General features: G+C 49.7%; 4 protein-coding genes across 4 annotated transcripts; 2 read left to right on the top strand and 2 right to left on the bottom strand.

Moving 5' to 3' along the window:
- Window positions 1-36: 36 nt before the first annotated feature.
- XAF1 (XIAP associated factor 1) lies at window positions 37-10,082 on the top strand. The gene is made up of 8 exons (XM_056864876.1): window positions 37-141; window positions 1,523-1,658; window positions 2,645-2,701; window positions 3,018-3,213; window positions 3,822-3,889; window positions 5,620-5,931; window positions 8,188-8,254; window positions 10,040-10,082. The coding sequence occupies exons 1-8, from the start codon at window positions 80-82 to the stop codon at window positions 10,051-10,053; spliced, it is 912 nt and encodes a 303-aa protein (XP_056720854.1). The 5' UTR covers window positions 37-79; the 3' UTR covers window positions 10,054-10,082.
- A 2,238-nt stretch (window positions 10,083-12,320) lies between these two features.
- On the bottom strand, window positions 12,321-20,565 carry TEKT1 (tektin 1). Its single transcript, XM_056864881.1, has 7 exons — window positions 20,374-20,565; window positions 19,306-19,471; window positions 17,157-17,285; window positions 15,555-15,698; window positions 14,563-14,785; window positions 13,572-13,768; window positions 12,321-12,484 (listed from the first exon to the last, which is right to left on the bottom strand). Exons 1-7 carry the CDS (start codon window positions 20,561-20,563, stop codon window positions 12,325-12,327), a joined length of 1,209 nt encoding a protein of 402 aa, XP_056720859.1. The 5' UTR covers window positions 20,564-20,565; the 3' UTR covers window positions 12,321-12,324.
- A 2,336-nt stretch (window positions 20,566-22,901) lies between these two features.
- On the top strand, window positions 22,902-31,331 carry LOC130491177 (tricarboxylate transport protein, mitochondrial-like). Its single transcript, XM_056864875.1, has 9 exons — window positions 22,902-23,026; window positions 25,164-25,271; window positions 25,887-25,986; window positions 27,096-27,234; window positions 27,742-27,826; window positions 28,859-28,963; window positions 29,357-29,472; window positions 30,641-30,714; window positions 31,177-31,331. Exons 1-9 carry the CDS (start codon window positions 22,927-22,929, stop codon window positions 31,289-31,291), a joined length of 942 nt encoding a protein of 313 aa, XP_056720853.1. The 5' UTR covers window positions 22,902-22,926; the 3' UTR covers window positions 31,292-31,331.
- A 4,081-nt stretch (window positions 31,332-35,412) lies between these two features.
- Window positions 35,413-56,747, bottom strand: SMTNL2 (smoothelin like 2). The gene is made up of 9 exons (XM_056864880.1): window positions 56,359-56,747; window positions 41,598-41,685; window positions 40,643-40,879; window positions 39,519-39,578; window positions 38,615-38,690; window positions 38,243-38,413; window positions 37,145-37,262; window positions 36,829-36,980; window positions 35,413-35,587 (listed from the first exon to the last, which is right to left on the bottom strand). Exons 1-9 carry the CDS (start codon window positions 56,743-56,745, stop codon window positions 35,461-35,463), a joined length of 1,416 nt encoding a protein of 471 aa, XP_056720858.1. The 5' UTR covers window positions 56,746-56,747; the 3' UTR covers window positions 35,413-35,460.
- Window positions 56,748-69,327: the final 12,580 nt, after the last annotated feature.

Here is a 69,327-nt window from a genome sequence, read left to right as displayed (position 1 = left end):
GGCAAGACCTCCCGTGCCTAAATGGCATAGGAGTCAGCGGGATGACTTTCGTTTCCACCGCTTGCAGAATATTGCCGAAATGAAAGTGAAAGAGGAGCCGAGGGAAGAGATGGCAGAGGAGAGAAAGCTCTGCAAAAACTGGTAAGAAATTTGTGGGAGTGTCCTTCGTTTTCTGGATCCTCTCTTTCACAGACAAAATTCAGCAGAAGTCCAGCAGCACCTTAAAGACTTTGCAAGACATGCCTCGAACACAAACGCTGCGTCTCCTCTGGAACGATTCCACTTCGGGCGCTCTCAAGAGCTTCCAGTTTTGAGGGCAAAGGGGGTCTTGGGCAAACGTAACAGGACAAAAAAGCAATTCCCTGTGAACATGCCCCCAAATATGTGGGGAGGAGGGAGGTGTCAAGGCTATATCTGCTTACTGGCTTGATTTATAGTTAGGGTTGTCAACCTCCAGGTGGTGGCTGGAGATCTCATATGAACACATGAAGCTGCCTTATACTGAACCAGACCCTGGGTCCGTCAAAGTCAGTATTGTCTACTCTGACCGGCAGCGGCTCTCCAGGGTCTCAGGCTTTCACATCACCGGCTTGCCTAGTCCCTTTAATTGGAGATGCCGGGGATTTAACCTGGGACCTTCTGCATGCCAAGCAGATGCTCTACCACTGAGCCACAGCCCCTCCCCTAACTATCTCCCGCTAGTACAATTGATCTCCAGGCTGTATTAATCAGTTCCCCTGGAGAAAATGGTTGCTTTGGCCATTGGACTCTATGGCACTGAAGTCCCTCCCCAAACCCCACCCTCCTCAGGCTCCACTTCCCAAAATCTCCAGGTATTTCCCAATCGAGAGCTGGCAACCCTATTGACAGTCCACCTTTCTTACTGAAGCTTGGTTGGTTATATTGCCTATGTTGTGTGTGTGTGTAAAGTACACAAGTTGCAGCCAACTTATGGCAACCCAGTAGGATTTTCAAGGCAAGAGATGTTTAGAGGTGGTTTGCCATTGCCTGCCTCTGCATAGCAACCCTGGCATTCCTTGGTGGTCTCCCATCCAAGGTACTAAACAGGGCCAACCCTATTTAGCTTCTGAGATCTGGAGATCAAATACCACTTCAGGTGAAATTTTGGTAGCAGTTCCAGGCCTCTGAACTAGGGTTGCCAACCTCCAGGTGAGGCCTGTAGATCTGGAATTAGAACTCATCTCCAGACCACATAGATCAGCTCTCTTGGCAAAAATGGCTGCTTTGGGGAGTGGACTCTATGGAATTATGCCCTACTGAGGTCCCGCCCCTCACCAAACCCCTCCCTCCCTAGGCTCCACCCCCAAAATCTCCAGGTATTTCCCAACCCAGAGTTGGCACCCCTACTCTGCAGCCTACCCCGGAGCTTGCATTCCCTGGCTGCTGCTGGCGTGAATTTCAAAAAAATCAATATTTACCTTGACCTTACCAAACTGGATACTGTGTGGATGTAACCTCAGGACAGGAATAGACCTCTGTTCTCTCTTTCCTCCCTGCTCAGCAAGCACGAGGTGGCGGCTGCCAACTTCTCCCTCCATGAGGCTCACTGTGTGCGTTTTCTTGCCATCTGCCCCAAGTGTGATGAACCCATTGCGTTGAAGGACATGAAGGAGCACTTTGCCAATGCCCACAAGGAGGTAGGTGCCGATCCCCCACCTCCAGGGTTAAGGCTCCCCCTCTGAATACCACAATAAATGCTCCTTCTAGAGCAGGGGTGTCAGACATAAGGCCTGATGGCTGGATCCGGCTCCTTGAGAGCCAGCGTGGTGTACTGGTTAAGAGCGGTGGTTTGGAGCGGTGGACTCTAATCTGGAGAACCGGGTTTGATTCCCCGCTCCTCCACATGAGCGGCGGATGCTTATCTGGTGAACCGGGTTGGTTTCCCCACTCCTACACATGAAGCCTGCTGGGTGACCTTGGGCTAGTCACAGCTCTCTTAGAGCTCTCTCAGCCCGTCCTACGTCACAGGGTGTTTGTTGTGGGGAGGGGAAGGGAAAGGTGATTGTAAGCCAGTTTGATTCTCTCTTAAGTGGTAGAGAAAGTCGGCATATAAAAACCAACTCCTCTTCTTCTTCTCCAGCCCACAAGCCAGCCGAGGAAGCCACACACACTCCACTCTTGATCTGGGCTGGCGAGGCATGGCCCGGCCCAACCAAGTGACATGTTACATCTGGCCCTCAGAACAATTGAGTTCAACACCCCTGATCTAGAGACTACTGGGGCAGGGATCATACTTAGTGTTGTGCATTTATGCTCAGGGGCAAATGGCACCTGCCCAGGACAAAAGAAATGCTTTTGGGTTCCCCCTCCCCCCATGGGAAAAATTGGGGGAAATGGGGAAGATTTCCCACATTTTTCCAGGGTTCCCCCCCCCTTACACACACACCAGAGCTTCACGTCTCTAACTGCATCTGAACAGCATTTTTTGCACAGGGTTGTTAGGCGGAAGTTAGTCAAGAGGAAGCCCCCTGCTCTGTGGCCAGAACTGGGGATTGCATCGTGATTCAGAGCAGATTCCTGACAGCAGGAGGGGCAGTGGGGGGGGGGCTTCCCTCTCTACAATCTGGGGGTCTTTCCGTGAAACAGCTCTCTTCCCTCCCCTCCCTGCTTTTCCCACCCACAGGTCAGATGCACGCTCTGCCATCAGCTGACACAGCAGTACCTACTGGAACGCCATGAGGTAAGAGGACCAGCAGGTTAGGCCTTATTTCCACCTGGGGGATACACCCAATTCATTAAGAAACGTATTGTGTAGTTTGGCCCTGAGGCACGAGTGAGCTGAGAGGGATGAAGGGGACACGGCGGACATACCTGGTAACTCCTTGTCTCCGTAGCACGTACCTGGATTTTCTCCCTCCCCCCCCCCGCCTGCTCACAAGAGAGTGTCTGGGAGAGGCGGCCTTTGCTAGACTTCTTCCTGCATCCTGCCTGCCCTGAGGACCTTCTCCCCACCTTCCTTGCCTCACACCGGCCTCCTTCTCTCCCCTTGACCGCAGTCTGAGGAATGCCCCGAGCGGTCAGTCCGGTGTCAGTTCTGCGAACTGGACCTCCCCGACCACAAGCTGCAGGCTCACCTGAATACCTGCGGCAGCCGGACCACGCCGTGCTGGCACTGCGGCAAGTACGTCATGTACAAAGCTTTGAAGGAGCACAAAGTCGTGTGCCAGGCGAGAGAGCAAGAGAGGGGCCGCGGTGAGTTCAAATCTGATCCCTATCCCGGCCCCGGAATCAAATAAGTAAATATATTTTATTTGCAGCTAACATGCCAGATAAAATAGGTAAAACGGAAACGGACCATACAGAGTAGACAACCAAGGCCAACAAAATGAGGTTTACGTTTCCACAGATTAAGGAAGTACATCAAGGCGACGTAGCTTCATTGCTACTGCACAATATTTTGCAACCTGAGTGGTGATGGGAGAGCTGTCTCCCAGCAGAAACCTTTGGGTCCATTCACCCTCATCACCAGAGCCCATTTCCCTAATCAAAGGGTCAATAATATTGAAGCGGGCTTGTAGAGGGGACGTCTAAAAATACATGCTCAATGGTTTCCAGCTCCCCTGTGTGACATGGGCAAAGTCCACCCTGGGGATCTTCTTAAATCTCCCTTCTAATATGGCAGATGGTAGGGCTGCACATCTGGCCAGGGTATAGGCCCTCCTATGTGTGTTCCTTTCCAGAGAGTAAGCCCCGGAATCAAATTTCGGCTATTTCTCCAATTGCTCTTCTGAGCTCAGTGGCGTTGTCCGGACCCATTTCTTGGCTTTGAGTTCTCCGCCCTCTCTTTTCTCCCTCCTTAGACTCCAGGGCCAACTTGTGCCAACACTGCCGTAGCTGGTTCCCCGATGAGAAATTTCTCCAGCACCTGGTAAGCACTTCACGCCTTGCCCCCGCGGTGGCTGTTTTAGGTGTGGTTCATTTATGAATTGCAGCTGACAATCACAACAATGGGGGCTGTCTTGCTTTTCACGGAGGCCTGGCATTTGTGCCCTTTTATCGGTAGTTCAAGATGGTCTGCTCAGGGCACTCCACCTCACCATGCCTAGTGGGGAAGCCGGGCTTTGGTGAAACTGGCCTGTCGAGAACTGTGTCATCGCAGGGGTGGATTCCCCTCTCCCCCAGCAATAGATCTGTTTCCTCACGTGGACAGTCCCGCCCTGCTGTGGTAAAATGAGCGGTGCCAATGGTGTGGCCCCTTCCCACATAAAATCGCAAGGTTTCAGAAAGAGGATACCCCATCTCAGGATACCCCATCACCTCTGTGTGTACATATCAGCCAATTTGGAAAAGCATCCTAGCATCTGGGAGACCTGGGTTTGAATCCCTACTCTGCTATGATGTATGCGGGGAGTGAAATCCTAAGCAAAGTTAAAAGATAAAGGTAGTCCCCTGTGCAAGCACCGGGTCATTACTGACCCATGGGGTGAAGTCATATCACAACATTTACTAGGCAGACTATATTTACAGGGTGGCTTGCCATTGCCTTCCCCAGTTGTCTACACTTTACATCCCCAGCAAGCTGGGTACTCATTTTACCGACCTCGAAAGGATGGAAGGCTGAGTCAACCTTGAGCCGGCTACCTGAAACCGACTTCCGTCGGGATCGAACTCAGGTCGTGAGCAGAGCTTGGACTGCAGTACTGCAGCTTACCACTCTGCTTAGGATGCTGCTGTGGGTGATGCTGGGCCATCCGCTCCCTTTAAGTTTAAGCGAGTGCTCAGGGTTGTTGTGAGGACAAACGTCAAGTGAGAATGAACTGTGTGCGCTGCTCTGAAACCCTTGAAAAAGGGCAGGATAAAAATGTACTTGATGCTGGATAATACAGAATGTCCCATCAGTGTGGTAACTAGCCTTTTTGTACATTTGGGGGTTATTTTTATTATTATTTCTGTTTCATAATATGGGGTACAGAAAAAAGAAAGGGAAAAAAACGGATAAGGGAAATTCAACATTTGTTCATAGTCCGCGCCCAAGCCAACTCGGCCTTCTGACTTAACCCCGTAGAAATTTTTTTAGATCAATTTCAGATTGAACTAATGATCTAGAAACTGTAAATATTTGATATCTAATCTATTTGTATTGATCTTAACTAATAAGCAGTTATAAACGTATGCCTTAACTGATAGCAATGTTTATGTATTCCTTATAAGATTGTTCTTGGTATTGAAGAGCTGTAATTGAAGAGCTATTTAAGATACCTTGTCTAATCTTAATAATGACCAATACTGAAACCCCTTCCCATGAACACATTAAATTATACGTATCTGTCAAAAAAGCCCTGACCTGGATGGCCCAGGCTAGCCTGATCTCATCAGATCTCAGAAGCTAAGCAGGGTCAGCCCTGGTTAGTATTTGGATGGGAGACCACCAAGGAAGACCAGGGTTGCTGTGCAGAGGAAGGCACTGGCAAACCACCTCTGTCAGTCTCTTGCCTTGAAAACCCCAAAAGGAGTCGCCATAAGTCGGCTGCGACTTGATGGCACTTTACGCACACACCTGTCAAAAAATGAAATTTGGGGGTTATTTTGTTGAGTACATCACCACACCCTTAGCAGAGGCTTTGCCCACACCGAGCTATCCTTTTCTTTACCCCACAGAACGAGTGCAACCCTCTTCCTCAGCTTCTGGGAGCCCTCTCCACTCACTCCCCCAAGGACTCTGGCTCTCCTGAGTCTCCCACTTCTACTGCTCTGAGCGAGGCCGTGGAGGGAGGTGCCCGCCCCAAGAAGAAGGAGCTGTCTTCTGTCGGAAGGCCCTTGCTCAAGCCTCCGAAGAGCAAAAAGCTGGCCTTCGTGACCACTCTGGCCTCCGCCCCGCCCCAGGCCCTGGAGGATTCCCTTTACGACACGCTGGCGACTTGTTCTCACTGCAACATCCTCCTGCCCAGCCCAACTCTGCAGAAACACGAGGTGAGGAAGAAGAAAATTTCTGCCAGGGGCAGCATTCACACATTACGTCACGCGCAGGTCGGGCAGATGCGGATCTACTGTGAATGTACTCTCCCATAGTACAAGAACGCCGCGGGGTCATCTGTTGAAGCTGGAGGGTGACCGATTCAAAACAGATAAAAGGAAGTATTTTTTCACACAACGCATAGTTAAATTGTGGAACTCCCTGCCCCAGGATGTGGTGAGGGCTGCCAACCTGGAAGGCTTTAAGAGGGGAGTGGACATATTCATGGAGGAAAGGGGTATTCATGGCTATTAGTTAAAATGGATACTAGTGATGTGGCATACCTATTGTCTCTAGTATCAGAGGAGCATGCCTATTATATTGGGTGCTGTGGAACACAGGCAGGATAATAATGCTGCTGCAGTCGTCTTGTTTGTGGCTTCCTAGAGGCACCTGGTTGACCACTGTGTGAACAGACTGCTGGACTTGATGGGTGTTGGTCTGATCCAGCAGGGCCTTTCTTATGTTCTTATGTAAACTAATGAAGCTTAAGCTTCAGGGCCCCTAATCCCGGAGGGGCCCCCGAAGCAACTTTTTTTTAATGAGTGAACTTCTCAACAAAATCGATGGAGATTTTTAGCGATAGAATCATAAGCCAATGGGTTGAAATACTTAATATTGACCTTAGAATATGCTCTAATACCCATTTCATATGGCCTCAAAATGTCCCTGTAATTGCCAGAAGCTATTCATACCCTACATTTTGGCAGCTGGGTCCTCAAATCCTTCGTTGGTTACGGTTTAATAGTCCGATAGTTTTATTTCATCACTGTATGGCCCGTTTTCAAGGATTCCACCCCACCACCCAGTTCTCTGCCATTTGGGCCTCGAGTTCTTTGCAATGGCAGCAAGGCCCTTTGGCCCTATTGTTGCTAGTTGCAAAGGGGCCCCCATAACAGTTCAAGTTTCAGGGCCCCAGAAATGTAGGTCCGCCACTGAGGTCAGTTCTAGGGTCCCAACAACGGTCAGATTCGAGTTGCGAGTTCTCCTTAAGAGCCAGTGTGGTATAGTGGATAGAGCGGCAGACTAACACTCTGGGTTTGAATCCCCGCTTCTACCACAGAAGCTCACTGGGTGACCTTGGGCCCGGCACAAACTCTCAGCCTGGCCTACCTCGCAGGGTTTTTGGCTTGAGAAAGCAGAGGAGGGGAGAACAATGTTCTAAGCCATTTTGAGTCTCAACTGTGGGGACAAAAGTGGGGTATAAATAAATACAAATGCCTCAATTCCTGCACGGGGTGGGTGGGTGGCTGATTAAGATCAGGACTAGGTGCACGCAGAGAAGGGGCTTCAGCTTTCCACCCAGTATTGTTTTCCAACCTGCAATAGTCCCACCTGCACGGTTTGACCTGCCGGGGAAATGCATTCGTAACAGGGAAAGCAGCGCTGGGTGGCTGGCTTCCGCCATCCTTCTACTGTTTCTCTGATGGAGTAAGGGCCGTATACAATGGGATCGTGGCCCTTCCGTGTTCTTTGTACCACCCTGCTGATTCTGTTTACACAGGTAATCACAGCATATGTGTAATAATTTCCATGATGCAAATATTCCCTGTGGCTAGACTTTAAATAAAAAACCCAGTTGCGCTTTTTTCACCATGTTGGTCCTTGAAATCGCTGCCTCTGCTGCTGATGAAATGTGATGAAGCAGCTGTTGAGGAAAAGCCACTGGTGGTGTTTTCTGGAGATCTTCAGGTGATTTTAAATCATTAAAGAAAAAAGGCATATGCCTTTTCTCATTCCTCACGATTCCAGATGTGATAAGTGTCACTCTGTTGTTTGTTTTTTCATTTTGGATAGATTTGTGGAATCAGTTGGCTACACTTTAGGGCACTTTCACACAGCCCAAATAATGAACTTTCAATCCACTTTCAATGCACTTTGAAGGTGGATTTGACTGTGTGAACTGGCAAAATCCACTAGCAAACGATTGTTAGGTGCAGTGAAAGTGGATTGAAAGTGCATTGTCTGGGCTGTTTGAAAGTGCTCTTAAGTAACTCTGAAAATCCATAAAAACCTTCAAAATGACATTTAGGAATAAATTGGGTCAGGAGGAGAAGGGGGCGTTTGCATGGAGGAAACAGGGATGTAGGAAAATGGAATTCTGCAGGAGAATAATTTCTGTATGGATAACAAAACATTAATTGCTCGTGCCGTTGTTAGGCAGCCATCTTTTCCTCCCCCCTTGCAATCCTGCTTTTTCTTCCTCATTCCAGAAAAAGTGTCAGAGAAAGGCCTCCTTGCAGGCGCTTCGTCGAAGTCCTCGCCTCATGGCCAAAGGAGGTACCTTGTCACTTCTGACAGCGCGGTTGACGGAAGAGCCACGTGGCACTTGGAAGCCCCCCGTGTGGAAAAAGGAACCAGTGACCACCACCCTACCCCCAGGAGCGGCTTATGGCCAAAGGAGCTGCCCTTGGGCCACAAGCATCACCACCATCTAATTTCCCAGCAGCTGGAGGTTCTAAACAGGATGGAAGATTGTTGGTTTTTCCTTCCTGCCCCTGTGGGAATCGGGCTTTATTTGTGACCACTTCCTGTTCAGCACATTTGCTCACTGGCTGAGCCTCCCGGGTGACTGTCAGTAGCAAAAGATGCTGACCCCAGATAGAAATCTTAAAATCACCCCCACCTAGGGTTGCCAGCCTCCTGGTACTAGCTGGAGATCTCCTGCTATTACAACTGATCTCCAGCCGATGGAGATCAGTTCGCCTGGAGAAAACGGCCGCTTTGGCCATTGGACTCTAGGGCATTGAAGTCCCTCCCCTCCCCAAACCCCGCCCTCCTCAGGCTCCGCCCCAAAAATCTTCAGGTATTTCCCAACCCAAAGCTGGCAACCCTACCCCCACCACTCGAATCTCCAGTGGTGAGGCATCACAATACAAGTTCTGGCTCTCCTCGAAATGGCAACTACACAGTAGATTGAGCCACTTTCAATGCAACCCAGGCCTGGGAACACCAGCACACGGCTCTTGGTGCAAAGGCCAAGATGTGCTCCAGTGCCTGGTATACCTCTTTGCCCCCAGATACCTGGGGCTTTCCCACACATTTATTTTTCGTTGCTTGTATGCCCATACTGTGTCCTTTTGGGTGGGGGGTTTCCCTATCGGTTTTGCTCCCTCTCGTGGTTGCTTTGATTCGTCATCGCTTTAGCGCTGGCCGATTCCCAACCTCTGTAAAAGTGCAGGGAAAGAAGCCAGAGATACGGTGATGAAATATCAAAGCGACCACTAGAGAGAGCAAAACACGTGCGGAAAAGGGGGAAAAAAAACCCTGATGTGGTATGAGCACACAAGCGGTGAAAATAAGAGTGCAGAAAAACCCCTGGTGCCCCTTTAGTGACACCAAGCCTGTTCTGGGACTGCAGTAAGCAGCATGAACTGCTTCAATATTCAGCTGGGGGTATGTGTAGCCATGTTACCTGGCACTAGAGACCCCCCTTTGAGAACCGAGTGCTCCCCCTTAACATTCAAGTCTCTATTTAGCTGTCGTTCTGTGGGGTTGAAGTTGTTGGCACCTGCCCAACTGGGTTGCTTGGCTAGCACCCTCATGTCTGATTTGGAAACTGGATTGCCCGCACTTGGCTCGTGGGAAGAAAATGGGCAGTGTAATGAGCCAGTTCATTTTCCCCCATTTATCCCAAGCCCTGGCGGAGTCTCTGCTTGGCATGCAGAAGGTGCCAGGTTCAGTCCCCGGCATCTCCAGTTAAAGAGGCTTAGGTGGTAGGTGATGTGAAAGACCTCTGCCTGAGATCCTGGAGAGCCTCTGCCAATCGGAGTAGGGGCAAGACTGCCCTCGATGGACCGCTGGTCTGATGCAGTATAAGGCAGCTTCAGGTGTTCGTATGCTGGAGGAGGGGGGGAGATGAAGCATTTTGTGCTGCACAGATTGCTGCACGGGAGGGGGCTGTTGCGTGTCCCCTTAGTTCCTAGCTTTTAGTGAAGAGAATCAGGGAAAAGAGCCCCCCCCCTTCCCAGACCTAACAGGCTGTGTGTGGCTAGAGGTCTGGGAGGTAGGGGGTGTGCCCCTGCTTTCCAGTTCTGCAGCTGATGCCCTTTCCTTGTCTTACAGAGGAGTCGATGTAAGCCCTTCTGAAGAAGAGCAGGCAGCGAAACATGGCGGAGGCCAGGAACATCCTCTTCTTCCCAGCAGCCCAGTACCAGTAAAGCCCTTTGCATCGCATCAGCCTGAATCTGCCTTATTGACAATAAAAGAGCTACGATTTGCACCTCAGCCTGAGAACAAAAAGCCGCTCTGAAATTTATGCTGTAGTCTCCTTGGTGTCAAAAAGGACCTGCAGATGCCTCTCCCAACAGACTTTCCTACTCCTGAGTTCTCCCTAGAGGCAGCTTGTTTACCCAAACGTTAGCGGACCCTGCTCCAGCTTCCCCCCCCTCCCCAAGAAAGAAAAGAAAGGGGGGCCTTAATAACCTTTAGGGCAGGGGTGGGGAACCTTTTTCCTGCCAAGGGCCATTTGCACATTTATAACATCATTCGGGGGCCATAACCAGGTGTAGATCCCCCGGCGGGGGGAGACTAGGGTTGCCAGGTCTCCAGCCACCACCTGGAGGTTGGCAACCCCAGGAGAGGCCACACAGAAGGCCTGGAGGGCACCCCCGCTCCCCCCGTCCTCCCCCCCAGGCGGGAAGGGAGTCAGTGGTGGGCCCAAGCAAATGAGGAGCCAGGGGGGCGCAGCCCGCAGCCGATCCACAGGGAAGGAAGGGAGGAAGGAAAGAAAACAGATAAAAAGGGAGGGGAAAAGAGAGAGAAAGGGACAAAGAAATGGAGGGAGGGGGAGAAAGAAAGAAAAGGACGGAGGGAGACAGACAAAGAGACAGAAAAAGAGGGAGAGAAAGGAGAGTGACAGAAGAAGAAAAGAAAAGCCTTCCCCCCACACACACACCCACGCTACCAGGCCCCAGCCTCCACGCCTCCCCACACACACACACACACACACACGGCCCCGGAGCTCCTGAGGGCCACGGAAAATGTCCGTATGCGGCCCCCGGGCCTGAAGTTCCCCATCGCTGCTTTAGGGAATGACTGCCGTGCCCTGGGGAGGAGAACAGAGCCAGCATGGTGTCGAGGTTAGAGCACTGGACTGGGATCTGGGACAGAGTTCATGCAGTTTGCCGAATGGGCCAGAGAGAGAGACACACAAAACCTCACAGGGTTCTTAAGATAAAAGCTAAGGGGTGGAGCTATGTACACTGCCTTGAGCTTCTTGGAGGAATCCTAGAGATGGAAGGGAACTCCAGGGTCATCTAGTCCAACCTCCTGCACAGTGCAGGAAATTCACAACTACCTCCCTCCCCACACCCCCGGGGAACCCTGCTCCATGCCCAGAAGATGGTAAAAAAAAAAACCCTCCAGGAGCCCTGGCCAAACTGGCCTGAAGGAAAATTGCTTCCTGACCCCAAAGTGGCGATTTCCTTGGTCATGTAAGAAAGGGCCACGAGAATCAAGCACTGATGCAACCCTTCCTGCCCTCCTTCTCGTGATCTGCCTAAGCATATGATAAAATTGCATTGGCTAGGGTAGTCTACTGAAAGTGCCTGTGAATATTCAAGCAAGTTGTTCCAGGAAGCATCCAGTTTGAAAGCCAATTCAAGGCAAACAGGGCAAAGTCAGAAGGGGCCAATATGGACCACATGCCTTAGTTGGCTTAACCATTCGAGGTGTCAAGAGCCCAGAATGCCTGCCCCCCTCAAGCACTTTTTCACACCTTAACAGGAAATTCCCTGAACCTGACAAAGCTGATGCAGAAAACCTTGATATTGGCAGATAAGAGTTTCTGGGCAGGGCAGCTGTGGCTCAGTGGTAGAGCATCTGCTTGGCATGCAGAAGGTTCCAGGTGCAATCCCCGGCACCTCCAGTTAAAGGAACTAGGCAAGCAGGTGATGTGAAAGACCTCCGCCTGAGACCCTAAAGAGCTGCTGCTGATCTGAGTAGACATTACTGACTTTGATGGACTGAGGGTCTGATTCAGTATAAGGCAGCTTCATGTGTGTTCATGTGTACGCAAATAGTTAAAGAGTATGCGTTCAGGTGCAACAAGAAATCTTTTCTAAACTTGGTTGCAGGTTCAAGTACCACTGGGTTTCCTACCCTTCAGACCAGCTCTCTGTAATGGGTTCCTGATGGCTACGGCTAAGGTGGGTGCTGACCCCTGTCCTAACATGATCCAGTGGGCTTATGATGGAACTTTGGCCACTGATGTCCCCTAATTTATTTTTTCTATATCAAACATACAGTGGACATTCGGTCAACACAAAGGCTGGGCGAGATATAGGCAGTTTGGCGCGGTCCATCCAAGCGGTTCCGTGCAGGTCTAAGGCCCGGCCTGCATTGTGGCGTTAGAAGTTGTTGATGGAGATAGACTCCCTCATCTGCATGCAAAGCACTTCATCGATGTAGAGGGTGTTCGCTTTGACTTGGATCTCCTCCTCCAGGGACAGCTGCCGGCGGCTCAGCCCCTTCAGCTCTGCTTCAGCCTGAGCCAGCGTGTCCGTCAGCCTAAAGGAGGGAAGAGAGCTTTAAGGGCAGCAGCCAGTGGTCTTTTCCAAGGTCCCTAGATGCTTCTGGCCTGAGCCAAAGCGGAAAAACTGGCCCCCTCAAGATCTTGGTAATGCCTGGACTTTTTCAATCAGTCAATCAAACCTTTATTGGCATACACAATACCTGCAGAGAACATAATCATATAACAGAGCTAGTCTGTTTCCGTTTACAGTGTCTTTCGCGGATCCACATTGCATACTGCAAAAAACTTGGCTACATGGTCAATTGTGGCCACATCCCAAGTAGGCATAAGAAAGGCGCTACCTTGCGCTCAACTGGGTGCCATTCCCTACCACCGAACAATGGGTTGATGAACTTAAGGCGGATTCTCTGGTAAAGGGGGCACCTGGACTTTTTCCGTATGCTCCAGGGCATGCTTACAGGCCTGCCTGATAGTTGCCAAAGTGAGGCATTTCCTCTGCGTTTAAAAAAATCTGGTGCCAAGAAAAGCAAGATTATAACTTGACTAACTTAAGTCAACCAGGTTTGCATATACAAGCATACCTCGGAGATATTGCAGGTTGGGTTCCCGACCACCGCAATGAAAGCGAATGTTGCAATAAAACAAGGTGCGCAATTTGTTGGTTTCCCAGTGCATATAAAAGTTTTGTTTGCACTATACTGTAATCTAAGTGTGCAATAGCATTGTGTCTAAAAAAATGTACTATAATAATAATAATAATAATAATGAAAAAGTTTAGAATATTGTGAGAATTACCAAAACGTGACACAGAGACACGAAGTGAGCACACACTGTTGGAAAAATGGCACCGAACAGACTCACTCGCAGACACAATATCTGCGAAGCGCGATAAAACGAGGTGTGCCTCTGTTTTTACCAGGAGCTCGCCCTGGTACCATAAACTGTGCCAAAGCATTCTTGTTGCTGGGATGGTAAGCGGCAGTGCCACATTACGTGTTGTGAAACTTCCAGGCCAGACAATTCAGTCTGCATGGGATGCCCTCCTCAGGTTCACCCAGGCCCGAGCAAGAAAGGTCTTCAAATCAGCCCTAGTTGCCATGCGCTTTTCTGCATTTTGCTTACCTTTGAATGTTGTGGTTGATTTCGTGGACCTCCTTGATGAGCCGATACTGCACCATGTCCCGGCAGAGCTCCACGTTGGGTCGGTGAGTCCGGGTCTCCAGGCGCGTTGCTGCCACCTTGGCTGGCCCTTCTTTGTCGAGGATAGCCTTCTTCAGGGCAGAGATATTCTTCTCTTGGGAATTAATCTGCTCCATCACCTGTGACCAAAGCCAAATCAAGGTGAAGCACATAATGTGGTGCTTGAAGAAGTCAGGAGAATAAGATGCGTGAAAATAGGGCCATCTCGTCCAGCTAAAACAAAACACTCCCATTTTAAGACTTCCTCGCCAACCTGAGCAACTTCCTCTGTTGTTTGAGCAATTTTTTCCTCTAAGAAACATCTCCAAGGAAAGAGATTGCATCATCAGCAAAGGATGCTTTCTTCGGGCGGCTCCGTAATTGAGGAACAGCCTCCTGCGGCTTGCCAAAAACAAAACCTGATCATTAATGTTCAGAAGTTCTTTCTGTTCAGAATGCTGTTTAGGGCATTGAGAACTGAGATTTTTTTAATAGATTCTGCTAAAAAGAGACACATGAAGCTGCCTTCTAGTGAGTTAGACTCTTGATCTATCAAGGGCAACGCTGTCTATTCTGATTGTCAGCAGCTCTCCAGGGTTTCAGGTAGAGAGCTCTCATATCACCTACCGCCTGATCCTTTTTTTAGAAACTGAAGAATGCCAGGGATTAAACCTGGGACCTTCTGCATGCAAAACATGCTCTTATCACCGAGTTGCAGCCCCTCCCTCTCTCCTGCATTATAGACACAATATGAGCTGCAGACCATATATTAGAGGGGGAAAAGAACCAATCTATTACATTGTTCTGTTTTTATAGTACTTCGTGAGCTACCTCACACTGGTCTGTGGCAAGGTAGCATATATACTTTCTAAATAAATAAGAACGAATCGATCCCTGCAGCATATCACATATACACCTGCTTGCTAGTGCTCACCTTTGCCAGGTGCTTCTCCAGCTTGGCCTTGGCATCCTTCGTCTCCTTCACCCTGTTTTGAAAGGCAACATTCACCGTCTTGTTCTGTTTGCGCATGTCACTCGCAGTCTGGGACAGGATACTGTCGATCAAGGCACGGAGCGCCAAGGAATTGTTCCGCTGTTTGTCTGCCTTTTCAACATTCACATTCGAGAATTCGACCCATTCCTGTGGGCTCACTGAGCTATCGAGGAAATTAAAGGGGGGGGGGAATGAGATCAGATTGACTCTGGATGCCCAGCTCTGCCCAAACTGTGAGACATAAAGACATATGAATAGACAAGGGACGTTTCTGAGGTTTCTAGGTGATGCAGTGTAGAAAGTAGCTGGTGGTGTTTCAGAAATGGGGAGATGTTATAAATGGGTATTATTGTTCAGCAGTGGAATCAGCTACCTGGAAACATGGTGAGCTCCCCCTCACTGGTAGTCTTTAAGCAGAGGCTGGACAAACACTTGTCAGGGGCGCTCTAGGCTGATCCTGCATTAAGCAGGGGGTTGGACTAGATGGCCTGTATGGATCCTTCCAACTCTATGGTTCTATGATTTAGGAATTAGGAGCACATTCTCTTTTTTTGCCTGGGACTTTCAATGACATCATATTCAGTGTTACTCTGGTCGAAGCCCAATGGGCTTTGGCTAGAATTACTCCCCATACAATTGTGCTGGTGTGTGTGTGTGTAAAGTGCCATTAAGTCGCAGCTGATTTATGAAGAATACGTAGTGTTTTCAAGGCAAGAGACTAACAAATGTGGTTTTTCATTGCCTTGTTACCGTCTCGCCTGACAATTCCGCCAGTCTCCTGGGTCTGACTCATCTCCCACTCAAATGCCCCACACTGCCTCCGTACATGGAGATGCTTACTGTACCCACCATCGGCTCACCCTGGCACTACCTTACTCTCAGAGAGGGGCATGCTGCGGATGGAGAAACGGGGCTTTTGGGGACAGACTTGCCTGTTATCCACTGTCACGACATTCTGGGCGTATTGAATATCAGGTGTGTTATTGTTCAGGGTGGAGCAGTAGTTGTCAATGGTCAACGCAGTGAATTTGTCCTTCAGATCCATTTCCAGATTGTATCTGGCAGAGCGATTTAGCCTAGAAGAGGAAACCAGCCTACCGTGAAACACAACACGACACACCACATTGGGAGACCCAGGTTCAAATTCCCCATCGTGTGTGACGCCCACTGGGTCATCTAGGTCCAGCCACATTCTCTCAGCCTACCCTGCCTCTGGTGTGTTGTGAGGATAGAATGAGGAAAGGAGAACAACGTAGGCCATTCTGAGCTCCTCAGAGGAAGGGCATGCATGCGCTCAGTACCTTTAAATACTGCACTCACAGAGGAAGAAACTCCCCAGGGACCAATTTGCTAACAGACATTTCTGTGACTCGGCTGCCCCTGCTGTAAAATAGACACGTTAGCCTTCAGTCCTTTCCTTTGACTGCAGCCTTGGAGGCAGGGTAGGCTGAGAGAGTAGCAAGGAAGGCCATTCGGCAAGTTCCTCATTCGTTACTTTCTCAAAATGGCCGCCTTCTGCGTGTCCACGTGAGAGGACCGAAGGCTAACCTATCTATTTTACAGCAGGGGCAGCCGAGACACAGAAATGTCTGTTAGCAAATTGGTCTCTGGGGAGTTTCTGGTGCAGTATTCAAAGGTACTGAGTGCAGAAGTAGGCCATTTTAAGCAAGCAACAAATGAGGAACCTGACAAATGGCCTTCCTTGCCAGTCTTGAAGAGGGAGCCCGGCAGCAAGAACAACTTTGAACAGTGTGACAAAGGAAGGGGAGGAGCTGGGATGGAGGGCAGCCATTTTCCAGATGGGCAACTTCTCTGTAGCTGAGTTTTCCCAAGTCAACACAGTGCCTCAATAGCTGAGAGGGAACTAGCATTCAGGCTGGCCAGACTCATGCCCACTTTGGTAGCCCAAGTGGCTGACATGGGATTGGAAGGAAGAGACTCTCCTGGTGAACACATGAACACATGAAGCTGCCTTCTACTGAATCTGACCCTTGGTCCATCAAAGTCAGTATTGTCTACTCAGAATAGCAGCAGCTCTCCAGGGTCTCAGGCAGAGGCCTTTCACGTCACCTACCGGTACTTGCCTAGTCCCTTTAACTGGAGATAACAAGGATTGAACCTGGGGCCTTCTGCATGCCAAACAGATGCTCTGTCGCTGCGCCACAGCACCTCCCCTGATGCTGAGGTGAGTGGGGGGAAAGCCTGGCTGTACAGAACATGCACTGCAAAACCCCTAACTTTGGTGTAAGGTTGCCAGGTCCCTCCAAAGCATCCACTTTCTCCAGGGGAAATGATCTCTGTAGTCTGAAGATGAGCTGTAATTCCAGGGAATTCCCAGGTCTCACCTGGAGGGTGGTGGCCCTACATTGGTGTGCCACAGCACTGCCACATGCTCAGAAAACCTAGTTTGTAGTTGTCTGCTCCAAGCTCTGTCCGCTGCCTACAGGCCCCCTCCTGATCTAGCACTCTTCCTCTCACCCCACCCCGCCCGTAAAACCTGAGCCACTTTCTTGCTCCCCCAGCCACCCCCATACCGAATCTGCTCGTTGGTTTGTTCCAGGGTGCGTTCAAGCAGAGCAATCACACCTTGGAGGACCTCGGCTTCCTTGATCAGCTCCCGCTCTACTTCGTCGTGGACCAGATCGATCCCAACCCGCCGCTGCCTGAAATAAGGCATGGAGAAAGGGGTGACATTGTGGAGTTTTCCTCTCCCACACATCAGGAGGAATTCAAAAGTGCAAACACAGCCATAGGCAGGATTTGAAGCAGGAATCCCTGAGGACAAGGCAGAGAATTTAGTGCACATGGATGGGTGGACACATGGAACACACGCAGGGAGCGGCCTTATACTGAATCAGACCATTGGTCCATCAAGGTCGGTATTGTCTACTCAGACTACAAGCAGCTCTCCATTGCCTACTTCCTGGTCCTTTTTAACTGGAGGTGCCAGGGATTGATCCTGGGACCTTCTGCATGCCAAGTTCATATTGGTTCATACTGATAAGGGTAGGGGATAAGCAAGGTTGTGCCTGTTTGCCCTTTCACCTTTGCCCTCCAGGGCAGTGACTTACAAACCCTAATAGGTAAACAGGCATCCTGTTTAGTGAACGGGCATTCCTGAACATATCAGCATTAACTACGACGTTCTGAACTATATAATGCGTGTTGATATTTGATATCCTTCAATATGCCACTACCAGCAATTAAAAAAAAACTTTTAAAAGCAGCAGGTGATGGCAACACCAACAACGTAAATTAAGGCCATGAGAAAGATCAAAACTAAGAGCCCCGTGGCGCAGAGTGGTAAACTGCAGTACTGCAGTCCAAACTCTGCTCATGATCTGGGTTCGATCCCGACAGGAGTCATTTTCAGGTAGCCGGCTCAAGGTTGACTCATCCTTCCATTCTTCTGAGGTCGGTAAAAGAAGTACCCAGCTTGCTGGGGGTAAAGGGAAGATGACTGGGGAAGGCACTGCCAAACCACCCCGTAAAACATGGTCTGCCTAAGTAAATGCCAGGATGTGACGTCATCCCATTGGTCATGAATGACCCGGTGCTTGCACAGGGGACTACCTTTAGCTTTAAAGATAAAACAGATTATTTGGTGTGTTCATTCCTTTGCCTGTTATACTCGCTGGATTAAGATGGTTTTAATAACTTTCCAGAAGGCCAGGAGCGAGGGACAAAACTCCTGTTCCACAGCCTGGGGGCCACAACTGGAAAGGCCCTGTTCTGCATACGTCACATGGATTTCATTCTTGCTTTTGGATTTTTCACGGAATAATACGACTGTACAACTTTTCCTGTTTGGCATACCTGTCTTAACCTCTATCATAGCAGGCATGAAGAGTAGGGGGCCGGTTATTGATCTCATACAATGAGCAAGGTCAATACAGGTGGAGGCTGTCTTTCGGGACACCCTTGCTCTAAACTCCCCTTTGCTTCCTTGAAATGTTTATTCTCATGGTACAGCTTGTGAGCCACTTGGCAGGTCCGTTGCTTTGGCTGATGCGATTCTGCTTTTTCCTAAACCCACAGGGTCAGGTGGGGATTTTTTAAATGCCGTCAGGGCAGAGTCATAGAATCATAGAGTCGGAAGGGACCACCAGGGCCATGAAGTCCAAACCCCTGCATAATGCATAAGTCAACTTATGGCGACCCATATAGGGTTTTCAAGGCAAGAGATGAACACATGAACACATGAAACTGCCTTATACTGAATCAGACCCTCAGTCCATCAAAGTCAGTATTGTCCACTCAGACCGGCAGCAGCTCTCCAGGGTCTCAGGCAGGGGTCTTTCACATCACCTACCTGCCTAGTCCCTTTAACTGGAGATGCCGGGGATTGAACCTGGGACCTTCTGCATGCCAAGCAGATGCTCTACCACTGAGCCATGGCCCCTCCCAAATGAGCAGAGGTGGTTTGCCATTGCCTGCCTGTGCATAGCAACCCTGGTATTCCTTGATGGTCTCCCGTCCAAGTACTAACCAGGGATGACCCTGCTTAGTTTCAGAGATCTGCTGAGATCGGTCTACCTGGGCCATCCAAGTCAGGAGGGTGGGCTTCCCATATACAAATAGCCACAAACAGTGGGGCCAAATCTGCTGTGTACTTCCCGGCCCATATCAAGCTGGGATCTACTAGAGGGAGAGAATTATGCCTGCCCCCCTTTGCCTTCTCACCGGTTTAGGAGACACTCCTGTACGATGAAGAGCGGCTCTCTGCAGCTCTGCAAGGCCTTCTCCAGCCGAGTCCCAAAGGTCAAAAGCACCTCAGTCTCCTTCGCAATCTGGTCAAGTTTGTCATCCAACTGTTGCTTCCAGAATTTGATCTCTTCGAGCCTCTGCTCTGAAAGAGGGAGAGGGAAAGAACATCAGGTCATCTCTCCCCCAAAAGGAAAAGGATTGCAGCAAGATCTGGGAGCTCTTGGTATACCCAGGACGGTCCTGGCAAATGTAAGCATCTGTCCCTCGTGACTAGAGACTAAAGAAGAAGAAGAGTTGGCTTTTATATGCCGATGTTCTCTACTACTTAAGGCAGAATCAAACTGGCTTACAATCACCTATCCTTCCCCTCCCCACAACAGACACCTTGTGAGGTAGGTGGGGCAGGTGGGGCTGAGAGAGCACTAAGGGAGCTGTGACTAGCCCAAGGTCACCCAGCTGGCTTCATGTGGAGGAGTGGGGAATAAAACCCGGTTCTCCAGATCAGAGTCCACTGCTCCAAACCACCGCTCTTAACCACTACACCACGCTGGGGGAAAAGATTGTGGATAAACTCAGAGATGATCATCGCTCCTGTGCGACAGGGCTAAAAACCTCAGCTCTGGACTGTCAGTTCACCCCTCTGTTATTGGGAGTGTAAGAAAAGCCTGGCTGGAGGAAACCAAAGTCTAGTACTGTTGCTAACTGGGGCTAGCCAGATGACCCCGAGAAGCTCATAATCAAGGAGCAAAACACTTTTGGTTCTAGCACCAGATATACTTCCCCTATGGATGGAAGCTCCAATCCCCACTCACATGCTGTATTAGCAGATACCTTGTGAAACAGAACCAGCCACTTCAATTTACTGTAAATGTTCAAAGCATTGCTAATTTCAAATAACTTTTCTCACAAATAAACTTCAAAAATTGACCTGTTTGCTTGCCAAGACTGGGCAGCAGACAACTGGCCTGGTGACCCACCAGAGACCTGAACCCAGCTCTTCTTGACCCTAGGCCTGGGCTAGAGAGCTGCTCAGCCCGTCCGTACCTATTCTCTTGTTCACATCACTTTGGGTCTTCTGCGTTGTCCTTTCGATCTCATCCACCAACCGCTGGCTCTCATCCACGAGGCGCTCTGAGCGGGATCGCTGGGCCTCGGCGGTGGAATACTGGGTCTTGTTGGCGATGTGCCATTCCGTGGGGAGAAACTTAGGGGGCAGTTGCAGCAGCTTGGCCATGGCCTTTTACGGAAGGACCTGGGAGACAAGCTGTGAATGGAAGAACCTGGAGATGTGGCGAAGCCAACCTGAATGGGAGGCAGAAGCAGAGAAAGCGGAAGATACGAGCTGCTTTAGTGGAAAGTCTAAGAAGCGGAAGCGGCCTGCTGGTTGAATCTCCTGCTGCGAAGTCTTGGCTCTCAAGACATCAGAGAGCTCTCCTGGGAGAAAGAGCCGGCAGGTTCATTCAGCAATTGGGATTCATATTAGGAAAGGGGAGGGAGGTGAGAGATTATTAATGTATTTTTTTAAAATAACAGTAATTCACCTAAAAGGTTTTACAGTTGAAAAAGCGTAGAGAGCTTACCTTTATGGTTGCATTTGCTTATTTTATTGTAAACTGCTTTGGGCAACGAGGAAAAGTGGTGCAGAAATATAGTAAATAAAATCAATTTTGGGGTGGGGGGGAATTACTAACTTTCCCTTATCATTCCTGCCTGCTCTCTGGTTTTAGAATAACGTCTCAGGCACTGCTTCCTGAGCTCCTATCTGAAAAAGGGAGGTTTGAGTCCCAAAAGCTTATACCCAGTAAAGATTGTGGTCTTTAAGGTGACACTGGACTCGAACCTTGCTCTTCTACTGCAGACCAACACGGCTACCCACCTCAAACTGCTTCCTGATGGTTTATGTACTGATCTAAAGCACCAGACGGAGACCTTCCAGGAAGGAGAGAGCTGCAGTGACCGCCTTGACATCACCCGGTCCTCTCTGGCGTGATCTAACAGAACCATACCTAGGCAAGCAAGGCACCCATTTCCTCACTCGGCACCCATTTCCTCACTCACAATCGGAAGGATGGATGAGGGCCCCCAGTTTTTGCCAATCGGCATTTTAAAAACTGCATCCTTCAACTCCCAGAAGCATTTTGGAGCAACAACAAACGAAGCAGAAAAGCTGACTCTCGAGCAGGAAAGGAGGCCTGCAAAGGCTCAGTGGTTTCCTTGAGGCCCCAGTCTCTCTATAAGTCGCCCTGCCTTGAGAGGGCAAGCAGGAACTCTGCACGAGCTCCGAGGCACCCTTTCCCAGCCCGGAAAAGAGGGTTCCCCGGAACCCACAGCGAAATGCAACTTCGCCCATTCCACTGCCTCTACTGGAAAACAAAATGAAAACACGCCAGTCCCTCCCGCCGGCGACGCACCCCTCTGCAACCAGCCCGTTTTTCCGCGGCGCTCTCCGCTGGGCTGCCTGCAAGCAGCGCGCGACTTCTCATCCGCAGCCCAGGCTCTACAACAAACCCGTCGTCATGGGGACGCTTCGCCGCGGCGACGGGGCGGTACTTCAGAACGCGGCTCTGATTGGCTGCTGCATTCGGAGGCGGGGAGGAAGGGAAAAATGAATGAACGAGAACCCGCGCTCGGCTTTGAACGGCACAAGACCAAGAAGGCCCCGCCCCCAACGCTCTGTCCAGGGGGCTGATCCGAGATTGGCGAGCGTAGAAAGGACTAGGCTGGGAGCTGGTGCCGGACATAAGAGCTCCGGCATCTCTCTGGACCCGCAGCGGCTCCGCATGGCTGAAACGGTTGCGAAGAGAAGCTGGAGGGTCCTGGGTTCGGATCTCTGCGACGAACCCAACTGGGTGGGTGGGATTAGGCAACCTTGCTGACCTACTTTACAGGGCTGTTGTAAGAATGACAGCAGTATCATTTATGTGAAGCCTTCTGAACATTAAAAGCACTATATAAACGCGATGGTTATCATCATTAAGAACTGGAGTATTATAGTAGTGAAAAGATGCCGCTGTCCTGGAGGCTCCCCGTTCAAATGCGCTACTGGTATTCTTCCCGTTCCCTAAAAGGCTTGGAGTAGACGCACTCTGCTCACGCTCAGGGGCTCCTCCCCCACCATTTGCAACGTTGAACTGGAAACTACTCGGGGCAGGGACTTCCTTTATATAACAATATAATATAATATTATAATATAACAATATAATATAAATAGGCAATAACAATCTGCCTATGGCACAGTACACAGACGACAACCAATCACGGCGTTGGGCGGGGCCCTAGCAAACAGGTGCCGGGGCTCAGGCAAACGGTCCGCTGGGAACCCCTTTGTCCCCACCGTAGGTCCCTTCCGCGCATGCCCCAAGCCGCATCAAAGGAGCCGCTCGGTCCCACCCACCCCTCGCCTCACCTCCGGCAACAGCCAATCGTGGAGCCGCACCAGCCCGCTCCAGCCAATCGCGACTCTCGAGAGACTGTCTCGTGCCGGACTCGGTCCCGCCGCGACACTCGTTAATATTCATAAGCGTTCATGAATATTGAAAACGAGCGGGGGAAGAGCCGCCGTTGCCGCCGCCGCCTCAGACCTGCCGGTGGGGAGGAATGGCCGCGCCTCAGCCCGGGGGGGGCCGAGCCCCGGCCGCTGCCGCCGCCCCTGCGGGCCGGGTAAAGTTGACCCACCCGGGGAAGGCCATCCTGGCAGGTGAGGCGACGCGAACCCATCCTCGGCCTTCCCTGGTCAGTCGGGCGCGGGGCGCGGGGCGCGGGGGGGGGGAGGGGAAGGGAGGAGGTGGGTGTGCGCGCGCATCCTCCTTTCGCTTGACAGCTCGGCCTTGCAGCCAGGACAGGTGGGCGGCTCTGCCTGCTGTGGCCCCCCGCCAAGTTTGCAGGGGGGTGCGTGCAGGTACATCAGCTGCACAGCGGAGGGCTTTTGCAGCAGTGTTTGGATTAGGGTTGCCACCCTCCAGGTACTGGGGGAGAAACAGGCACCTCTATACTAATACCAAAGGTTAGGAAAACAGTATAGGAGTGAAAAACATTTACAAACAAGGTGCAATCAGTCGCTTATATAAAAATTGCACCTAGTTTGTAAATGCTTTTCGCTCCTATACTGTTTTCCTAACAAGGTGCAATCAGTAGCTTATATAAAAATTGCACCTAGTTTGTAAATGCTTTTCGCTCCTATACTGTTTTCCTAACAAGGTGCAATCAGTAGCTTATATAAAAATTGCACCTTGTTTGTAAATGCTTTTCGCTCCTATACTGTTTTCCTAACAAGGTGCAATCAGTAGCTTATATAAAAATTGCACCTTGTTTGTAAATGCTTTTCGCTCCTATACTGTTTTCCTAACCCTCCAGGAACTAGCTGGAGATCTCCTGCTCTTACAACTGGTCTCCCGCCGATAGAGATCAGTCCAGCTGGAGGAAATGGCCGCTTTGGCCATTGGACTCTATGGCATTGAAGTCCCTCCCCTCCCCAAACTCTGCCCTCCTCAGGCTCCACCCCAAACACCTCCCGCCGGTTGCGAGGAGGGACCTGGAGACCCTAGTTTGGATCCTCCCGTTTGAACTGACCCACCAGACACCAGTGCAATTGACCAGCAGTAGATTCAGAACCTGAGCTTGGAGGGCTTTAAGAGGGGAGTGGACATATTCATGGAGGAGAGGGGTATTCATGGCTGTTAGTTAGAATGGATATTAGTCATGCTGCATACCTATTCTCTCTAGTATCAGAGGAGCATGCCTATTATTTTGGGTGTGGTGGAACACAGGCAGGAGGGTGCTGCTGCACTCGTCTTGTTAGTGGCTTCCTAGAGGCACCTGGTTGGCCACTGTGTGAACAGACTGCTGGACTTGATGGGCCTTGCTCTGATCCAGCAGGGCCTTTCTTATGTTCTTAACGCATGAAGCTGCCTTGTACTGAATCAGACCCTTGGTCCATCAGAGTCAGTTGGGGGAAGGTCTGGCTCAGTGGAAGAGCATCTGCTTCGCATGCAGAAAGGAGGGGCTGTGGCTCAGAGGTAGAGCATCTGCTTGGGATGCAGAAGGTCCCACTTAGGCATCTCCACTTAGGCGGGTAGGTGATGTGAAAGACCTCCGCCTGAGACCCTGGAGAGCCGTTGCTGGTCTGAGTAGACATTACTGACTTTGATGGACCAAGGGTCTGATTCAGTATAAGGCAGCTTTCATGTGTTCACGTGACCGGCAGCGGCTCTCCAGGGTCTTAGGCTGAGGTCTTTCACATCACCTGCTTGCCTAGTCCCTTTAACTGGAGATGCCAGATATTGAACCTGGGACCTTCTGCATGCCAAGCAGATGCTCTACCACTGGGTCACAGCCCCTCCCCTTCTTCATTCAATGCATCAGTAACCTGCAGAACTCACAATACTGGATGCAGTGGTGGCCTCTAGGTTAGGTCGGACCAGGGACATTTGTAGAGATGACCCTCAACAGCCATTAGTCAGGATGTCTAAATTAGAGCCTCCATGACTAGAGGCACTATACCTGTGGCTGCTATTTTGCTGAAGGGGAAGATGGCTTTGGCCTTCATGAACCACTTAGGATCTTCTCTGAGGTATTTGATGGCCACTGTGGACAACAGGAAGTTGAATAAGATAGGCTTTAGGTCCGATCCTGATGATACCCACCTCTTTCAAAGAAAGGATAACCAAGCCAAAGAGTATTCCTGAATTCTAGAAACTAGATGCTCTCTCATGGCTGTGCGGGAGCAGCCTGACTTGGCAGGGGCAGCATGAATGTGGCCTGCACCAGTTCTTTCTCATGCCGAGTGAAGCCTGCCTGCCCCAAGCCCAGCACTTCTCCCTTTCTGTTCCGCACAGGTGGCATCGCCGGAGGCATCGAGATCTGCATCACTTTCCCTACAGAATATGTCAAAACACAGCTGCAACTGGACGAAAGGGCCAACCCTCCTCGGTACAGAGGCATCGGTGAGATTTTGTCTGATCCAAGAGCTAGTGGAAGGTGCAGGCAGCGGTGGGCAGGAGCCTTTCCCTCCTTGCTGATACCAATGAGTCATCATGGCTAAGGTTCAGGGCCCATTTGGGTCCACCCTCTCTTGCTCTCTGGTCATGCTGGCTGTCCTGTTCTCCAACCATGTGTAAGCCACTGTCCCCCAACCCTGTGCCACACATTCTGCCCCGAACAAATATGCCACAGACACATGTGGTAAGGCCCTACCCTCTTCTTCAGAGAAAGCAGGGCTTGGATGAAGCTGCCTCATAAAGCATCAGGCCATTGATCCATCGAGCTCTGACTAGCAGAAGCTGCCCAAAATCTCCTTCCAAACACCTGACGTCCCTTAATTTCAAAAATTGAACCCGGCACCTTCTGGGTGCAAAGCAGGTACTTTACCTCTGAGCCTCAGCCCCTCCGTTTGGGCTGGGTTGAGACCAGGAAATGGGTCTCAGCCCCCTCAGGGAGGAATGAAAAAGAGTGTCTCTGAGAAAGTACAGAATGCCTGAGAGGTCATCTGCTCAAGGCAAGCGAGCCAAGCTATGTCCCATGTTCACTGTACTTACTGAGGCTTTGGTAATGCCTTGCAGGTCACTGCGTGAGGCTGACTGTACAGGATCACGGCTTTCGAGGGCTGTACCGGGGCCTCAGCTCTCTGCTGTATGGATCCATTCCAAAGTCTGCAGTCAGGTAGAATAATCTTCGTTCTTTTGTTTATTTATCCTTTGAAATTAACTTGTGGACGGAGGACTTATTTCCTGTCAATGCCTCCCTTAGAATCATAGGAATGCCTTCCTAGTTGGAAGGGGCCATACAGGCCATCTAGTCCAGTAGTTCCTAAAGTGGGCAGTACCACCCCCTGGGGGACGGTGGGATTACCTAGGGGGGCACTAAGAGGCAAGGGGACAACAGGAGTGTACTAGAAGTGGGCCCCTTCAACTGTGTTGCTCACTAATTCAAAATAGATCAAGCTATGGCACCATGCTGGCAAATTTGGTGGAAACTATCAGAATTTTTTTCCAGACTTTGGAGAGCTGGTACCACTGGATCAAGTTCATCAGTTTTGTTGAATACATTTCAACTAAAAAGTTTTAATTGGGTTTTGAATAGATGTGCAATTAATTGTTACTGTTTTGAAATTTTATTATCTTCTTTAGTGCATTGTGCAAACCCCTATTTTGAATAATGCTTTTTATAGGATAGGGTAGGGGGTGCTGGGGTTGAGTTTGTGGAACCAAGGGGGCAGTGGCCCGAAACGTTTGGGAACCACTGATCTAGTCCAACCCCCTGCTCAATGCAGGATCATCCTAGAGCATCCCCGACAAGTGTTTGTTTAGCCACTGCTTGAAGACTTCCAGAGAGAGGGGGAGCTCATCACCTCCCTAGGTAGCCGATTCCACTGTTGAACAACTCCTTCTGTACAAAAATGTTTCCTTACATCCAGCTGGTACCTTTCCACCTGTAATTTAAACCAATTATTGTGAGTCCTATCCTCTGCTCCCTGCCCTCCTCTAAGTGACAGCCCTTCAAATACTTCAAGCGAGCAATCATGTCGTTTCCCCCCCTCAATCTTTTCTTATCCAGACTAAACATTCCCAAGTCCCTCAGACTTTCCTTGTAGGGCTTGGTCTCCCTTGATTTATCCCAGCTTTCTAAGGGCTTTCTTGCACTGTGGCTATTTTGGGTCTCGATCGGGTGGGCTCCCTCCATGGACATGGGGCTCACAATCCATGCAGCACCTAAGTACACCCCCTCTAATTTTCTAGAGGATGCACTGACAGAATCCTGGTTTTCTGCAGGTTTGGGGTCTTTGAATTTCTCAGCAGTTATGCCAAGGACTCAAATGGAAAACTGGACAGCAAGAAGAGTTTATTCTGTGGCCTTGGAGCAGGCGTGGCGGAGGCGGTGGTGGTGGTCTGTCCCATGGAGACCATCAAGGTAGGGCAAGCAAATTCTCTAGGGCTGTCCTCTGAGACCTCTCTCCTTTTAGTTGCGAGGCCAGATGCAACCGGTTGTGTGCAAAGCTCTGCTGAGCAAAGGATCCCGTTGGTTCCCTCTTGGGGACCATCATCTGGAGCATCATTACTGCTGGGAATCCCTTCCAGTTTGTGTGTGTGTGTGTAAAGTGCTGTCAAGTCACAGCCGACTTATGGCGACCCCTTTTGGGGTTTTCAAGGCCAGAGACTAACAGAGGTGGTTTGCCAGTGCCTTCCTCTGCACAGCAACCCTGGTATCCCTTGGTGGTCTCCCATCCAAATACTAACCAGGGCTGACCCTGCTTAGCTTCTGAGATCTGACGAGATCAGGCTAGCCTGGGCCATCCAGGTCAGGGCCTTCCAGTTTTGCAGAGTCCTTTTCACGGAAACGCCTCTTTTTCTTTCTCTCGCCCGTATAATTTCCTTCCTCCAAGTTTTTATTCTGAAATAGTTTCTGCAATTGGTACAGGTGAAGTTCATCCACGATCAAGGCTCCCCCAACCCCAAGTACCGAGGTTTTTTCCACGGGGTGCGTGAAATTGTGCAGGAACAAGGTAAGATCTCGCTGAAATGCAAATATCTTCAGTCTCTGCAGTGACTGGGGGGAACCCCTTTCTTGCTTAATTTCCCTCAAAGGAATGGATGGAAGACAGTTGGCTCCCACAGATTTGTTCTAGAGATATGAGAGTTCATTGGCTTGTTTTGTGGATCTGCACCCTGACAGCATTTTACTGTGCAATCCAAAGCAGAGTTACACCCTCCTCACTCATCTGAAGTTAATGGGCGTAGAAGGGTGTAGCAGTGCTGAGGGTGGCATGGTTGGCCTTCCAACAACCCTGTGAGGTAGGATTAGGCTGAAAGCATGACTTGCCCAAGACGGTTCTAAATTTTCCTGCTGAGTGGAGATCTGAACTAGGGTTTTGCCCCAACCACTCCCAACAATGAGGCCGCTGCACTGTGCTGGCTATAAAGATGAAGATTTGAGCTTCTGTTTGTATGGAGGGCCATGCCTCTCAGCTGCAGGCATGTCCTGTCCTTGCAAGCATTGGGTAATAAATATGTGAGGGCACTGAACCCAAGTAGTTGGGGAGTGAGTACCCACTACTGGTCAGTTTCACCATTGTTCTAGAACACCTGTATTTACTTCGTAGAGGTAAATACGAAGAGGTTGGCCACTGTGTGAACAGACTGCTGGACTTGATGGGCCTTGGTCTGATCCAGCATGGCTTTTCTTATGGCTGCCAACTTGGAAGGCTAAGAGGGAAGTGGACATGTTCATGGAGGAGAGGGCTATCCGTGACTGCCAGCCAAAATGAATACTAGTCATGATGCATACCTATGCCTATTATATTAGGTGCATTGGAACACGGGCAAGATAATGCTGCTGTAGTCGTCTTGTTTGTGGGCTTCCTAGAGGCCCCTGGTTGGCCACTGTGAACAGATTGCTGGACTTGATGGGCCTTGGTCTGATCCATCATGGCTTTTCCTATGTTCTTAAGTAGCCCTGGCCCAGAGTCACAGGGGACCCAGCTATAGGTAACCCTTGGAAAACCAGACATCAGTGTAGAGGACCCTTTCTCTTGTAGGTCTGCGTGGGACGTATCAGGGACTCACGGCCACTGTCCTCAAACAGGGCTCCAACCAGGCCATCCGGTTCTTCGTGATGACCTCTTTCCGTAACTGGTATCTAGGTAAGGATTGGGGGGATCTACTACCAATGTACATAGTAGCACCCTCTTAAGATTTTATGTATTTTATACTTGTATTTATGTATTTTATACTTTCATATTTGGAATTTCTGGTTTTAATATCGATGGGATTTTAGACAACTGTTGACGATTCTGTTCTTCTGTAGATGACTGGCTATGTGCCGTATTAATAAATGACTGGCTGAGTGGGGGGATCCACCATTCATCCCTGGGCGCAGATCCCTCATGCTCGTGTCTGAGTGTGCTAATGCAACGAGCCCACTTTGAGGTGGTGGCTCCCCATGGGTGCTTTCCAAGGTTATTTTTCTGAACAATCCCACTTCTATAGATCCTGGTTTTGTTAATCTTCATTTTGTCTGTCCGCTGGCCCACTAGGGGACAATCCCCACAAGGAGATGAATCCGTTTGTCACGGCTGCGTTCGGGGCAACTGCAGGCGCCGCCAGCGTCTTTGGCAACACTCCGCTGGATGTCATAAAAACCAGGATGCAGGTAACAAAAAAGCAGAGTAGAGGGAAGATGACTGAATTCCACCATCCTTGAGGCTGCCAGAACAGCCTTCAGAAATGGAGTTCCTACAGTGCCTTACAGCTGCACGAGAACATGCCAATAATCCCCATTGTCATTGGCAAAACGTTCACAAATAGGGCATGATGATGAAGAAGAACAGATGGTTTTTATATGCTGACTTTCTCTACCACTTAAGGGAGATTCAAACCGGCTTACAATCACCTTCCCTTCCCCTCCCAACAGACACCCTGTGAGGTTGGTGGGGCTGAGAGAGCTGTGACTAGCCCAAGGTCACCCAGCTGGCTTCATGTGTGTGTGTGTAAAGTGCCATCAAGTAGCAACCGACTTATGGCGACCCCTTTTCGGGTTTTCATGGCAAGAGACTAACAGAGGTGGTTTGCCAGTGCCTTCCTCTGCACAGCAACCCTGGTATTCCTTGGTGGTCTCCCATCCAAATACTAACCAGTGCTGACCCTGCTTAGCTTCTGAGATCTGACGAGATCAGGCTAGCCTGGGCCATCCAGGTCAGGGCGGCTTCGTGTGCAGGAGTGGGGAAACAAATACAGTTCACCAGCACCAAATTAGCCTCTGCCGCTCACGTGGAGGAGTGGGAAATCAAACCCGGTTCTCCAGATCAGAATCCACCACTCCAAACCACCGCTCTTAACCACCACACCACGCTGGTGGTGCAAGCCACCAAAGTCTGGCCAGCTAAGATATACTATCTCCGAACATGAAGGCTCAGTGTCTAGGCTCTTGTAGTTACTACCCACTGATAAGCTGGCCAAGCGATGGGTGTCCTTGGGCATGACTTACAACAGCTGCCTGGTCATTTTTAACAGCCTTTCCCGAACTCTTATGTTTGGAGAGACTGTTCCATGGCTTCGTGGCCCCTGCCGTGTCCCTTCTCACATACTTCCCAGCTAATCTGGGAAGTAGGGCTCAACTTTAAGTAAGATGATCCACCACCTGTATCTTGGTTTGGCATCTGGTATTCTCTTCACTTGGAATGCTATTTTTGAATCGCCAGCAACGTGCTGGGGTGGGGGGTGGGGGACATTTCAAACAGCTGGCCTGCCCTTGATGGAAAGCAAAACTGGTTGGCAAGAGTTTGCACTCATTGGCCCCATTTCTTCTTTTTTCTTTCAAGGGATTGGAAGCCCACAAATACAAGAGCACCCTGAATTGTGCCTACCAGATCCTTAAAAACGAGGGCCCCACGGCGTAAGTGAATCCAGTTCTGCTTTTTGTAAATGAGAAATCTTTATTTTATTTGTTAGATTTTTTTAGTTTGTGGAAAGGCGAGGTATTAGGTGTTTTAATACCTAAATAAAACAAGGAGCAGGATATTGGGTGCTGCCACGCTTGACAGTTAGCAGGTTTTTTGCTCATTCTTAGAGTGAAGTGATCTGCCACATTTGCAGATGGGAAGGCCAGTTCACCAGATATGTTTTAGCTCACATGCTTGAATCATTGGGAACAGTTTTCTCTCCAGGTAGGACTCTTGTAACTCTCATTAGATAGGTTAATTAGTAGGTGCCATGAATGGATGGTTGGACACAACAGCCTTTTTGTTTAGGGTTGGTTTTTTGTTTGTGCGCTTTGTAGCTCTGGTTTTACAAACCAGCAAAAAAAAAAAAAACCCCAACAACTTATTTTCCTTGCTCTGCATTTTCCCACCTGCAGGTTCTACAAAGGGACCATTCCACGTCTCGGCCGGGTTTGTCTGGATGTGGCCATTGTGTTTGTGATTTACGAAGAAGTGGTAAAACTTCTCAACAAGGTCTGGAAAACCATGTGATGGGTCTTGGCCTAAGAGGATCCAGGAAGGCTGATGGATTATCAAATACTGGCAAATGTAAATGTTTTTGTTTGTGTGGCCACTGGCCACTGCCGCCAGAGGACTCTTGACCTCTGTGGACAATTTGTGGGAGCGCTTTCAAGGCCAAGTGAAGATCTGCCGATATTCCCCCCCATGCCCCCCCACACACCTGCTTCAGGACTGTGGCACTGTATATAGGCTCACAGATGCTTAAAGAGCGCAATGTGTCTCACCTCCCAAGGGGGGCGATGCAGCCAAGCTTTGATCCGTAGTCTCAGTCTGGGAGCACTGAAAGGCAATCCAACGTGGTTTAAACTCCAGTGGGCACGCTCCTTGTATTTAACAGGAAACACAATTTGAACCCATTTTGCTACCTGAGTCTGCGGGGGCTGCTCTATTTAGGGCTAATAGATCCACTCCGATTAACTTATATGCTTACAAACTATTCTTAAGCCTAGCTGAATGCTGCTTCGTCCTTACATGGCGAAGGACCAGCATACACTACTGTCTGATAGTACGGGGAGTAGTGCATTAAAGCCTTTGTGAGCAGGGGCAGAGAGCAGCCTTTTGATCCGTGGGGATCTGGGAGTGCTAAGTGGCAAATGGGGGTCTGGGCTGCCAGGCTGAGACTTCATTTGCGGGGTCCAGCTGCTGTTTCTTTAGCACAACCTCGCTCTTAAGCATGCACATTCCCTGGAACTGCTCCCAAAGCCTTTACAGAGGGGAGGGCACGCATCATCCATTCCTCCCTTTGGAATCCTCTCCGTGCCAAACCCTCGCAAGATTCGGCAGTAGTGTAAAATCCCAGGCAGCTGGCTTGTGGGGGGCTTTTCTGGCTCAAGGACCTTTAGTGTCCTTGGTAGCTTTTTTTTTTTAATCAGCATGAGCTAGACCCCAACATCTGGCCCTGGGTCCCCCCACAACCGTCTTAAGAGAGAAGGCATTGAGAGATGTTTCTGCTGCCTTTTCTTTAGATATAGAATGTGAAGAAGCTTATTCGTGCCATTGTAATTCCTTGTTGTTCCATGATCTTGCCCCTGAGCTTTCCTTTACTATGGCAACTTGGGCTTTAGCCGGTCTGTGCTCTGCTCGTTCAAACCAGTTTCAAACTCGTTGCTGTGGCTCCCGACTAAATCCTGGGCTTGGCAAAGCCCATCTGAGAGTTGATTCCAAGTACCTTTGCTGCACTGCAGTGGTCCAGGTCCTTTGCAAGAAACTGTGGCAAAACTATTGCAGACTGGTTGACCCTCTGCACGTCAAAGCATTGGGAGCAGAAGAGATCCGGTGCAATGGCGCTTGTTTCTAAGGTCAAATGCGACCACTCCATTCGATTGACCGTCAGTGTTAAGAGGAGAAGCCAGTGGTTATAGTAGTCAAGCTTCTGCTTCACTATTCTTGGGATTGTCCCTTTCTGTTCCCAACACAGGTGCGCCTCACTGCATTTCTTGGAAAGACAGTTTCTCATGTTTGTGCCTTTCTAACATCAGCCTTTTGAACTTTCTCTGATTTGCTGCTTTCTTTCTTTTTTACTTTTGAAGCACTGTTAACTGTGTACAGGTTCACACATTTCTCTTTCAAGGATAAACAAAGCCTACACGTACTGCCTTTGATACGTTTTATTAGAAATGGCCCTTGGTACAGAACCAACGTCGTTTCGTCTTATAAATAACAGCGAAGAAAACACAGAGCCAGAACTCAGCAATGGCTCCTGGTAGCCTGAGGAAGCTTGGCTGGCTTCTCAGGAAGCACCTTTGCCCAATTGGCTTGAACAACAGTGGAATTGGGGCTGGTTTTCTTTAAACACGTTGCACAGGGGGGTAATAGACGGAGCTTTCCGGTAGCACAAGCACACACACCCCGCCCACCGGAGCCTTTCAGGCTGCTTTTGAAGATGCAAAGCAGATAACGTGGTCTTAGGCTAATGTTGCAGCATGCTGATGTAAAGATTTCATCAAAACCCTCTGGCAGAGTGCTGTCCTGGCCCAGCCGTGCTTGGCAGAGCAACCTGGGCTGGGCACAATGCCCTGCTGGAACCATGGCTGGAAAGGGGGCATGCCTAGGCACCAAAGGAGGGATATGGAACACCCCAGTACTTTACAGCCATGGGAACCGAACCTCTCCCAGTCTGAACCCAGGCTATGGAACTCCTGCAACAAAAACAGACGCTTTAACCTCTCTGAGAAAGGGCTGGAATCCTTTCCTTCATCGTTTGATTAGTGACCCCCCCCCTCAAAATTAGGGGCTAAAGCTGGCAGCCGCTCCCATCACCTGCCTGGTTTGGATTAACAGGGTGCTTGGAAATTGCGTGCTCCTTTCTTTGCAGTGTCTCATGGTGTAGCTGGTAGGCTTGGCTGTGGGCAAAGAGGGAAGCAAGTCCCCGTTCTCCTGCTCCAACTGCCCTGTGCCATCAGTCTCTCTGGTGCAGGAATTGAGAGATGTAGAATCTCCACTGTGGATAAACCACTACACCTCTAGCCCTTGTGGCTTTGGAGGTGAGTGTGGGAAAGGTCAGAAAGTAAAAGTGGAGGGGGTCAGACTAGAATTCACAATTTGGGGGGATCCAATGGACTGCTTAGCGCTTTTTTTTGAGAGAGAGAGAGAGAGAGAGAGCCAGCGTGGTGTAGTGGTTAAGAGCGGAGGACTCTAATCTGGAGAACCGGGTTCGATTCCCCACTCCTCCACATGAAGCCTGCTGGGTGACCTTGGGCTAGGTCACAGTTCTCTCAGAACTCTCTCAGCCCCACCTACCACACCAGGTGTCTGCTGGGGGGAGAGGAACTGTAAGCCGCTTTGAGACACCTTAAAGGTACAGAAATTGGGGGTATAAAAAACCCAACTCTTCTTCTTCCTCCCTACAACTAGCACAAGCAGGGTATGGCCATGCAAATATAGTTTATTTTCATAACATACTGTTTGATTTGCATAATTTGTTCTGGGAGCAGCAGATTTGTGCTTTTCTGGCACCAAGTCTGGATTTTTTTTAAAGCACCGGTTACAGCTCCGCAGAAGGGAATACTGGGTTTTCTGTGCAACCCACTGGGATACGGGCTGTTGCTGGCTTCCTAGCCTCACCCAAGCTTAGCGTATCCTAAGGGGGAATAAGCTAGGCCCTCACCCCCAAGGCACCGACAGACCAATAGAACTGCTTATCCATGAGAGCTGTGTGGGGCAAGCCCAGCTTGGGGCAAGGAGATATATGCGGAACAAAGAGAGACGTTCTGTAGCTTGTGGCCGACATCACCCTCCCCATTTGCATTTTGTAATCCACTTTGTCAACAGCTGGTCGCAAGGGTCGCTCCTCTGCCGAGGAAGCGCTGGCTCAATGGCTAGATGCAAATTATCTAGATGCAAAAATCTGCCAAGGGGCAGATGCAAATTATGGCACACGGCAGGCCAACTTTCCAGGAACTTCAGCATGCATTTGTTCCTATCCAATATCATGAGGGCTCCCCTGGCGGGGGGCAATTTTCCCTTCTTTCCTACTTAAAGAGACAGCCAGCATGGTGTGGTGGTTAAGAGTGGTGGAGTCTGATCTGGAGAACCAGGTTTGATTCCCTACTCCTCCACCTGAGCGGCGGAGGCTAATCTGGTGAACTGGATTTCTTTCTCCACTCCTGCACATGAAACCAGCTGGGTGACCCTGAGCTAATCATAGCTCTCTTGGAGCTCTCTCAGCCCCACCTACCTCACAGGGTGTCTGTTGTGGGGAGGAGGAGGGAAGGTGATTGTAAGCCGGTTTGAGTCTCCCTTAAGTGGTAGAGAAAGTCAGCAAATAAAAAACAACTCTTCTTCTTCTTAAGAAAGAGGGGTGAGGAAATGGCTGTTTCCTGATCTGAGAATTGAAGCTGCCAGGTTCAGCAGCCCCAGGGGATTCTATCTAGCTTCCAGCACGCTTATCAGAATCCATTTCAGAGACTGGATTGGTTCTGGTTCTGGAGATCCTGCTTTGTCCAGCCCTAGAGCCGTGCACCTGACTTCCCTTCGGCTTGTCCCGGTGTCCAGCAATGCGGGTGTTTCCTCTGTGGCTGTCCTGTCAGCGACGCAAGCGGCGGAGGAGCAGCAGCAAGCGCCGGGAACGAGAGGAGCTGCGGCCCAGCCCCGTTCTCATCCTCACAGTCCTCTCAGGGTGGAGGAGGGCCTTACCAGCTTCATTCAAAGCGACGGAGATGGTTGTAGAGGGACTGCACGTAGGTGAAGACGCACATGGGGTCTGGCTTGCGGCCCATCACCATCATGTCTTCCACTTCTATCAGGCGGTCACAATTGGCCATTTTCCTACAAGGGGGGGAGTAAGTGGTCAGAGGCAGCCAATCAGGGCAAATCAAGAGGGAAACGGGAATTTGCAAAGGAGGGGAGCCTGATTAGACTGGCTCTCTACAAGGCCACCATCTTAAGAGGGTTTCCTTGGAGCCTTATTTCATCCCCTTCCCAAATAGCACCTGTATGCGGCAAATCAGCAACCCCCAACATAGAAGAAGAGTTGGTTTTTATATGCCGACTTTCTCTACCACTTAAGGGAGACTCAAACCGGCTTACAATCACGTTCCCTTCCTTACAACGGACACCCTGTGAGGTAGGTGAGGCTGAGAGAGCTCTAACAGAGCTGTGACTAGCCCAAGGTCACCCAGCTGGCTTCGTGTGCAGGAGTGGGGAAACAAATCCAGTTCACCAGATTAGGCTCCGCCGCTCATGTGGAGGAGTGGGGAATCAAACCCGGTTCTCCAGATCAGACTCCACCGCTCCAAACCACCGCTCTTAACCACTACACCACGCTGGCCCATGGGCACCATGACATCTGTCAGTGAGTTTCCTTATGCCTACTTGCTGTTTCCCCAAAGCATTAGCATGAGCCAGTCCCAGACAAGCACTTGTCAGGGATGCTCTAGGCTGATCCTGCATTAAGCTGGGGGGGTGGGGTTTGGACTAGATGGCCTGTACGGCCCCTTCCAACTCTTCTATGATTCTACCTCACTGGAACAGGAGGTGCTCAGAAGAATCCAGGGGGACTCATCTTTGTGTTTGCCATGAACATATGCTGATAAGCAGCTGCCTCCATCATAGGAAGATACATGGCTTTGAACCTCTCAACATTCTGCGACTGGCCCCAACCCTCCATGGGAGCCTGTGGTGGTTCCCACCTCCCATTCTCAACAGTCCAAAATCACCCACAGACTCAACAAGAACAGGGCTGCCTGCTCTAAATACTACCTTTTAAAAAAGGCCAGAGGAGGGATTTTATGGGTTGTGTTTCGCACAGACTCTCTTGTTTGGCTCTGCTGATGCAACGAGAAGCCATTTGCACCCTGGTGAGGGGCTGTGGCTCATTGGGACTAGGCAGGTAGGTGATGTGAAAGATCCCTGCCTGAGACCCTGGAGAGTCGCTGCTGGTCTGGGTAGACAATACTGACTTTGATGGGCCAAGGGCCAGATGCAGTATAAGGCAGCTTCACGTGTTCATGTGAATTTGCCATAAACCAACCGGCCTGCTATCTCCACAAGAGAATTGCGGTACTCACTCTGCTGTTGTGAATGCCATCTCGAAATTCTCCTTGTGCTTGGCGGGGTCGAGGGCGTTGTAATCGAACGCTTCGGGGAAAAACGAGTGGACAAGAGCGCAAAAGGCCATCCCGTCGCTCCAGCTGGACGAGAAGTTCTGCAGGTCGAGGTGCTGCGAAAAGGCAAGGAGAATTCAAGCACAATTGTTCCAACCAAATAAAAGGGTGCTGGGAGGCGAGCCGGGTGCCCAGTCCTGAGCCTGTGCAGGGCAGATGCCGCAGAGCTCTAGCCCCCACCCCCCTGAAATCTTAAGAAGGACGCAAGGGGATTCTCTACCTTATAGCCAATGGTTTTGGAGCGGCACCATTCCAAGAGGATCTGCTTGATACTGCTGGCGCTGGCAACCCCAAAGCTCTGCGACCGCTTCAGCTTAGGCCTGACCTCCCCTTTCCCCCTAGGCAAAAGTAGTCAAAAGGAAGGTTAAGAGTGCAAGCACCACCTATTCCCATGATGCTCGCTCTCTCCTCTGCTCTCTGCCACTGGCACTTTGGCTTGCTTAAGAAAAGGATCACTCGGGGAAGAGACAGAAGGGACAGCCCTGGGAGGCTTCGGCTTTGGCAAGCGTGTCAGCAGCACAGCTGTTTTTGTTCGCAAGTGTCCAGCTGGCTGTCCTTCGGTTCCCTACATAACCGTGGATGCCTCTAGCACAACCACACAGGGACCACCCTGTGGAGGTGGCCATCCGCCTTGGGGTTATCTTCTTGGGGTTATCACTGTCAGGATCTCCACACCGCAACCCTCTTTCCTTTTGCTCAGCTAGCTGGCCTCAGACATCCCCTTACTCTGGCAAAAAAACAACAACACAAAACCAAAACACCTCCCATCATGGCTCGCTGATGTGTGAAACTATTCACACTGAGGCTACGTTGCATGCTTTGTTTGCACTGGCCTCTGCACAAAGCAGGAGATTACTGGTCAGTCTTTGAAGAAGGGAATTTGGCTTTGCTTACAGAGTCTGCAAGAGTTATCATCATTCATCACATTTTTTTCTTGCCATTCCTCTCCTATTTATGCTCCATTCCTCCCCTCCATTTTATGCTCACAACAATGCTGCGAGGTAGGTTAGACTGCAAAAGAAGGGCCCAAGGTCACCCTGTGACATCCATGGCCGATTGGGTCTTAGTCCAACATTAAAACAACATTAACACTACACCAAACAGTGAAAACACACAAGCTCTGATCCTAGACTGGTCCAGATGAACTGTGTAAGCTGGTGGCGGGGGAGGGGAGTACCAGTGCATGCTTTCACAAATTTGCCCCCCTACCCACCATTGTATAGAGCTGTCCCAAACTTCATGCTGCTCTCAGGATCTGGCCCACCTTCCACCCCCACCCTCAATTTAAGCCGCTGGATCGGGCCCAAGAGCAACATACTTTCCACGGTCCTGGTCAAACTTCTCAAAAAGCGCCTTCCTGGCCTGCGTTCCCGAAGTGCGGGGCAGCGTCTGAGATCTCACCAACTCTCTCCGTTTTTCCACTGGCCGCTGGGCTGTCGGAGGTGGGGAGTGGGCTTTGGGGACTAGGTCGTGCTGGCTGGTTGTAGTGCTAAAAATTGTAGTAAAAAAAAATTGGCAAAAATCAACAAATATTTGAGGAAAACGGAGCAGCAGCAGATGATCCCTAGCGCTCCACAGAACTAGCGTAAAAGCAGAAGGCTACACTTGTGCATACAAACCTGCGTCAAGGTCTAGTCAATTCCAGCCCCTTCCCCACAGAAGTCGCCACTTGCCCTCCAAGCAGGCTCACCTCTCGCTAGCCTGGGTCCCGTCAGTCACTCCGTAGCTCGTGGCTGATGTGGACTTTGTGACGGAAGAGAATTTCTCTGCACAAGAAAAAAAAGAAAGGCATGAGTTTCCTTCCGCCGTGTCCTCCTTGGAGAGGGCTCCAGCAGGTAACCATCTGCAAAGTTGACAGTGGAACTTCTGAGATGGTCTCTGACTGCAGTAAATCATGATGGTGAAGTAATATCATGCCAGAGAGTCAGCACCCAATGAACCAAGTCATGAATACAATCCATAAAGTCCAACACAGAGCAGGGTCTGGCCCTGGACACAGGATGACCTGCTCAGCTGCAAAGCTCATGTGTTGGCCTTAGGGAATCAGTCTCGCTCAGACTGACCTACCTCGAAGGGTCATCCTGAGGCTAAAATACCGCACTGGATACCTTGGGAAAGGGTGGGATCTAAAGGTTACAAACATGTCGCTTTAGCCTCCTTTATTCCCTGTTTCATCCAGGATTCATCCAGGATCGAACGCATGCGTTTTGCCGAAAGTGTGTTCGATCCTGGTTGAATCCTGGATGAAACAGGGAATAAAGGAGGCTAAAGCGACCGTGCGTTTTCGCCGGTACTGTTTGAATGTTAGATCACGATGGGTAGCCGTGTTGGTCTGTCTGTAGCAGTAGAAAAAAGCAATAAAAAAAAAGCTTGCGAAAATGTTTTTCATCTAAAATCACTGCAAAAATCATGGTCCCTTTGGCTTCCACGAGTTCTCAACTGCTTGGGCGACGAGACTGCGGGAGTGTGTGGCAACCTGTTTTGGCCTAGCAACCAGTCCTCCTGACTGGAGCAGAAATCCATCGCCAAGATGTAGCCAGGGAAACTGAATTTTTAAGGGCCAGGAAAGGGGGAGCCAAACAAAATCACCTTACCTGAGGTGATGGAGGTGCTTGTCCTGACAGAACCTGAACTCCAGCTCTTCACAGCACTCACTGTGGGAGGGGAAGAGGAAAAGCCACTAACTTTCCAGCGTGTTTAAAAAATTGTTTAAGTGCAGTGGTAAGCTGCAGTACTGCAGCCCAAGCTCTGCTCACAACCTGAGTTCGATCCCAACGGAAGTCGGTTTCAGGTAGCCGGCTCAAGGTGGACTCAGCCTTCCAGCCTTCCATCCTTCCGAGGCCGGTCAAATGAGTACCCAGCTTGCTGGGGGTAAAGGGAAGACGACTGGGGAAGGCACTGGCAAATCACCCCGTAAAACAAAGCCTGCCTAGTAAATGTTGGGATGTGATGTCGCCCCATGGGTCAGGAATGACCCGGAGCTTGCACAGGGGACCTTTACCAAGCAAGATAGTACAGTGTTCACGAGCACCCCACCCTCCTCTGACCTCTTTATCAGGACACTGCCCCACACTGCAGCAAGGAATTGTCTCAGAGATGGTTTGGGGCACAGCAAATTGGTCGTTGAAGAGAGTGCTACTCAGCCAGGATCCTGCATCCAACGCACATCTGTGAGTGTTTCCTCTGTGATGCCACCAGGGGAGGGAGGGCGGGACCATTCAGGCTTGCACCTTGTGTGTCTACAAGATGCCGCCCCCTAAACAAAGCCCCCTTTTTGCAGCCCTGTAGGTCTGGCTTCTCCCATCAGTGGAGATCCACAATGCAAAAACCCTGCCCTTTTGAACTTCTCCGGAGGCCACCTCATCCCCTCTGCAGCAAAGCCCTGACAATATCAAATCTCATTTCTAATACCCCCACCAGTACTCTTTAGATTTAGTTTATTAGGAAAACCAGGTATGGAAATTCCCTCCCGCCTTAGCTGTGTTTGTTTGGTTTCTAACGCTAATACTGCGGTCTAGAGCCGAGTTATACCATTCCAAGCCAGCTGACTTCAATGGACTTATAAAGGAGCAACTCTGCTTACGATCGCACCATAATGCAAACTCTTTGTCAAGGAGAAAGCTCAGAAAGCTTTTTGGGGGCTGGGTTTGTTTTTTTTTGCAATGAGCCAGGATTACACCTGTCTGACTCTCCCTTTGGGGGCCTCTTGCATTTTTACCTGCTTGGCTTGACATTTTTGACACAGCCTCACTGTGGCTTTTGTTCGGCTGCCCGCCGGGGACGCTCGGCGCAATCGGGCCCCCAGAGGTTTCTCCCGAAAAGGCTTCCGATACTCTGGTTACCGCGGTAACTGGAAGGTGCGGCATCCGTGAGCTCACTGCCGGAGCGTGTGCCTCAGGGGGCGCGTTAGGCAGGTGAAGAGGGGAGGCTGGCTCCGGAGCAAGTTTGGCCAGGCCTGAAATTAAAAAACAAAACAAATAGGGAGACGGCGTGAGAATTCAACGCCTGGTTGCGCTCTGTATTCACTGCAAAACTCTGGGATTCATTTATTTTTAAAAGTTTTGTTTCACAATTATTATTATTATTATTTTTTGCATTTGTCTTCCCTTACAGCATTGTCATTTATGGCCATTTGTGGAAAACATGACAGTAAAACAGCACAAAAACTCCACCCCAAATTGCAAGCTGCTGTCCACTATGACACATGACATTTCCCAGCTCACAGACTCAACTGTGGATCATGGGCCCGCAGGGGCCTCTTTCTCACATTTGCATGGCTTTTTGCATCGTGTTAACAATATATCGGGGGGGGGGGAATAGCTGTGGCTTAAAAAGAAAAACTTTTTCATTACCTTTCTGAGAGATTTGGGAAGTGTTTACCTTAATTTTAAAGTCAAAGGCATGATAAACGTTCAAAAATCAAAACAACAATGTAGGAAGCCACCCTGCATCAATTCCGGTCTCATCTCCAGAACAGAAGGGATCAGAGAAAGCATGGAGACAGAGCCATGTCCCTTGCCCTGCGCTTAAAAGGAACCATGCAATAACCATATAATTTAAGATCCAGGAAGTTTTATCACCCCGAAGATTGTCTTGATATTCTCATGGGCTGGATATTGCAGGCAGTTGTTAAAAATACCTATCCATTTCACCCAGCGACTTTTCCTTCTTACCTCCTGATGGCTGATGTCCATTTTCAACGATGGAGAAATCGGAAACCCTCCTGCTCTCTGAGTCATTCTGATCCTCCAAGTCCATACTCTAAAAAAAGGGATAACAGAATAACGAGATGGGGGCAGAAGAAGAAGAATTGGTTTTTATATGCCAGCTTTCTTTGCCACTTAAGGAAGAATCAAACCGGCTTCCCTTCCTCTCCCCACAACAGACACCCTGCGAGGTAGGTGAGGCTGAGAGAGAATGACTAGCCCAAGGTCACCCAGCTGGCTTCGTGTGGAGGAGTGGGGAATCAAACCCGGTTCTCCGGATTAGAGTCCGCCGTTCCAAACCATCGCTCTTAACCACTACACCACACTGGAGGGGCAAGAAAGTTGCACGCACTGTCTGTGCAGAGCAAAAAAACTATCAGGCAGCCAAAGACCCGAGCAGCGGAAGGACTATGCTGGTCGTTCTAACAGCCTCTGTTTGTAGATACTCACCCATGCAATTAATATACTGAACTGCCCAATCAGCTCCAGTACTGTTTACTCAGACTGGCAGTGGCTCTCCACCAGGAACCTGAGACATTTTGCATGCAAAACACCTGTCCTGGTCCACAACCTCTTGTACGTGAGGAGGTGCGCACGCGTAGTTCACCACCGAAGCAACGGTTAAGAATCCGGTGCAAAAATCACATCCCTCGGCGAAGTGGATGCTAAAGCTAGACAAACCTTTATTCCAAACCAATACGGTCCTTCTTGTCTAGTCCTTAGAAAAGAAACCTTACACAGGTAGCCGCTAGTCCAGTTTCCACTGTCAAAGATTCATATTCCCTTCTTTGCCCCAAACAGCACATCTGTATCCCTACAAGCAGTATAGTAACATGAGGGGTGGGTGACTGAGCAAAGGAATTAATAACTGCCTTGTAGGCGGGTATCTCCATAGTCCCTTTCATCAACTATTATGCCCATGCAACACAGAGAAAGTGGAAATAATAGAATATGTTCTGTGCAACTTCCCTTCTACAATGACATAAGATTGCAGGACATTCTCCCCATATTGTCATCCTTTCCTGGGAGATCGGAAAAAGCTAAAGTTTCCCTTCTCTTAGCAGACTCCTCTCGGGAGAGAACCACTCAAGTAGCCAAATTTTGCCTCCGGTCTAGGGATTCGTATGGCTGACTGAAAACCTTTCCCGATAGACGACCTTTCCTCCTCTTCTTCAAATCATCCCAGAACCATCGACTTTTATTATTTTAGCCTAACTTTGTATTCTTATTCAGAGCTGACATTGTAACGAAATAACATTCGATTGATTGAAAATTTGATTGAACTGCCTTGTAACTTATGGAACTCGCTGCCACAAGGCTGACGGCCGCTGCGTTCGGTGGCTTTAAGAGAGGCTGAGAGTTATTCCCACGGAAGAGATCAACCGTCTGATGCGACACCCAACTGCGGAATTCGTTCCCTTCAGTGATACACAGAACCTGATAGGTTGTTGACAGCAAGTAAATAAATAGTCTTTGATCTCATCAGATCTCTGAAGCTAAGCAGGGTGAGCCCTGGTTAGTACTTGTATGGGAGACCACCAAGGAAGTCTAGGGTATAGCTGCACAGAGGCAAGCGATGGCAAACCACCTCTGTTTGTCTCTTGCCTAGAAAACCTCACGCGATCGCCATTAAGTCAGCTTCGACTTTTCATCTTTTAACTGTCCCCCCCCCCCCCACCGGCTATTGAGTTACTGACCTTTTTTTAACGGGAGTTTTGATTTTAGTGACTATTTATGTAAATGTGGGGCTTTCGATATATTTTGTGTGTCTGTGTAGGAAATTGTCTGGAGAGCTGAATGGTTACAGGCAGGATGTGACTATATCTTTAAATTTTTAACAAAAAATATACAGCATGAGAATGCCGTAGGAGATCTCTGTACAATCACCGTGGGAGAGGAAGAAGGCCCAGGCTTGCTTTTCCTTCTTCCATTTTAACACCCTGCAGCTCAGAAAGGGGGGGGGGGCTCTGTGAACTCTCTCCAGCGGTGGAGTCCATGCATCTGCTATTCACTCAGGTATAAGAATGAGGGGCTGTGGGGAGGGGCTGTGGCTCAGTTTGTAGAGCATCTGCTTGGCATGCAGAAGGTCCCAGGTCCAATCCCCGGCATCTCCAGTTAAAGGGACCAGGCATGTAGGTGATGTGAAAGACCCCTGCCTGAGACTCTGGAGAGCCGTTGCCGGTCTGAGTAGACCATACTGACTTTGCTGGACCAAGGGTCTGGTTCAGTATAAGGCAGCTTCATGTGTTCATCTCCAGTTAAAGGGACCAGGCAAGTAGGTGATGTGAAAGACCCCTGCCTGAGACCCTGGAGAGCCGCTGCTGGTCTGAGTAGACCATACTGACTTTGCTGGACCAAGGGTCTGATTCAGTATAAGGCAGCTTCGTGTGTTCATGTGTTCAAGAAGGCTCTTACTATACAAGTTTGTCAATGATCACGCATTGAAGCTCGCTACGTCATACATTATTCTGGGGTCCACCTGGGTCCTATCAAGCAGAGACATTCCAGGTATTCCTAGCTGAAATTCAAATTCCCAGACATGTAGTTAGATCAGGACTGCAAACCTTCCCTCTAAACTGTTTTCTTGACCTGGAAATGGCCCCATGTGGAACTGCTATTTGTATCATTTAGGAAATTTATGTTTTCTGATGGGCTACCTGTTGGGTCGTTTAAATAGGGTACCGTACTATGAGAGAGTATGTCAATGTGGTTCTGGCCATATAGACACTCTTCAGCATTCCTTGTTTAGCTGCGACTTGCTCAACGAGGCTAGAAACAGATGGATAAAGCCTTTTATTTGGGAATCTGTCTCTAAACTGGATAATCTGAGGGTTCTTTTAGCAGGGGTGGATTTTAGTACTACATTGGCAGTCGCCAAATTTCTTCCCCAGTCAATCAAGATTTAAAAATACTAATTTTCTTATGGGCTATTTAGATAGTTCCTTTTTTTTCTTTTTCTTTATTTTGATCTCAGTGGGACATTGTTCAGGGCCGAATTCACCATATGAATAGTATCATTAAAGCAAGTAGATGGGCTACCTGTCAGTTTCCCCAACTGGGCAAAGAGTGACTCCCTGGGGCCGTTTCAGATTGGGAAACAATGCCGTGGTCAAGGCTTACGGCCCCTTCTCCCCCACTGTCCCAATCCAAATTGGCCACCACACGCTTGGGAATCCAAGTTTCAACTGGCAACACCCCCCACCCACAAAAGCACGTCTGCTTGACAAGATCCGGAGCGGACCCAGGAATGGCGTATCTCTTAGCAGGCCCTGAGTCTTTGGCAGGGATGTGAACGTGGCTCTGCTAAATTGACCCACAGCATAAAAGTCTCAGACCGGCAGCTACAATTTGTATCCCTGGAAAATAACACATGAAGGAGCCTTAATACTGAATCAGACCCTTGATCCATCAAGGTCATCATTGTCTACTCAGCCTGGCAGGGCCTCTCCAGGGTGTCGAGTAGAGGTCTTTCACATCACCTACCACCTGATCCTTTTGGCTGGAGATGCCGGGGATCGAACCTGGGGCCTTCTGCATGCCAAGCAGATGCTCTGCCACTGAGCTACCCTGTGCTCAACAGCACTAGGCTAGCTTAGCTGCATACACTAGCGCTACAAACTGTTTGGTGACTGCTTACCGCCAAAGCATGGGTTTTTGGATAGGGTTGTCGAGAGCAGTATGAAATTCCAAGGATCTGAGTTGCCCTGGGAAATAATAGCCGTGTACCTATTCTGAATCAAGCTTCTTCTGTGTGTTCTTCTGAATGTGCAAGGGGCCCAGAGGGAACTGTTGTCTGAAGGTTCACAGTTTGCCAACCATGATTCTAGTCTGCTTGTGAGACAAGGAAAGGTCTTATTGACAATTATGTTTGTTCACGATCAGAGGTCCTTGCCAGCAGAGGACTTCTCAGACTGATCAACACACAGAGAGACTAAAATCCGAGGCAGGAAACTCTCTTATTAAGGAGTTATCACAGCAAACACTGAACTTTAACAATTCAGCCAGTCCCACTGATCCAGCGCTTGATTTCTTTCCTGCCAAGATGAAAACACAGCTGCTCCTCATTGTCTGTCCAGCACCCTGGATTATCTGTATAGCACAGGGAAGTCCGTGTTTCTGGTTCACAGCGGTCAACTGGCAGCCTCGGTCAGATGTTTATTCAAAAAGTCCCCGCCAAGGTAATGCTTTGATTTGCGAATATGGCTTTCATTCACCTCTAAACAAATGGAATTGTGGATTGAGTGCAATGGGACCGGCTGGCGATGGACACATCCAAGGACATTTCTAGGAGACAAGAGGGAGCCAGTAACACCACCAATATAATGCATTATGGTGCTCATGAAAGAGGGCAGTTATGCAGCAGCACCTGGGGTTGTATACAAACATAACCAAAGTGGTCAACTCTCGACGGAAGCTTTCTCACTTTGTTGCGTTCAATCGAACAATTTCCTCACCAGGATCAAGTTCAGGAAAAGTGGTTCTGCCGATTTGCGGCAGAAGATGACTGTACAAAGGACTAATTGGCTAGCACCTGTGATGTTTCAAATTCATGTCCCTCTGATGAAAGAGAGAGCAGAAAGTGATTCTGCTCCCTTACAATTGAGGTGCCCTAATCTGGATAGCTCAGGTTAGCCCGATCTCATCAGATCTTGAAAGCTAAGAAGGGTTGACCCTGGTTTATACTTGGATGGGAGACCAACAAGGAAGTCCAGGGTTGCTACACAAAGGCAAGGAATGGCAAACTACCTCTTCTCATCTCTTGCCTTGAAAACTCTTCAGGTCATCATAAGTGAGCTGTATCCTGACATAAGTGAGCTGTATCCTGCTTTCCCTTGCTGCCACTGTAGTCCTCTGATCTGCACGGCTATCGATTCACAGAGTCCTGCAACCCCCTGAATCTAGATTCCGTGGGTCAGGAAGGACTGCAGAAAGGAGAGGAACGCAGCAAATAATCTCCACTCCTACGGTTAGGATCCAACCCAGAGACCTCTGTTCAAGGGGAGCGGCTATGGCTCAGTGATAGAGCATCTGCTTGGCATGCAGAAGGTCCCAGGTTCAACCCCCGGCATCTCCAGTTAAAGGGACCAGGCAAGTAGGTGATGTGAAAGACCCCTGCCTGCGACCCTGGAGAGCCGCTGCCGGTCTGAGTAGACAATACTGACTTTGATGGACCAAGGGTCTGATTCATTATAAGGCAGAATTCATATGTGTTCATGTTCACAGTGCTGGAAGCAACAGCAGCCAGCCAGACTTGACCTAGACTGAACTCAGCTCTCAAGTGATGTCATCCCAAAGACACAATCTTAAGGTTAGGCAGGAAAGTAAAAAAAAAAAAAAAAGCACAATCCAAGCCAACCCTTTCTCCATCTCTTTCCCATCCCTTGCTGGAACCACAGACTCCAAAGGGAGCCTTGGATGACGTCAGGAGTCCCCCACAGGCAGAGTTAACCATTGCCAAGGAGCATGACCCCATCTTGAGGCAGCTCAAAGAGAACAGGGCTGGCTCTGCTGTCCAAGTCGGCCTGACCTTTTTCAGTACAGCACACAAAGTTTTGCTACCACTCCAAGCGTGGCACACATCCCGTTACGTGACGAGGCCGCGGGGCTCGAATTCAGCCCTCGCGGCAAAGCCCCCGGCAAGCTCTGGCCACCAGAAACCCACTCGAGGTCACCGGCGCAACTGCGGATACGGCATCTGCCTCGGGGAACAAAACCCAGAGCCGAGCCGCAGCTGCTCTGATTGATAGAAGCCAGCGCCGCTCTGCACAAAAAGCGATTCATCTTCATGATGGAAACGCCGGCCGCGGTTGCGCCTGATGGCAGTCTGAGACAACTCCAGCTGCAAGCACCCTCCCCCCCCCTGCGCTCCTCTGAGCGGTCAGGAGGCCCAGCTGCCGGGGTGACGTCACCGGTAAGTGGTAATGACAGCTCTGAGCGAGAGCCACCTGGAACACGCCACACCGCCGGCGTGCTGCCTTTGCTTGAACTCAAACAGCCGTGCCGGTTTCCTACCATCGAGGAGTTCTGCGCAGCAGCTGCGGCCGGGGGAGGGGGGGAAGGGGAGAGAACAAGCTCTGGTTATGGAGATGTACAGAGGAGACGTGAGACGGGCCAAGAAACGGCCGCTGACCTGGATTTAGAGGCTGGTGGCTGAAAAGCGGCAGATGCCGCTTGGCGATTCAGATCAGGTCCGGACGGCACCCTCCCCGCCACCCAGCCATGCTACACGTCAGGCACAACCGAGAGCGTGGGGTGCATCCCCGAAAAACATGCCTTCCAGCCGAGACGGTCCTGCACTGGTTGTGAGAAACTAGATGACCTGACTGCAGAGCCCATGCTGGAGGACTGTCCCTATCAGCAAGGGTCATTGGGACAGGCTGTAGTAATAACCCCACAGGCCCAGGCTAGGAGGACAAGGGGCTCTAGATATAACTCCAAATGCAGCCAAGGTGGAACAGGCTGGAACGGCTGCCACAAGGGATTTGTTTGGTTTTGGAAAGCATTTGCAGCCCTGGCTTACAGCGCAACTGTAGCCCTTCAACAAGTCCTGGTGGCACGGCTGTAACACATGAACACATGAAGCTGCCTTCTACTGAATCAGACCCTTGGTCCATCAAAGTCAGTATTGACTACACAGACCAGCAGCAGCTCTCTGGGGTCTCAGGCAGAGGTCTTTCACATCACCTACTCGCCTAGTCCCTTTAACTGGAGATGCCAGGGATTGAACCCGGGATCTTCTGCATGCCAAGCTCTACAAACTGAGCCACAGCCCCTCCCCAAGGACCCGTCTGCATTGTTAGCCATGCTCAACCAGCCTCTCCTGTGTAACCACGCTAACGGGTTGAACCTGGGTTCACGAGACTTACTAGAGACAGAGTCCGCCACCTTGGCAAGAGCAGGGACCCCTGACTTCCCTCCCCTTACATCGGAATAATTAAGCACTGAGGCACCAGCAGGGTTATCACCTCTGGTTAATAATGCAGCTAATGGCTATGGGTGGAGCAGCATCTTGCTGTGACCCTCAAACTAATCACCGATTGGCTGCTTCCATGGGGAGGGGGACTTGTCTGTCTTTGTGCTAGTCCAGAAAGGAACTCCCTGCCCCCAAACATGTGCATTGACCACAAGCCAAGTGGGTAGTGACCCAGGTCCAAACGGGCTGTGTGAGGTGTTTGCAACAGTGGTGTAGTGGTTTGGAGCGGTGGACTCTAATATGGAGAACTGGGTTTGATTCCCCACTCCTCCACATGAACGGCAGACTCTAATCTGCTGAGCCAGGTTGGTTTCCCCACTCCTCCATATGAGCGGCAGACTCTAATCTGCTGAGACGGGTTGGTTTCCCCACTCCTCCACATGAAGCCAGCTGGGTGACCTTGGGCTAGTCACAGTTCTCTCCGAACTCTCTCAGCCCCACCTACCTCACAAGGTGTTTGTTGTGAGGAGAGAAAGGCAAGGAGATTGTAAGCCGGTTTGATTCTCCTTAAAAGGTAGAGAAAATCAGCATATAAAACCCAGCTCTTCTTCTTCTAAAGCTGTGCATGGTGAGGCTTTTGCTTCCCACCCCCCCGCCCAGGGCTGTCAATTTCACAGAGCAGAAATAACTCAAGGAACTCCATGCCCAGCTAACATATGGAGTTTGATTACGCGGGATGTGAGTGCGGTCACCGGCTCAGATGGCTTTAAAAAGAGCATGAGACAAATTTAGCGCATGAGGACAGGCGGTTATATCGACAGCTCTTAACCAGGATACCTAAAGACAACCCCCAGCTCAGAAATAGTCCACCACTGGATCCCAGGTGCTGGGGATAACCAGAGGAAGGTGGGTAGCACTTTCATGTCCTGCTTGTGAACTTCCCAGAAGTACCTGGATGGTCAGTGCCGGGGACAGGATGCTGGACTAGGTGGGCCCTTTCACCAGCCCAGCAGGGTTCTCTCTGCATCCGTACTGCCCATTCCTTTCGCCCTGGCTTCATATCCTTTCCATTCTGTTTCTCAGGTTTAACAAAAACAAACTTCCATCCCCAAGAGTCCGTTTCTCAGCTACTTGGGAGTGTTAGAAGAGTGCCAGTTGCATGCACTCAGTGGACAAGACGTTAAGACTCACATCCCCCCAGCCTGCAATGTGGGAAGGGGCCGTGGCTCAGTGGTAGAGCCTCTGCTTGGCATGCAGAAGGTCCCAGGTTCAATCCCAGGCATCTCCAGTTAAAGGGACTAGGCAAGTAGGTGATCATAGAATCATAGAGTTGGAAGGGACCACCAGGGTCATCTAGTCCAACCCCCTGCCCAATGCAGGAAATTAACAACTACCTCCCCCCCATGTCCCCAGTGACCCCAACCCTCCCCCCACCATGCAGGATCCCACAATCAAAGCACTCTCGACAGATGGCCAGCCAGGCTCTGGTTAAAGACCTCCAAAGATGGGGACTCCACCACCCTCCGAGGCAGTGCATTCCACCATTGAACAGCCCTCACCGTCAGGAAGTTCTTCCTAATGTTTAGGTGGAATCGCTTTTCTCTTAGTTTAAATCTATTACTCCGTGTCCTAGTCTCTGAAGCAACAGAGAACAAGCTAGCTCCCTCATCAACATGACATCCCTTCAAATATTTAAACATGGCTATCATGTCTCCCCTCAATCTTCTCTTCTCCAAACTAAACAAACCCAACTCCCTAAGTCTCTCCTCATAGGGAATGGATTCCAGACCTTTGACCATTCTAGTCACCCTCCTCTGGACACGCTCCAACTTATCAACATCCTTCTTAAATTGTGGAGCCCAAAATGACACAGTATTCCAAGTGAGGTCTGACCAATGCAGAATACAGTGGTAGTATTACTTCCCTTGATCTAGACACAATATTCCTATTGATGCAGCCCAGAATTGCATTGGCCTTCTTAGCCACCATATCACACTGTTGACTCGTGTTCAGTTTGTGGTCCACTAAGACTCCCAGATCTCTTTCACATGTACTGTTGTCAAGCCAACTCTCTCCCATCCTGTACCTGTGCCTTATGTTGTTTCTGCCTACCCTAGGTGAAGTACCTTACACTTCTCCCGACTGAAATCCATTTTATTACTTATGGCCCAGTTCTCCAGTCTATCAAGGTCATTCTGAACTCTGACCCTATCCCCTGGTATTAACTACCCCTCCTAACTTGGTGTCATCTGCAAATTTGATTAGCATGCTCTCTATCCCATCATCCAAGTCATTTATAAAAATATTAAATAGTACCGGTCCTAGGACAGACCCCTGTGGCAACCCACTGGTCACTCCTCACCAGGATGAAGTTGTGCCATTAATGAGCACCCTTTGGGTTCGGTTGGTCAACCAATTACCAATCCACCTAACAGTAGCAGTGTCCAGCCCACATTTTACTAGCTTTGTTTCAAGAAGTTCATGGGGGACTTTATCAAAGGCTTTACTGAAATCAAGGTACACTACATCTACAGCATTCCCTTCATCTACCATACTTGTCACTCTTTCAAAAAAAGATAGATTAGTTTGGCATGACCTGTTTTTGAGAAACCCATGTTGACTGTCAGTGATCACGGCATTTCTTTCCAAGTGGTTACAGACCATCTGTTTAATTATCTGCTCCAGTATTTTACCTGGTATTGATGTCAGGCTGACTGGGCGATAATTGTGATGTGAAAGACCTCTGTCTGAGACCCTGGAGAGCCGCTGCCAGTCTGAGTAGACAGTACTGACTTATTCAGTATAAGGCAGCTTCATATGTTCAAGGGTTGGCAAATGTTCCCCAAGAGAACAAACTGATCTCCCAGAGGGAACCGCCTGGCTCTATCGGCTAACCCAGCTGCTCCTTGGAGAGTGTAGCTTTATAAGAAGCAGGAACACAACACCTGGGCCAGACACTTAGTGGTCTATTTAAAGAGGCTGATGAAGTTGTTTGTCCTTAAAATCATCCCGTTCTCCCCCCACCCCAAATTCTCTGGCTGATTCCTACACTAGTCAGAATTCGAGCGTTCAGCAGCTCCCGCTCTTCCGTGCCTTGAAAGAGGAACACAAAATACCTTTCCCATGCCTTATTTTAAAAGGGGCCGATCCGTTTTAGAGCCCCGAAGGAATAAGAAAAGGGAGGAGAGAGAATCTGAGCATGTGCAGAGTGGCTCAGTGGTAGAGCATCTGCTTGGCATGTAGAAGGTCCCAGGTTCAATCCCCGGGATCTCCAGCTAAAGGGACTAGGCAAGGAGGTGATGGGAAAGACCTCTGCCTGAGACCCTGGAGAGCCGCTGCCGGTCTGAGTAGACAATACTGACTTTGATGGACCAAGGGTCTGATTCAGTAGAAGGCAGCTTCATGTGTTCATTTGTACCCTTGCTTAACTGTAGCTAGCTAAGTTGATTGTGTCTGGGGCTATGGAGAAAGTGTGATTTCTGGGAAACTGGAATCTCAGCCCCTCTCACTTTGCGCATAAAATCTGACCCTTTCATCTGCCAAAGGCCTCATCCTGGGCCAAACTCTATGCCAAGAAGCTCTCTATCTACCCAGACTGGCAAAATCTACTCCAGTAAACATTGGTATTTCAATGCCCCAGCCCCACAAGAGAATCAGTTGAAGCGGGTCAGTGCCTTTCGAGTGACTATGCTCTTAGAAATGACCCCTTCCTGAGAAGTGGTATGTTATCTTATTCAGTTAGTCACCTACTAAGCAGGACTCAACTACTTTACTCACTTAAAAAATAAGTCTTTTTATTGATGTGCTCCAATGTAATTGTATATATATATATGTGTATATGCAAGTATTACAAAGTCTTAAAATTCAGTAACAATGTATACAGTAAAGCAAGCAAGTTGTACATACTATTCAGTTTTAAAATCCACTTAAAATGTAACAGTTAAAGAAGTCTGATTTAGTTCAAAGTATCTAATTTACACTCTAGAATAATATATTTGTAAAGCCATACATACTGACACCATCTTCTGAGACCCTCTGTGAGAGGTCTGAATTCTAGCCCTTTCCCTGCCTGTATTTATACTGTTTTAATCACCTTGAAAAGGGGCTGTCTTAAAAAATCTCCATGCATTGGAGTAGCAGCACTGCTGCACTGTTTTAGGAATGTTACTGCACATGCTCAGTTGCTCTACTTTAGATGGCCATATATGGACATCCAATTCTTCCAGGCTAAACATACTTTTTCTTAAACAGTCAGTTTTGAGTTCTGTTATACTCTATATAATCAATTTTATCATCATTCTCATCTCCATAAAAAGATGTTGAGATTGAACCCATTCATTAATTTATAGCATCTTGTTTTCATGTTTAAATCATAAAATACAATATATTATTTACATAATTTCATTTTAGTCCGCACTGAATACCCTTGGAGAGCATTTCTGCACTTGAAGTCATTGGAAGGAAATGACACCAAAGATGAGGAGCGGTGCCTGAGGCCACCCCCCCCATCCAAGACCCAGGCCCAAAGGAAAGGGGGCTGGTTCTGGTTCTTCAACAACCACAAGCTCAGCGGTGCTTACTTTTTACTTCCTGTTTGGAGAGAATAAACTTCTCACAAAAAGCAGTTCCGGGGGTCAAATGTGGCATTGTGTTTAAACACAACTCCCCCTATGCTCAGAAACTCAGATAAATAAGAAGCTAAAGCCGATTGCCCTGACCTTTGACCTCCCCCCTTCGCTTTCTGGCTGGGCAAAAGCCACCCTCCCCTCTTTGTTCCAAGAAAGAGAAAGAGTGAAGCCTCCTCTTCCTTCACCTCCCCCCCCCCAACATTTCCACCAAGACGGGCAAGCTCCACAAGACGAACAGCGGGCCCGATCCAGCAGCCAAGGTTTTCTCAACAAGACCTCAACACGTGCCTCTAACACTGGGGCCTAAACAGAGTGAAACTCCCCCCACCCCGTGCCTTTTGTGTTGCCCCAATAGGTATTTAAAGCTGTTAGGAAGAAAATGGATTCCTTCGAAATGTGGTGTTGGAGGAGAGTGTTATGGAGACCCTGGACTGCAAAAAGAAGAAGAAAAACCCCAACTCAGTGGGTTAGAGATCAAATGAAGCCTGAACTGACCCTAGAAGCTAAAATGAGGTTTACAATGAGGAAATTGAAATTGTTGAAGACTATCTATTCCTTGGCTCCATCAGCAACCAAAAGGGAGACTGCAGCCGAGAAATCAGAAGGAGATTGAGACTGGGAAGGGCAGCCATGAAAGCTAGAAAATATTCTGAAGTGTAAGGATATGTCACTGGCCACCAAGATCAAGTCAATTCATGCCATTGTATTCCCTATTACTATGTATGGGTGTGAAAGCTGGACAATGAAGAAAGCTGATAGGAAGAAAGTAGATTCCTTTGAAATGTGTTGGAGGAGAGTGTTATGGATACGTGGACTGCCAAAAAAAAAATATCAGTAGTTATAGGTCAAATCAAGCTTGAGCTGACCCCAGATGCTACGCACCGGCCGTCTCCCCACCCCCTCTCTATCCAACAGCGGCTCCACAAACCCAGCCTTGCTCTTCAGACAGGACGGTTCAGAAGGTGGCGGTGGGGAGCAAAGCCGCCCCTGCACAGCTCACTGCCCACTGTCCTCGACCCTCAAGTCTCCCAGGCCTGCAGCCGGCTCTGCAACAGAGCCCCGCTTTGCAAATCACTCAACAACAGAGCCCCGCTTTGCAAATCACTCAACCCTCCTCCTCGTTTCGTCCCTTTATAGAGCGACTTTCCACTCAAGGCTGTTTACAATCTGATGCCGCAAAAAGCCAGTTTTTCAAATCCGCTTCGAAGACAGCAAGGGCCATTTATGCATGGGAGGCTGTGCCTTGGATTTGCCGCTTTCTAGATGCATATTGCCCTGGCCTGGATGGCCCAGGCTAGCCTGATCTCGTCAGATCTCAGAAGCTGAGCAGGGTCGGTCCTGGTTAGTATTTGGATGGGAGACCACCAAGGAATACCAGGGTTGCTGTGCAGAGGAAGGCACTGGCAAACCACCTCTGTTAGTCTCTTGCCATGAAAACCCCCCAAAAGGGGTTGCCATAAGTCGGCTGCCCAATCTGCATTCTTAAAACTCTGTGCGGGGGTTAATTTTAGAGTTTTGAGCATTGGGGGGGGGGGGATGTGAATCTGCAGAGCGGCAAATCCAAGGCAAAACCTCCCATGCATAAATGGTAAAAAGTCCAAACAGAAGTCTCTCCTGCCCAAACCAGTTCTTATCGACCTAACTCAAAGGGTAATTCACAGTGGGTAGCCGTGTTAGTCTGTCTGCAGTAGTAGAAAAGGGCAAGAGTCCAGTAGCACCTTAAAGACTAACAAAAATATTTTCTGGTAGGGTATGAGCTTTCTGAAGAAGTATCTGAGAACTGAGCTGTGGCTCACGAAAGCTCATACCCTACCAGAAAATATTTTTGTTAGTCTTTAAGGTGCTACTGGACTCTTGCCCTTTTCTACTAACTCAAAGGGGAGCGACTGCAGCCATGCAAAGCATCTGCGAGCGCCTCTGTTGCGGCAGAAATTGCATTGGGGGGTAGGGTTGCCAACCTCCATGTACTAGCTGGAGATCTCCTGCTATTACAACTGATCTCCAGCCGACAGACATCAGTTGCCCTGGAGAAAATGGCTGCTTTGGCCATTGGACTCTATGCCACTGAAGTCCCTCCCCAAACCCTGCCCTCCTCAGGCTCTGCCCCCAAAAACTCCCACCGATGGCGAAGAGGGACCTGGCGACCCTACGCGGCTGCCTCGTCGAGGTCACAGACGGCTGGCCCAGGCCTAGGGTTACCAGGTCCCTTTTTGCCATCAGCGGGAGGTTTGGGGGGCGGAGCCTGATGAGGGTAGGGTTTGGGGAGGGACTTCAGTGCCATAGAGTCCAATGGCCAAAGTGGCCATTTTCTCCAGGGGAACTGATCTCTATCGGCTGGAGATCAGTTGTAACAGCAAGAGATCTCCTTCTAGCACCCGGAGGTTAAAACACAAAACCAGCACACAAATTTCAACGCAATACAATAGACGGATAGATTCTTCTTTCCAAGGTAAGTACACTTTAGATCATACTGTATTGCAGAATTGCAATATTGCAGAATTGCAATACAATATGATCTAAAGCCGTGTTGGCGAACTTATGGCACGCGTGCCGGACTTGGCACGCCGAGCCCTCTCTGTGGGCACACGCAGGTAAGTTGAGCAGCCGACGCGTCTGCCTTCCCTGGACTCCCCGTCCGCCAGCTTAGGGGCTTTGAACAAACATTTATTGTTCAAAAGATTGCCAAATGCAAACTTTTACCTTTCAATAGAAAGTTGTTTGTATCATTGAAAGCTCCGTTATTGTGTTTTTCTGTTAAGGCAAAAGATGTTAAAGTATGTTTTGTTTTTTTCCAAACTAAAACCTCAGTATTCAGGTTGAATTGCCGCGTTGGCCCTTTGCGATCAATAAGTGGGTTTTGGGTTGCAGTTTGGGCCCTCGGTCTCTAAAAGGTTCGCCATCACCGATCTAAAGTGTACTTACCTTGGAAAGAAGAATCTATGAGTCTAATTTGTATATTTGTGCATATACTGTACCTATATTGTCCGTCGTTTCTTAGAGGGAAGTATTCGCGTGTCACCTTGCACTTTTAATATAGTTGTATTGCGTTGAAATTGGCGTGCTGCTTTCGTTTTTTAACCGGACTCTACAGCCCAGAGCCTGGTTTCTCGGCAGCCCTCCCCAGGCCGCCCGGCCTGCCGCCCGTCGGGGGTGGGCTCTCTCCCGCCGCGGCGGCCGCGCCTCTTACCTGGCTCTTGGCCGACAAGGCGAGCTTGGCGTGGCTGGAGAAGCGGCCCCCGGCGCCGCCCGTCCCGCCGGTCCCGCCGTCGCCCAGGCCGGCGGCGGCGCGGAGGGCCTCCACCTGGCCGTCCAGGCGCTCCACGTGCGCTCGCAGGCGCCGGTTCTCGTGCTGGAGCTCGGCCACGGTGTGGGCCAGGGGGCTGGCGAGGCGCAGCACCTCGGCCACCTGCCGGTCCACGCCGCTCTTGAACACCTGGATGTCCACGTGGATCTCCCGCACGGCGCCCCGCAGCGTCTCCTCGTAGCGGCCCAGCGCCTCGCACACCGTCTGCGCGTCCTGGCTGTTGAGGTCGGCGATGTCGCCGGCCGGCGGCCGCGCCGCGCCCAGCTCCATGGCGACCCCCCCCCGACCCCTTGCCGCCCTCCCCCCGGGGGAAAGCGGCCCTTCTCTGCCCCGTCTCTCGGGGACCCAGCGGGGGGTCGACTTGGGGAGCCCCCGGAGACCGCCCGTCCAACAACCCGACGGCTGGCTGGCTGGCTGGCTGGCTCCGTCCCCCCTTCGCTCGCGTCTCCTCCTGCCAAGCCGGACTTTGCTTTTTATAGACGGCCGGGAGGGGGGGGTAAGTGGGAGGGAGCAGGAGGGAGGCAGCTGCGGCTCCAGCGCCTGGCTGGGGGTGGGGAGAGAAGGCGCCGGAGCAGACCCTTGACGGGGGGGGGTTGTTGCCTGGGCTGCTACTTCCCTGGCTTGGCGGATCTGGGGGGGGGGGGAGGAGGAGGAGGAGGAGGAGGAGAGCCGAGGATGGAGAGGGAAGAGCAAGAATCCCTTGTCTTTCCAGCGGTGCAGGGGCGGGCTGCCAAAGCAAACATTCCTTATCGCTCCCCCCGGGGGGTGGGGGCGAGCGGGGAGGGGAAGTGGCGGCCCTGGGTCCTGGGAGAGCCGAGAGGTGTCAACGCGAGCCGCTGGGTTTGCACGTCGACGAGGGGAGCGAACTGCGTGCTTTGGCGGCCACCCTTGGGCTTGCCTTTCGAGCACCTCCAGCTGGGGAGGCGGGTGGTGGTTTGCTTTACCAGGTCAGGTTGGGTCATTGCTAGGAAACCTGGCTTCAGCCTCTTTGCAGGGGGTGTCTTGCAACTCGCGCAACAACGGCCCTGCAGGGTGTGTGTGTGTGTGAAGTGCCATCAAGTCACAGCCAACTTATGGCGATCCCTTTTGGGGTTTTCATGGCAAGAGACTAACAGAGGTGGTTTGCCAGTGCCTTCCTCTGCACAGTAACCCTGGTATTTCTTGGTGGTCTCCCATCCAAATACTAACCAGGGCTGACCCTGCTTAGCTTCTGAGATCTGACGAGATCAGGCTAGCCTGGGCCTAAGTAGGAGAGGGCAAGAGTAGCCCAGAGAATCTGGAGATGAGGGTTTCAGCGCTGTCTCCTAGACAAGGAATTATTCCAGCTGTTGTTAGTCGGATGTTCTTAAGCAGCAAACGGGTCCTTAAGCACTGAACAGAATATTGGTCTGGCTGTATTACGCTTGTATCCTGCATTTTAGACAAAACTGAGTCTTAAAGCATGTTGGCCCAGGGATCAAAAACTGATACCAATGGCAGAAATTACAGATGTTCCTTTTTTTTTTTACCTTCAAGTCACAGCTGACTTATGGAGACCCTGCAGGCTTTTCAAGGCAAGAGATGTTTGAAGGTGGTTTGCCTTCACTTGCCTCCTCGTCGCACCCCTGGTATTCCTGGGAGATCTCCCACCCAAATACTTGCCAGAGCCGAGGTTGAGTGTGTGTGACTGGCCCAAGGTCACCCGGCAAGTTTCCATGGCAGAGTGAGGATTCGAACCTGGGTCCGACACCTTAACCACTACACCACACTGGCTTTCTCAGATGTTCCTTGGGGCAGGGGATTTAGCTGAGCTAAATGGAGATGAAAACCAAACAGCCTTCTTGAGAAACAGGGAGGGAGTCAAAGGATGGCGGGCCACGCTTTCTTACCCTCTGAGTCTTGCGGTCCCACCCATAGTTTCCTATTTGAATTTAACACCCATATAATAATCCCAATTAGACACTGAAGTTCCTGCAGCTATGGCAAGTGAGTATACTTGTTCGCACATGGTATTTTGCTCTGGCATGGAACAGCCAATCAGTTTCCAAGCATCAGCGTCCAGGCCCTGAGTCAGTTCCATAAAATTGGAGTTTGGTGGGATGCTGTGAACAGCTTTGGAGATCCCCAAAGGGCCTTGTCTTTGGCCTTTTATGCAGGGACGTTTCCCCACAGTCACCCCCCGCCGACTGCTTCAGGGCTTCCTTTTGATTATGCATGCCTTTTCCGCCGGTCAGAAGTCACCTCGCTCTCCCCATGCAACCTCTGACAACTGCCTCAACTAGGTTTTGACATGGGCCATTTATGCACGGTAATTAGCAGCACGTTCCAGGCTGAATTTGCCCTGCATAGTTTTTTTTTTAATTTTTCATGCTGAACAGTCGTTCTAGAAGTGACTGCGAAGCCGGCCCATACCTGCTTCGCGTTACTTAAGAGCCCATTTAATGCAACCTTTGGTGTTTGAAGTGAAGAATCCCCTCGAGGAACCATGCAAAATAACAGCGGAGCGTTAGCTATGCACATGCTAATGGCTATGCAAACAGAAATGAAGGAGCAGGGAAGTGGGGGGTGGAATTTCTCCTTTTGTGTAGGGACCGTGAATAGGCATTTTGAAAGTCACATTTAAAAAAAGAGCTTTGAGCGAGCATCAAAAGCCAGGCATAAATGGCCATGGTGTTATTTTCAGGCACAGTGGCCGCTAGAAGTTGGAATTGTCTGTGCCTTTTCAGCTGGTAAATCCTGGTGTTCTTATTGCATAGATCTAGAGAGTGCTTTTTTAGTTGATGTTGTTGTTTTAAATGCCAGTACTCATTCCACCAATTCCCCCCTTAGGCGTTAGGAGAAGCCTCCCCAAAAAAGGTGCAGCTATTCAGTACTGGTGAGTAAATTCAGTACTGGTGAGTACTGCCACCAAAAAAGCCCTGGATCTAGAAAGCACTTTAGTGGTGGGTAAATTGCATTTCTCCAGCATTGGAGCTACAGTACTGTTGGTGCTTTAAACCTTGCTGAGAAACTCTGCCCCTCCCCCCTTCACTTGGAAGCGAAAGGAAGCAGAATAAATGGTCAGTTCTCACAATGAGGGGAAGTAAGCAAGTAAGCAGTGGGGTTCCACCAGATCAGTGTTTGGTCTGGCGTTATTTAATTGAGTTGCCCAGGATTTAGCCTTCAGACATCCATCAGAGATGTGTTAAGGTTTAAGGTTGTGCTTTAAGGCACATGAACACACACATGAACACATGAAGCTGCCTTATACTGAATCAGTCCCTTGGTCCATCAAAGTCAGTATTGTCTACTTAGACCAGCAGCGGCTCACCAGGGTCTCAGGCAGAGGTCTTTCTCATCACCTACTTGCCTAGTGCCTGTAACTGGAGATGCCGGGGATTAAACCTGGGACCTTCTGCATGCCAAGCAGATGCTCCACCACTGTGCTACAGCCCTTCCCCACACAAACCATTGAGGGCAAACCCCAGCATCCTTGCCAGACAGAGGAGTCTGTGATTCCAGCAACTAAGTTTTATCCATTCCCCATGCTTTTGATCGGATGTTGTCCTTCATTTTAAAAAGTGCCACATGTACATTTGTGCAATTAAACATCTCTTCATTTAAACACACACAGACCGATCTAATAAAGTTGCAAAATTATGTTGGGAACGAGAGTTCCTGACCAACAGTCACTAGCCAGTCAGTGCTATGCATAATCAGAGGAGCATGCCGAATATATTAGGTGCTTTGGAACACAGGCAGGAGAATGCTGCTGCAGTTGTTTTGTTTGTGAGCTTCCTAGAGGCACCTGGTGGGCCACTGTGTGAACAGACTGCTGGACTTGATGGACCTTGGTCTGATCCAGCATGGCTTTTCTTATGTTCTTATTAAGCTGGGAATGTGCAGAACTGTTTTCCCCAGTCCAGCAAAGAAAGTTGATGGATCAGAACATGGTGAAAGCACGTCTTATTTGTATGCAGCTGCTGTGTAGAGAACATTCAAGTACTGCCCCATGGAAGCTTGATTAGGGAACTCGAGTCATTGATTCCAACTCTGCATGCTTCCAAAAGTTACTTTGCATTTGATTTGAATGCCAGTAGTTTTTTTTTTAATGGAGCACATATTGTTTTTGTAAAGAAATAATCTCTTTTGACATGGCTGGGCTCACCTACAGCCCTATTTTATACTGTCTGGAATCTCAGATACCAGCATCGTCCTGGAGCACAGCATTATTAGGCACAGCTTGTTTTTATGCTGCAGTCCTAAAATGTTTCCTTCTGGAGGGTCGGGAGTGAAAATCCAGCATGTCCTAAACCCCCTGAGCCTATTTCAATTAAATGTACTTACCCCCGGGGTTCCTGTCAACTGACATCCACGCTTGGAGTCTTCATGAGCAGAACAGTAAAACCAGGCTGTTATTCAATCAGCAGAGGGACACGGAACCAGAGCCAGTGTGAATTATTAAGGCAGCTCTCCTTGGCCAGGGAAAGGCCTCCAAGAGGGCTGCGCTTGTTTAAAAGCTCTACGGGGCCGCTTGCTAACCCTCCAAATGCATTTTAAGCGGTCGTAATATTTGGACACCTTGGAGAGGAAAGATAGGGCCTGTGTTTCCCAGACTCATTTCCTACTCTTGGGAATTCTGCAGTCGTAAATAATGTGTCTTAGGCAACACGGGGAGCCTGGATTAATAGCCTGAAAATTCCTGTCCTCCTTTGTGGCTGGGCTTTCTCTGGGAAGCCTCCGCTTCAACACTTGTTTGCAGCGGCAGGCCTCTGCCTTAGAATGCGATGGAATGATGGAGGAAGAGTGCACCCGAGCATGGGCAAAGAAGAAGTAGAAGAAGAAGAGTTTTTTTTAATATGCCGACCTTCTCTACCACTTAAGGAAGAATCAAACCGGCTTACAATCACCTTCCCATCCCCTCTCCACAACAGACACCCTGTGAGTAGGTTGCCAACCTCCAGGTAGTTTCGGGTGGGTACCCATGTTGGTCTGTAGTAGAAGAGCAAGGTTCGAGTCCCGTAGCAACTGAAAGACCCAACAATATTTCCAGGGAATAAGCTTTTGAGAGTCAAAGCTATCTGATGAAGGGAGCTTTGACTCTCGGAAGCTTATGCCTTAGAATTCTTGTTGGTATTTCAGGTGCTATTAGACTTGAATCTTGCTCTTCATCTGAGATGAACCGTGTGTCTTCCAGAGAGACTTGGAGCCCGGAATCAGTTTTTCTACAAGCTATCTGCTGAATTGGTCCACCTTGCAGATACAAAAAGATTACTCCTGCTGCTAACTCATCACATTACTACTGCTACTAATAAAGGGGGATTTACAGGGGGCTTGTATCTAAGTTAATAAACTTGCCCAAAAGGTACAATCACCTTCTGAAGCCGTGACGTGTTTGTCCCCCACTGTCAGTCATGTGGTGCATGAAAACCAGAACGGGGCCTTCTCTGTGGTTGCACCAAACTGCCATCCCGCAGAAGTTCAACTGGCACCTAACCTGATCTCTTTTAGGCACCAGGCAAAAGCTTTTAGTTGGAACATTTTCTTTCTTGTTTAACTTTTTCTTCCCCGTACACGCTGTGTCCAAAGATGTTTAGTGTTTTATGTTTCTAATTCAATGAGTTGTTTACGATTTTATATTTTTATCTGCCTATTAGCTGTTTCAGCATTTCCTGTGGCTGCTGCTTATGTTCTTGTGCTGCCTTGTTCCTTACGATGTAGTTTTCCTTTCATCAGTTTGTTTAGACGTGTGATAGAAATTTTGCAAGCTTATCAAGCATATATTTCATTTCTAGTCCACATTTCCCGTTGAGACTCAAGGCGAATTACAGAATTAGAAAACAATGCAATCAAACCCAGGGTATAAATCAGGGGTGGGGAATGTCAGTCCCGGGGGGGGGGTATTTAAGGCCCGCGAAATCATTTGGTCTGGCCCTTTGAGGGTCATGGCAGATCTCTAGCTCAGAAGGATCTAAGACTGGTACTCTACCCCCTCCCGCGGACAGGAATAGCCTCTATTCAAGGCAGATGTGAGCTTGTTTTGCCGAGAAAAGGAACCTTTTCCCCCCCCTTGCAGAAGAGTCGTTAGCTGTGGAGCTGCTAGGACTGCCCAAGAAACTATTAACCCTTTCCCACCCGGGGCGTGGAGAAACGTATTTCCTCTGTACTACAAGAGGGCTGGGGTGGGAAGTGGCGACAATGGAGGGGTTAAAGGGGGCAAGGCCAGAATGCACGGGTGGGGGGGGTTCTTAGCCAGTGTGTCCTCATTTCATCCCTGCAGGCGTAGGTAGCAGGAGCCGGCTGTAGAATCCGGCCCCGACCATGAGGAGCAAGAGCAACTCCGGCGTGCGGCTGGACGGCTACGCCCGGCTGGTGCAACAGACCATCCTGTGCCACCAGGCTGGCAAGTGCACCACCAGTTGGATGCCTGTCTGCTTGCTCGCGCTGGGAGTGTCATCTGGGGCAGCTGCCTGCTTGGGGCTTGGTGGGCTAATTTTTAAGTTGATAATTTTGTATGGCCCGCGAATGATGTTATAAATATACAAATGGCCCTTGGCGGAAAAAAGATTCCCCACCCCTGGTGTAAATAGTACTGAGGGGCATGGTAGAAAGGGTTTAAATTTATCATAGCAATTAACTTCTCCAACGCTTTGTAATACCCCTTTCGGAGGCATGCACATTTGGAAGCAAGTTCAGTTTGAGGTCACTGGGATGACCTTCTACACAAGGCTACCACTTGGATGCAAGCCCTGTTGAATGCAGTGGGACTTTCTTCCGAGTAAATGCACATGATCCAACTGCATGTGTTTCAGCCAGCAAGGCAACCCCCTCCTAAACCCTCTGCTGGAAACGAATCCCATTTGTTTGTGTGGAAATTATCCGCGAGCCAGTTTAGCGGCACAAGTTTCCACCTGTCTGCGTGGATCATCTCATATCCCTAGACCCCATTTGCTCGAACTGCTGGCAAAGCCCTGTAGTGGCCTCTGCAACAAATGTCTTGTTGTGCAAGACTCCAGTAGGGAAACCTCTTGAAAATCATTATCTCCCTTGGACACCCTGGGGCCTTCATAAGGTTGCCAACCTCCAGGTACTATCCGGAGATCGCCTGGTATTACAATGGATCTCCAGCCGATAGAGATCAGTTCACCTGGAGAAAATGGCCACTTCCGCCATTGGACTCTATGGCATTGAAGTCCCTTCCCCAAACCCCACCCTCTTCAGGTTCCCCCCCCCCCAAAACCTCCCACCAGGGGCGAAGAGGAACCCGGCAACCCTAGGCCTTCATCTTGGAATGTCCACTCTGCACCACTGTGCCTGCTTTCTGTCTGAGCTAACAATAGTCATCATGGCTGGAAGCTCCCGAATAGCCACATTTGACCACGGATCTGAGCCTGTTTATGGGTCAGGGAGATGTAGTCCCAAACCTTGCCAAGGGACTTCTTGTTGCAAATGCAGAAGTGTCGTAACACAATCATTTGAGTCGCGCTCGAAAAATATAAATCTCTCATCCAAGTACTAACCAGGGCCGACCCTGCTTAGCTTCTAAGGTCTGATGAGTACGGTTGCCAGCTCCGGGTTGGGAAATACCTGGAGATTTTGGGGGTGGAGCTTGAGGAGGGTTGGGTTTGGGGAGGGGAGGGACTTCAATGCCATAGTGTCCTATTGCCAAAGCGGCCATTTTCTCCAGGTGAACTGATCTCTATCGACTGGAGATCAGTTGTAATGGCAGAAGGTCTCCAGCTAGTACCTGGAGGTTGCCAACCCTACTGATGAGATGTGAAAGACCTCAGCCTGAGACCCTGGAGAGCTGCTTCCAGTCTAAGTAGACAATACTGACTTGATGGACCAAGGGTCTGATTCAGTATAAGGCAGCTTCATGTGTTCATGTGAGATTAGGCTAGCCTGAGCCATCCAGATCAGGATACTGCATGGTCTAAAGGGGCCCCAGAGAAAAACTTCATGGGAACATGGAGGTCCCATTCCTAAGGCTTTGCCTAAGGGGGCAGGGGAGATTTGCATTTGAAAATGGGAAATTCACGCCTATTTGTTTTGGTTGCCTTGCTGTGAAATCAACAACTGAAATTAAACCTAGCCCAAACTGACAAGACAATTCAGCTGTGATCCAATTGGCCTTTGAATGAAGTGCCCAGTCCTTTCTGCATGCTAATTGATGTCGGGCTTCACTGAGGAAGTCTGAAAGGGCAAGAGATGAAAATGCAAAGGACGCTGACCCAGAGGCATTCTTCCACTCTGACACTGCCAGAGGAGAGCTCAAAGCAGCTTGTCAGCCTGAGATGGTATGCTCAATAATCTGGAAGGAGGGCTGTGGTCCTTTTCCTGATATCTCAACCCAGCGTTGGTTCCCTTAGAGAACATAACACAGTCCATGGGCTCAAATATAGATTCTGCCTTTCTGTCAGTTTCAGAGGAAGGAAGGAAAGCGGAAGGCCCAGACGGGCAGGAATAGCATCAAAGGGTTCTCCTGCCAGCCAGCAAAACTGATCCGACTTCATCCCAAAAATTGTGCGAGGCCATGTAAGGCTTTTTCAGCTCTGCTTATTACTGCCGTGACCCCAGCTCATCTACTGGTTATGTGACACGGTCTCTCAGTGGCTGTATTATAGGTCACCCCCCCCATCCCCGCTGAGCCTGTGGTAGGGTTGCCAACCTCCAGGTGGTGGCTGGAGATCTCCTGCTATTACAACTGATCTCCAGCCGATAGAAATCAGTTCACCTCTTTATTCTTCGGCATCATCTCATGGTGACATCGTATTCTATAATGTCAGAAACACAATCCTAAAAGCCTGAAGAGGATACAAGGATTTCCCTTTGATGATTGAAAGTGACATAAAGACTAACCAAGATATAGAATCTTTTGTCTGGTTTGTTCCAGCCAGGTTGTTGTAATATATATTGTATATAGTAGGATAGTTTGTTGTGGTTGTTGTATTTAGTAAGTGGTTAGTTGTGACTCCATGTTATAAATTGTAGCAATTTATATAAATATTTGCACTTTGTGATACTCATTCGCTCCTGTGCTGATTTCCAAACCCTTACGGTACTTGCACAGTGGTGTCTTTGTTCCTTCCAGTACCTGGAGGTTGGCAACCCTAATGGGGGAGTGCTATCATGCTGACAACATAACATCATTTCTGGGGTGAACCTGGAAGTGAAATCATGCTGCTGTAGGATTCAGCAGAAACCCTATGGCTTTACCATAGAGTTCCTGCTGAATCCTACAGCGGCATGATGTCAGTTTCCCCTTGTAGTCCAAATAGGCTAGGCTCTTGGCCTGGTGTGTGTATCACTCCCAATTTACACAGCCAGTTAGACTCCAGAAATAGAGAAAAGAAGATTGCATTATTCGAATAAAGGTGAAGTCAGGGTTTAAACCCCCAAATTCCAACGCACATCCATCCTCTCTGGTCTTTTATACAAAGTCCACAAAAGGATCACATGTTTTACTAAGCCCACCATCTTTTAGCCTTATTTGGGTTTTTTTATGATAAGTACACACATCCTTACATCCATATTTGGGCAGCGATCTCGCGTTGTCCAGATGATTTTGGTCCAACAATAAGCAATTGTAAATTGTAACTTCTTCCATGTACTGTGTGTTATGGCCCCCCTCAGCCAACTCAGTCCTAGCACACGGTGTGTGTTTTCTCTAAACTTGCTAAATTTTAGATAAGCATGCCAGCCTGCACATATTTTCCCAGGAAGCAAGGAATAAAGACGGAAAGTGCTGAGGTTGTGCTAATTAACCTTTAACCCAAGATGGCTGTACTCTGGCCTCTTCACTACACCCTGAATCCTAGCATGGCAATGATGTCGCTTCTGGGTTTGCCCCAGAAATAACATCGTGTCATTGGCACAACAGCAGTTTCTTATTTTTTCTCCCCTAGCCTACCATGCAGCGGTGGGGTTGGGGGGATCAAAGCAGGGGATCCCCATTGGGAGAGGAAAACGGCAAGTCCAGTTGTCAGTTGTGCATGCCTGGAACTCACTTGGAGAGGAAATAGGGTTGCCAGGTCCCTCTTCACCACAGGCGGGAGGTTTTTGAGGCGGAGCCTGAGGAGGGCGGGGTTTGGGGAGGGGAGGGACTTCAATGCCATAGAGTCCAATTGCCAAAGCGGCCATTTTCTCCAGGTTAACTGCTCTCTGCCAGGCTGGAGATCACTTGTAATAGCAGGAGATCTCCAGCTAGTACCTGGAGGTTGGCAACCCTAAGGGGTAAGGGCACAGGGGGGAAAAAGATGTCAGCAATGCATGGACATAACTTCTGCCTAAAACCTAGAAGTGATGTCACCAATGCGCTAGGATTTCACCAGTATCTATGGGCTAGGACCTGGGAGCCCAGATGCAAATCCCAGCATGGTGAGCCAGTGTGGTGTAGTGGTTAAATGTGGCGGACTCTAATCTGGAGAACCAGGTTCGATTCCTGACTGTTCACCATGAAGCCAGCTGGGTGACTTGGGCTAGTCACGGTTCTCTCAGAACTGTCTCAGCCCCACCTACCCCACAAGGTGTCTGTTGTAGGGAAGGGAAGGTGATTGTAAGCCACTTTGAGACTCCTTAAAGGTAGAGAAAAGCAGGGTATAAAAACCAATTCTTCTTCTTCTCTGCCATGGAAGCTCTCTGGATGACCTGGCCCTAGGGTTGCCAATCTCCAGGTAGCAGCAGGAGATCTCCTGCTATTACAACTGATCTCCAGCCGATAGAGATCAGTTCACCTGGAGAAAATGGCCGCTTTGGCCATTGGACTCTATGGCATTGAAGTCCCTCCCCTCCCCAAACCCCACCCTTCTCAGGCTCCACCCCAAAAACCTCCCACCAGTAGTGGAGAGGGACCTGGCAACCCTACCTGGGCCAGTCACTCTCTTGCATTAAAACCTAATTCACAGGGTTGTGAGGGAGAAGAGGGGAACTATGTTGTAAGCTGCTTTGGGCCCCCACTGGGGAGGAAAGTGGGTATATTTCTCTAAATAAAGAATAATAAATCTGTCAGATTCTAACCCTTCCTTAATGAGACAGCAGCCCAGAGTAGTAATTTTACCTGGGCAGGAAAACCTGGAGGAGGTGGGAAGAGATAATTCCTGGCAGTTAGGTAGATGGCTTTGGGCACCCAGCCCACAGAGATCTCCCCCTCCTCTCCCCCCCACCTTTCTCCTCTCTAATGCCAACCCTGCCTGATGACAGATGCTGAACTGGGCTCCCTTCCCAGCATGCAAAGAGCCCTGCGTTCGGGAGTCAATATTTACCAGAGGTTGCCAAGTACAACACAGAAAAGTTAAAATCGGCTTGCCCTGCGAGCGGAGGGGCATTCCAACGGTGGGGGGCATCTCGCTTCCAAGGGGAATATCTGCAGCGGGATCGCCCAGGGTTTGCAGTTAAGCTCCTTACGAAACCAGCACAAGCTGCAAAATTACCTTTTTCAGGCCTTTGGCGGGCCAAGCGTCTCGGGGGTCCTTTGTCATTCGCTTGGCATAGCACTTACTGCGGCCCCGACAGGCTCTTGTGTCGATAAAATGAGCCAGCTTTTAAATCAGATTTTCGAGTGGCTACCAAGCCAAGAGCAACACACACCTTCCCATAATGCCCTTCCAGCTCCCCCTGCCTCGCAGACCCCTGGATGTTGTGATTGTGTTCTTCTAAATGCCAATGTAGATCTGCCGCAGCCGAGAAGGTTAAGATTGAATGCGGCAGGCCACGGAACAAGCTCAGGCAAGTGCCGTATGAAAAGAAAAGCTGGTGCGGTGTAGTGGTTAGAGTGCTAGAATAAAATCTGGGAGATCCGGGTTCAAATACCCAAATGGCTGTGAAGTTTGCTGGGTGATCTCTGGCAACTTCCTTTCTCTGAACCTAGCCTACCTCACAGGGCTGTTGTGAGGACAAATAGGGAAGAAAGAATAATAGGTTCTGCTGTAAGCTCCTTTGGAGATGGATGGGATAAAAAGTGTACTAGTGAATGAGAAGACACTCATGCACAGGTTGGGTTGCCAGCTCCGGACTGGGAAACACATGGAGATTTTGGGGGGTGGAGTCTGAGGAAGGTGGGGTTTAGAGAGGGGAGAGACTTAAATGGTGTATAATGCCATAGCATTCACCTTCCAAAGTGGTCATTTTCTCCAGGGGGATTGATTTTTATCCTCTGGAGATCAGTTGTAATAGCAGGAGATTTTCAGCCACCACCTGGAGGTTGGCAACCTTATGGACAGGGGTTGGGTGCCAATAGGCAAGACACCACAAATCAAAGAGGACATGACTGGGGGGGACAGGGATAAGGAATCATCTGGAAGGTACCCAGAATTAACCAAGTATTAGGGTTGCCCACTCTAAGTTAGGAAATTCCTGTAGATTTAGGGGTGCAGCCTGGGGAAGGAGGGGTTTGGGGTGGGGAGGGACCTTAGTGGGTTATAATTGCCCTAGAGTCCACCCTCCGAAATTGCCATTTTATCCAGAGGAACTGATGTCTGACATCTGGAGATCAGCTGTAATTTTGGGCCATCTCCAGACCCCATCTGGAGGTTGGCAACAGTAACAAGTGACCATCCCTTAAGCTGAAGAGGGGCCCCAGAGTAGGGTTGCCAGCTCCAGTTTGGGAAATACCTGGAGATTTTGGGGGTGGAGCCAGAAGAGGGTGGGGGTTGGAGAGGGGAGGGACTTCAATGCCATAGAGTCCAATTGCCAAAGCAGCCATTTTTCTCCAGGTGAACTGATCTCTATCAGGTGTAATAGCAGGAGATCTCCAGCCACCACCTGGAGGTTGGAAACACTACCCCAGGGGTTATAGAGAAGAAAAGTGATTCTTTCACAAGGTCACCTGACCCCCTGCCAAGAAGACCCTGTTAGCTGGTCTAAAAGTGCTTGTGACTTGCCTCCTCTTATTTTTAC

Source organism: Euleptes europaea, chromosome 19 (assembly GCF_029931775.1).
Source record: "Euleptes europaea isolate rEulEur1 chromosome 19, rEulEur1.hap1, whole genome shotgun sequence".
In the NCBI taxonomy this organism is placed as follows: domain Eukaryota; kingdom Metazoa; phylum Chordata; class Lepidosauria; order Squamata; family Sphaerodactylidae; genus Euleptes; species Euleptes europaea.
This window is presented reverse-complemented; position numbering and strand designations above follow the sequence as displayed.

Coding starts and splice junctions, on each gene's coding strand:
- XAF1 (XM_056864876.1), top strand. CDS start 80: ATGAAAGTGAAAGAGGAGCCGAGGGAAGAGATGGCAGAGGAGAGAAAG. Junction 142..1,522: donor AGAAAGCTCTGCAAAAACTG/GTAAGAAATTTG, acceptor CTCCCTGCTCAG/CAAGCACGAGGTGGCGGCTG. Junction 3,890..5,619: donor AGAAATTTCTCCAGCACCTG/GTAAGCACTTCA, acceptor TTTACCCCACAG/AACGAGTGCAACCCTCTTCC.
- TEKT1 (XM_056864881.1), bottom strand. CDS start 20,563: ATGGCCAAGCTGCTGCAACTGCCCCCTAAGTTTCTCCCCACGGAATGG. Junction 19,472..20,373: donor TGATGTGAACAAGAGAATAG/GTACGGACGGGC, acceptor TCCCTCTTTCAG/AGCAGAGGCTCGAAGAGATC. Junction 12,485..13,571: donor ATCAACCACAACATTCAAAG/GTAAGCAAAATG, acceptor TCCCTCCTTTAG/GCTGACGGACACGCTGGCTC.
- LOC130491177 (XM_056864875.1), top strand. CDS start 22,927: ATGGCCGCGCCTCAGCCCGGGGGGGGCCGAGCCCCGGCCGCTGCCGCC. Junction 27,235..27,741: donor GTCCCATGGAGACCATCAAG/GTAGGGCAAGCA, acceptor CAATTGGTACAG/GTGAAGTTCATCCACGATCA. Junction 29,473..30,640: donor TCATAAAAACCAGGATGCAG/GTAACAAAAAAG, acceptor TTTTCTTTCAAG/GGATTGGAAGCCCACAAATA.
- SMTNL2 (XM_056864880.1), bottom strand. CDS start 56,745: ATGGAGCTGGGCGCGGCGCGGCCGCCGGCCGGCGACATCGCCGACCTC. Junction 38,414..38,614: donor GGGACCCAGGCTAGCGAGAG/GTGAGCCTGCTT, acceptor TACAATTTTTAG/CACTACAACCAGCCAGCACG. Junction 37,263..38,242: donor TTTGACCAGGACCGTGGAAA/GTATGTTGCTCT, acceptor ACTTTTGCCTAG/GGGGAAAGGGGAGGTCAGGC.